The 71,708-nt window shown below is 41.8% G+C and overlaps 5 protein-coding genes across 5 annotated transcripts in view; 1 reads left to right on the forward strand and 4 right to left on the reverse strand.

Annotated features, from left to right (window-relative positions):
* Positions 1-1,845, reverse strand: part of LOC133403609 (von Willebrand factor A domain-containing protein 7-like) — a 22,569-nt gene extending 20,724 nt beyond the window's left edge. Inside the window, exons 1-3 of the mRNA XM_061678616.1 lie at positions 1,698-1,845; positions 1,067-1,300; positions 1-78 (exon numbers count right to left, since the gene is read on the reverse strand). The exon at positions 1-78 is cut by the window's left edge and continues 133 nt beyond it. Of these exons, the coding sequence (XP_061534600.1) occupies positions 1-78; positions 1,067-1,264 (276 nt within the window). The 5' untranslated portion in view covers positions 1,265-1,300; positions 1,698-1,845. The remainder of the gene's footprint in view (positions 79-1,066; positions 1,301-1,697) is intronic.
* Positions 1,846-5,968: 4,123 nt separating this feature from the next.
* On the reverse strand, positions 5,969-29,716 carry LOC133404009 (von Willebrand factor A domain-containing protein 7-like). The gene is made up of 18 exons (XM_061679552.1): positions 29,641-29,716; positions 26,943-27,177; positions 25,994-26,201; positions 25,558-25,643; positions 25,349-25,442; positions 22,932-23,060; positions 21,681-21,867; positions 21,393-21,571; positions 20,999-21,111; positions 20,734-20,850; positions 15,404-15,604; positions 15,182-15,317; positions 14,951-15,103; positions 14,763-14,855; positions 14,521-14,630; positions 12,139-12,303; positions 9,291-9,596; positions 5,969-7,045 (listed from the first exon to the last, which is right to left on the reverse strand). The coding sequence occupies exons 1-18, from the start codon at positions 29,670-29,672 to the stop codon at positions 6,611-6,613; spliced, it is 2,979 nt and encodes a 992-aa protein (XP_061535536.1). The 5' UTR covers positions 29,673-29,716; the 3' UTR covers positions 5,969-6,610.
* Positions 29,717-30,370: 654 nt separating this feature from the next.
* Positions 30,371-41,347, reverse strand: LOC133404111 (von Willebrand factor A domain-containing protein 7-like). The gene is made up of 18 exons (XM_061679734.1): positions 41,250-41,347; positions 40,829-41,052; positions 40,523-40,730; positions 39,886-39,971; positions 39,704-39,797; positions 39,128-39,256; positions 38,288-38,474; positions 38,003-38,172; positions 37,757-37,869; positions 37,462-37,578; positions 36,792-36,968; positions 36,579-36,714; positions 36,327-36,479; positions 36,144-36,236; positions 35,866-35,975; positions 35,404-35,568; positions 31,007-31,330; positions 30,371-30,805 (listed from the first exon to the last, which is right to left on the reverse strand). Exons 2-18 carry the CDS (start codon positions 41,021-41,023, stop codon positions 30,371-30,373), a joined length of 2,892 nt encoding a protein of 963 aa, XP_061535718.1. The 5' UTR covers positions 41,024-41,052; positions 41,250-41,347.
* A 2,794-nt stretch (positions 41,348-44,141) lies between these two features.
* On the reverse strand, positions 44,142-48,995 carry ftr84 (finTRIM family, member 84). Its single transcript, XM_061679735.1, has 7 exons — positions 48,322-48,995; positions 47,795-47,890; positions 47,455-47,688; positions 46,214-46,370; positions 46,080-46,136; positions 45,452-45,505; positions 44,142-45,167 (listed from the first exon to the last, which is right to left on the reverse strand). Exons 1-7 carry the CDS (start codon positions 48,892-48,894, stop codon positions 44,626-44,628), a joined length of 1,713 nt encoding a protein of 570 aa, XP_061535719.1. The 5' UTR covers positions 48,895-48,995; the 3' UTR covers positions 44,142-44,625.
* A 6,637-nt stretch (positions 48,996-55,632) lies between these two features.
* Positions 55,633-62,248, forward strand: LOC133404108 (tubulin polymerization-promoting protein family member 3-like). Its single transcript, XM_061679729.1, is given in 6 exon segments — positions 55,633-55,677; positions 55,679-55,719; positions 55,721-55,858; positions 56,620-56,811; positions 57,805-57,958; positions 61,005-62,248. Coding segments are annotated over 6 exon segments (762 nt in total). The 3' UTR covers positions 61,197-62,248.
* Positions 62,249-71,708: the final 9,460 nt, after the last annotated feature.

Below are 71,708 nucleotides of genomic sequence, written 5' to 3' on the forward strand. Positions count from 1 at the left end.
GGACAGTCTTGAGGATGAAATGTCTGAGGAGGAGGAGCACTCCTGGTGTACTCGTTCAATCGTTAGACCGTCATCAATCTGAAGAAAAACAGAATAAGTGGCAAAGTTACTTTAAAGTTTTGAGCGTCGACAGAAAACCGAATTTGAGCATTGTCAGTGTTTTTGTTCGGATTTAAGGTTTTTCGATGACAATGGTTTGAGACTGGAACAGATTATTTTTGTCCTTGATTTTTTTATGGCTTTGACTGTGCTTTGTGTTTACAAGTCAGCTGAGTGCACACATTCTGACAATCGGGACACATTTGAGCATTTTCTCTCCCTCTCAGATGTATCGGAGGATTTTTCATCCTGTGGTGTGACTTGAACCATCACCCTCCCCTCCCCTCTCAAAGTCCTCATGTCATCTGTTGTAGTTATATGAAGTCTTTTCCCTGTGTTCCTCGTGCCTTGGATTTCGGACTCAAGGATAATTTTTCACCTCTCTAGCATCCTGTTTTCCCTTTTTTTTTAGTAAACATTTTGGGTTTTGCTTACATTACTGCCTCACCTTGCCAGCTTGCTTGTACGTGGGTTCACCTGCTTTTGCTCTGACTCCACCACAAGGAACTTGCAGGCCAGACAGCTAACATCGGCCTACAACATTTGTGTTAGAGCTAATGTGCATTTATTTCCTCTTATTTCATCCTATCTGTATGTTGTGTTTGTCTTCCTCGTGTCTGGGATTGGGTGTGCCTTAAGCTTCGTCTTGTTCCTGGTGTCATACACCACAACTGTCACTAACCTCACCTGATGGGTATGAGCCTACAATTACATAATTGCAACCTGATCATCGCTTACACTGCCAGTTCATCTGTGTACCTTAACTTTTTTTCCCCTTACTCTGAGACGCATACTATGTTGTCATAATTTATTTGTCCTGTAATCAAAATAAAAACATGACAGTCTGCATGTTGTCACTTTTATGATGCTGAATAAGGCAGCAAGATTTTAGAAACAAATATAAAGTTAAATATATATGACATCTCATTGAGACATTTGCAGGCACAAGTATGATTTTCACTCTTACAGTCAAACCGAAGTCCCGTCCCTCTGCAGCAGCAATGGCTTGGCAGACCTCGGCTGTCTTTCGGAGAACTGCCCTTACTGTAATGCTGCGGTGAGGGATGGAATTCTCAGACGCAAAGAGTGGTTTGAAGCTTTGAGTTCGGCCTGTGAGAGCGAGGACCACAGCCAGCAATAGCACGAATGACCACTTAGTGCTCATTATAAAGATGATGATGATGAAGATGATGAGTACAAACTGAAATCACAATGAAAACTTTCTCAAAATGCCTTTCTTTTACACGAGTTCTTTAAACTATAATTTGCAATACGCCAGCTCACTACATTTTCTTAATAAGAAGAGCAAAATGGCTCCAGACATGAAAGAAGGTTTAAAAGTACAAGAAAGATGAATGGAAACGCATTACCTGGGCAACAAAATACAGCAAGTGACAAATAGGTGAGCAAAACAAAGATTAGACAAATACAACTAGACAATTCAGCATATATCCTGTGCTCACTGATGAAACACTAAATTACTTCTGTGGGAGAAATGGTAGAGGTGTACTACTGTACAGTACTTAAATTCAAACAGCACTGTGATCAGAGCCAATGCCACTTTATTTCTATACCCAAATGCAAATTGACACCCTCACCTCAATAAGCTCTACTCGTTGACAAAAGTGGAGTCAGAGTTTGATCAGCTTCAGCCTGCCAATGAATCAATTCCCCAAGTTTCCAGGTAAATAGTGATGTGTGTGTTTTCTTGTTTTCTTCAAGCCTGGCCCTGTCTGTATGATTGGTTGCCCTCGCCACTTGTTTTTACAGGCTTCTTGAATAGAGTTGAGTGGTGACTAATAAAATGACACACCCTTGCATGTCTTATTTAGGTACACATTTTTAGAATAATTCCAAAAATGAAACTAAAATCTTGATGCGGTGAGGTTCACCACTTTGTGAACTAGTGTGTGAACAAATCATTCAACAGCTTCAGAACAGATATTGAAAATTCAGAGAGTGCAGATTTAATGGGGCCTATTCGGGTGGTAGGCTTGGTAACGTGCTCTCTAGTATTGTCCTTGTTTCTGTCTTTCTCGTTCGTCTTTGTAGACATCACGCGACTTACATTACGGAAGACTTGCTAAACATCAGGGAGTCTACGGCGAACCTTCTTTCGCCAACTATCACAACTCCACAGTTTTTTCTCAGGGTTACTTACCAGCGGAGCGGCTGCGCTCTATGGTATATGTAGTAGGCGAAGACGGCGCCACAGAGGGAAGCGTACTGGAATGCCAGTTACATTCCAACAGCGTGGATTTCGAACACCACTTCCGTCGATTCACCTCGCAAATCTTCTCTACCCAACAAAATGGACGAGCTACATCTCCTCACAAAGACCAATAAAGACATTACACGTTCTGCTGCCCTCTGCTTCACTGAGACTTGGCTTTGTGAACGCATCCCCGATGCTGCCCGGCTTCCAACTTCACTGAGTGGACCGCAACACTATTATTATTCTGGGAGAATTTAACAAAGCAAAACTCAACCGTGAACTTCCTAAATACAAACACCACATTGACTGTCCCACCAGGGAAAACAACATTCTACACAACTGCTCTATCACACTGAAGGACTCGTACGGTTCAGCTGTCAGCTTCTGTGAAGATGTGTGTCTACCAACAAAGAGACTTCGCACCTTCAATAACAACTAGACTTCACCAGCCTAAAGAGAATGCCTATCGGAGTGGGGACAGAGCCCCATACAATCAAGCCAGAAACCAGCTGACAAAATAAATAAGATAAATTATGCAGAAAAGCTGGAAAATCAGTTTGCTGCTAGTGACTGTGTCAGTTTCGCTAACCAACTACAAGCGATCATCCCCCCAAGTGGAGACCAATAAAGGACTGGCTGATGATTTGAAGAAGTTCGACTGCAGATTTTAAAAGGACACTTTCACACCACCCAGCCACAGCATCGAGGACCACCATCACACCTCTGACTCCCTCTTTTGCATTGACCATTCACAAATGTGAAACGTGTCTTTAAACAACTACAAAGCTGCAGGTCCCCCTCCTGCTTAAAAGTCTGTGCATACCAGCTCACTCCAGTTTTCACACACATTTTCAATAGATCTTTGGAATTACTACAAGTCCCATCCTGCCTCTAGCGCTCCACCATCATCTCAGCCCCCAAGAAACCTGCAATTTCAGGACTGAATGACTACAGACCTGTCGCTCTGACACCTGTGGTCATGCAGTCCTTTAAAGCCTCGTTTGAGACCACCTCAAGAGCGTCACAGGAACCCTGCTGGACCTCCTGCAGTTTGCTTACCAAGAAACATGACTGTGGATGATGTAGTCAACACGGGACTGCACTTCATCATGGAACACCGCCACAGCACAGGCATCCTGTTCATGGACTTCAGCTCTGTGTTCAACACCATCATCCCCGAATGCCTCTCCTCTAAGCTTCTCCAGCTCAGCATCTCGCCTGCCATCTGCCAGTGGATTTAGAGCTTTATGACGGGCAGGACACATCAGGTAAGGCTGGGGGACACCACCACATGCCCACGCACATCAGCACTGGGCCCCCCAAGGATGTGTTCTCTCTGTGCTGCTCTTCTCTCTTTACAGAAATGACTGCACCTCAACGCAGCCAGCTGTAAGCCTCTGAACTTTGCAGACAACATTGCAGTCATCGGCCTCATCAATGACGGTGACGAGTCTGTATCGACAGGAAGTGGAGCGGCTGGAGCTTTGGTGCGGCCAGCAGAACCTGGAGCTGAACACGCTCAAGATGGTAGAGATGATCGTGGACTGCAGGAAACACCCTTCGCCACAGCTGCCCTCACACTGTCCAACTGCCCTGTGTCAACCATCGAGGCGTTGAAGTTACAGTCTCTCAGGACCAGAAATGGGAGACCAACATAAACTCCATCCTCAAAAAGGCCCAGCAGAGAATGTCCTCCTCGTGGGTTCTGAGGAATTATGACCTGCCACAGAAGCTGTTGAGGAAGTTCTACACATCAGTCATTGAATCAGTCCTTTGTTTATCCATCACAGTCTGGTTTGGTTCGCCACAAAGACTAACACAATCAGACTGTATCAGACAGTCAATATGATCTTGATTGGACAGGGCTCTGTCTCCACTCCGATAGGTGTCATCTTTAGCGTGGCGAAGTCGGCAAAGTTTGGCAGTGAACCATGGCTTGTTGTTATTGAATGTGCGTGGTACACACACGTCTTCACAGAAGCTGATGTTGGATGTAACAGTGTACACATATTCATCCAAGCTGCCAGTTGAAGTTTCAAACACACTCCAATCTGTGCAGTCAAAACAGTCTTGAAGTTGCATCTTAACTTCATTGGTCGACTTCTTTACTGTTTTCACCTCAGGCTTCGCACATTTAAGTTCGTGCCTGTATGTTGCTATTGGTGTTCCTCACCCACAAAATTCAAAGTTTAAACATTGGCTACAAATAAATGGATGAAGAAATTAAATCTCTCTGATCAAAAAATAAAAATTGCACTAAAAAAAGGCAAATACTAAACACTCATGTTGCTTGTATTTGTGATAATTAAGGGTTGCCAGTCCACACAGATTCAAAAGTATAAATTTTTTTATTGCAACCTTTCGGCAGCATATCAGGTTTTCACGGTAATGTCAGTTTTGCTTGTAAAAAAAATGTAGATCGTCTTGGACATGAGAGGACTTGGCTTTTGTCCGAATGTTCATGTCCATTAGTTCCGTCTATACATCCATATTCCATAGTGCTTGTTCTTATTAGGGTTGTGGGTGAGCTGGAGCCTATTCTCAAGCAAAGCAAAGCAAATGTGTTTATATAGCGCATTTCATAAACAAGGTAACTCAATGTGCTTTACACAATTAAACGCATTTAAAAACAAAGAAAATAACCCAGCTTATAAACATTGAAAACAAAGAGAAAAAAAATAAAAGTACAATTAAAACAGCGTACAGTGCAATAAATATAATTTAAAAGTGGAAATGCTCTAAAAAGCATGAGAAAAAGAAGAGTTTTTAATCTGGATTTAAAAACATTCACACTTGGGGCTGACATCACTTCTGTTATTTTGTTAACTTATTCCATTTGTGTGCAGCACCATCGCTAAATGCTGCTTTACCATGTTTGCTTTGGACTCTGTGCTCCACTACTTGACCTGAGCCTGTCGATCTCAGAGCCCTAATGGGTTTATATTCCATTAGCATTTCATTCATGTATTCAGGACCTAAACTGTTTACTGATTTATAGACCAGTAGGAGAACTTTAAAATCTATTCTAAAGCTGACTGGAAGCCAGTGTAAAGACTTTAGAATTGACGTAATATGCTCTGACCAGAACCTGAGCTGCAGCATTCTGAATGAGCTGCAGTTGTTTAATGCTCTTTTTGGGGAGTCCAGTCAGAAGACCATGACAATAGTCAAGTCTACTTGAGATAAAAGCATGGATGTGCTTCTCCTGGTCTGCTTGACACATTCAAGCCTTCACTGGATATGTTCTTCAGATGGTAGAAGGCAGTTTTAGTAATTGATACTGGAGAGACAAGTGAATTATAAAAGAAGGGCGTTTCCACAAAATGATCCACTATCCTTTTTGTGCCATTATGTTAGTAATTGTCTGAGCATGTGTCTGTCTGACTTCCTGTTCTTGCTGGCTCATTTTCCAGAGGCACAGTGCTGTCAGCCTTAAGTTTGCCATTCAAAAAGCATAGTGGGTGTGATTTTCATGTCAATTCTTTTTTATTGGCCTAAGAGGTAGTTATAATTATCGTTATATTGAGCCTTGTGAACTCTGCCTATAACAACAAGAGGAAAAAAACAGAATCCAAGCAATTTTGTTGATCTACATTACTGCTTTTAATTTTCATTAGTTTTATTGTGAAATAAAAAAAACGTTTTTGCTCTTGTAACATTCCTTTTGAAAGAGTAATTGATATTTTAAATAAGCACATCAGTCAGTGAGAGAGATTAAGCTTGTTTTCCTGGGCCCATGCCCATAAAAATTCTAAGAGCTGTTAAGAGTGATTCAGAAACATCCCAAGAGCAACTCTGAACAAAAACTATCTGTGTGGGGAGGCAGCGTTCACCTCAGTGCTAGGTATGATTTATTATTTTCAACAATCTGATTAGTTGTAAAAGAAACAAACAAAAACATGACTAAGTATAATCTTTTTAAAGGCATGATTCTTTTTATACAGTTAATTGTTTGATCTTACTACATTGCCAAATGTAATTACAGTACAAATGTATATATATTCCGATAATGACTTGAATGTACCATATCAATACAACAATAACAATGTAATTGTACAATGATAATTATACTAAAATAATACAATAATTACTTCAGTTAGACATTTTCCCACTGGATTTACTAGCACTCAGCATATAAACCATATAGAACTGAGCCCACATACTGTACATAGACAAAATCAAGAAATATAATAAAATAATTTGTTTTCTTTGTACAGTAACAATGGCAATTGATTTCAGTGTATGAATTCTCAAAGTAGCTGATATATGCACCACACATATAAACAGAGACACCCATTATTTCCAAAGTGGGAGTGTCACCACAGTTATCCAGACACAAAGTGTTGTGCTCAGGGTGTGCCCTCCGGTGGACGTGGTGTATATCGTCACATTAGCTGGAGACACAGGTGCAACTGTAGTGGACTGTCTCACCTGGCCCAAGCATATTCCAACATTTCCCACATTGTCCACAACAGACAACTCCACTTTGTCTGCACAGCAGGAGGCCTGGTAGGAGGCAACGGTGATGTTCTCGCCCCCTGACCCGACCACTGTGGTCGTGTTGAGGGTGCCGTTCCCTTCACGGATGGTGACTCTTTCAATCCCTGTCCCAGTGACACCGTCAGTAACATTGGCCACAAACTCCCACTGAGAGGAGTAGCAGAGTGATGAAGATGAGCAGTTGGTGGATGTACTGACCTCCTGGCACACTGGTCCGTTAACATCAGTCAGCTGGAAACAGAAAGCGGACCAGTTCTATTCAGAATCAGAATCAAAATCATCTTTATTTGCCAAGTATGTCCAAAAACCACACAAGGAATTTGTCTCCGGTAGTTGTAGCCGCTCTAGTACGACAACAGACATTCAATTTACAGAACACTTTGGAGACAGAAAGACATTGACAAAAAAAAAAAAAAAACATTCACTGAGCAGTTAAGGGTTGCTAGTTATCTGGTAATGCCGGTACATTTTTATTTTATTTTTTTTGACAATTGTGCAAAAAGATGCAGAGTCCTCTCGCACTTAGAGCAGTTCGAATGACTAATATTGCTATAGTCCGGTGCAATGACCATTGTGCAAAAGGCGCTGAGACTTCAAGGAGTGTATGCGGTTTAAAGTGACGAGTATTGCGATCATCTGGGACAATGTTGGTTGTGCAAATGTTACAGTTACTCCTCAATCAGTGTGCAAATGGAGCAGATGCTACTCTGGCATGAGTGGCCAGTATATGCAAATAGTGCAGCATGGCGAGACAACTACAGTGAGTGCACGAGTAATACATAATTGGCCCCACAGAAATGTGACAACAACCTCAAGTCAAAAAATTGCCAGCATGTTGTAATGGAATTGTAGGTTAGGTGTTTAAGAAGTTGATCGCAAGAGAGAAGAAGCTGTTAGAATGTCTACTAGTTCTAGTTTGCATTGATCGGTAGCGCCTACCTGAGGGAAGGAGCTGGAAGACCTGGTGACCGGGGTGCGGAGGGTCAGAGAGGATTTTGCACACCCTTGTCTTAGTTCTGGCAGCGTGCAAGTTCTCAATGGTGGGTAGGGGGGTACCGACAATCCTGTCAGCAGTTTTGATTGTCCGTTGCAGTCGGAGTTTGTCCTTTATTGTAGCAGCACCAAACCAGACTGTGATGGAAGAACACAGGACTGATTCGATGACCGCTGTGTAGAACTGTCTCAGCAGCTCTGGTGGCAGGCCGTGCTTTCTCAGAAGCTGCAGGAAGTACATCCTCTGCTGGGCCTTTTTGAGGACGGAGTTGATGTTGGTCGCCCACTTCAGGTCCTGAGAGACTGTAATTCCCAGGAACTTGAAGGTCTCGACGGTTGACACAAGGCAGCTGGACAACGTGAAGAGCAGCTGTGATGAAGGATGCCTCCTGAAGTCCATGATCATCTCTACAGTCTTGAGCGTGTTCAGCTCCAGGTTGTGTCGGCCGCAGCACAGCTCCAGCCGCTCCGCTTCTTGTCGATATGTAGCCTCGTCACCGTCCTTGATGAGGCCGATGACAGTGGTGTCATCTGCAAACTTCAGGAGTTTGACAGTCGAGTTCGCTGAGGTGCAGTCGTTTGTGTAGAGAGAGAAGAGCAGCGGAAAGAGGACACAACCTTGGGGCGCCCCAGTGCTGATGCTGCGTGTGGATGAGGTGGCCTCCCCCAGCCTGACCTGCTGTGTTCTGCCCGTCAGAAAGCTGTAAATCCACTGGCAGATGGCAGGTGAGACGCTGAGCTGGAGAAGCTTGAATGAAAGGAGTTCAGGGATGATGGTGTTGAACGCTGAGCTGAAGTCCACGAACAAGATCCTCGCATAGGTCCCTGCACTGTCGAGGTGTTCTAAGATGAAGTGCAGTCCCATGTTGACTGCATCATCCGCAGACCTGTTCGCTTGGTAGGCAAACTGCAGGGGGTCCAGCAGGGGACCTGTGACACTCTTGAGGTGGTCCAGCATGAGACGTTCAAAGGACTTCATGACTACAGATGTCAAAGTATATATCAATAACAGACAATCAAAACTGCTGAAAGGATTGTCGGTACCCCCTACCCACCATTGAGGACTTGCACGCTGCCAGAACTAAGACAAGGGCGTGCAAAATCCTCTCGGACCCTCCGCACCATCTCTTCAGCTCCTTCCCTCAGGTAGGCGCTACCGATCAATGCAAACTAGAACTAGTTGACATTCCAACAGCTTCTTCCCTCTTCTTGGTATATATTCTAGAGTATTATCTAAATCAGATGTAAAAATCGCTGGGGAAAAAAAGGTTTCTGTATTGGATTAACCCCTGCTCTAAACATGTATTGTAGAGAGAAATAAGTAATTTTTTTAAATCTAATCTAATACTTACAAGGAAAGAAAACACTGAAATCTGCTTCATGACAGCGTGAAACCAATTTTAATATATTTGTAGCCACAGTGATAATTAGTGAGAGCACTGTTTATTAGACTTTAGAATTACCTTAATTGCTTTTCTCTTACCTTAGCAGTAACGGAAAACCTAAGAACAACATAGTTAATATCAGTGGCAGCTGCATCTTCCACCTCAATTGTAATTGTCACGTCTGTTCCCGATGCTGCATTGTCAGGAACAGTTAGGGTCACGGTGCCGTTGCCTTTCCCTCTGCTGTCTGCTTTTATGGTGATAGAACTGGGTGATGTGGAGTCAAAGCTGCGGTCATTGGTGGCCCGCACATTGAATTTCCCGACTCCACTGGCAGTTGAGGTGACAGTGAAACGGATGGAGGTGGTGGAGCCTGGTTCTATGTTGGTGCTGTTGGCTTCAGCCTAGAAGAGTGGACAGCCATTTAGCGTATGTTCACACTTGGTTAAATTGAAACAAACTGCTGGAATTTCTTTAAAGGCATGGTTCCTTCGCCGAATGTGAAAGCTACCATCTAAACCCACTAAAGTAGACCAAGAACGCCTGAAGAAGTGGTTTCAGTCTGTGAAAACAGACTTGTGAACAAATATTGGCGCATGACAGTGGAAAGCGTTGGGCAATAAGAAAAAATACCTGTTACATTCATCCATCCATCCATCCATTTTCTGAGCCGCTTATCCTCACTAGGGTCACGGGCGTGCTGGAGCCTATCCCAGCTGTCATCAGGCAGGAGGCGGGGTACACCCTGAACTGGTTGCCAGCCAATCGCAGGGCACATACAAACAGACAACCATTCGCACTCACAGTCACACCTATGGGCAATTTAGAGTCTCCAATTTATGCATGTTTTTTGGGATGTGGGAGGAAACCGGAGTGCCCGGAGAAAACCCACGCAGGCACAGGGAGAACATGCAAACTCCACACAGTCGGGGCCGGGGATTGAACCCGGGTCCTCAGAACTGTGAGGCTGACGCTCTAACCAGTCGTCCACCGTGCCGCCCTGTTACATTCAGTAACAGTTAAATTCACTATTATGCTCCTAAGTGCCATCTTCTGGTGCCACTTGTGTGTACAACGTTAACGATTCAAAAGTGAATGTTAATTGAATCAAGACCAATAATGTAATGCCATTCGCCACTTAGAGTTGATAATTTTTCTGCTTTAGAAGGTAATTTAATTTATAAGATTGAACACACTGTTTGTTTGACTGTTAATCTGTTACAGTGTTGAAAAGAATACTTTGGAAATGTAGTTTGTTACAATTAAAAGTCACCCTGGTGACCATTTAGAAGTAGGGAAACTATTTCAATTACGTTCTCAAAGAAATATAGATTATTACATTTGATTACATTTTGATCACTTTTCTTAATTTTTAATGAATGTATTCACAGGACCTTAATGATGGAATCTTTCCTCTAAAAAAAAAATATTAAAACCATTTATCATTGTTTGGAAATTCACCACATATTTCTTCTTTACACAAAATTACTGATAACAAACATGACGAAATGTAAATATGTGTTGAAAATATGTTTGTTGCATTATATGTGTACAACATGTGGAAAAGGCTGGCATGCCCTCTCCGGGTCGGGGATGAGATCCTGCCCCAAGTGGAGGAGTTCAAGTATCTTGGGGTGTTGTTCACGAGTGAGGGAAGAATGGAAAGGGAGATTGACAGGCGGATCGGTGCAGCATCTGCAGTGATTGCGGACTTTGTATGGATCTGTTGTGGTAAAGAAGGAGCTAAGCCGAAAGGCGAAGTTCTCGATTTACCGGTCGATCTACGGTCCTACCCTCACCTATGGTCACAAGCTGTGGGTCGTGACCGAAAGAACGAGATCCCGGATACAAGCGGCCGAAATGAGTTTCCTCCGCAGGGTGTCCGGGCTCTCCCTTAGAGATAGGGTGAGAAGCTCGGTCATCCGGGAGGATCTCAGAGTAGAGCCGCTGCTCCTTCGCATCGAGAGGAGCCAGATGAGGTGGCTGTGGCATCTGATTCGGATGCCTCCCGGACGCCTCCCTGGTGAGATGTTCCGGGCACTTTGCACCGGGAGGAGACCCCGGGGACGACCCAGGACACACTGGAGAGACTAAGTCCTTCGGCTGACCTGGGAACGCCTCGGGATCCCCCCGGAAGAGCTGGATGAAGAGACGGGGAGAGGGAAGTCTGGGCGTCGCTGCTAAAGCTACTGCCCCCGCGACCCGACCTCGGAAAAGCGGTAGAAAATGGATGGATGGATGGAACATGTGGAATACATGATACCATGTTGACCTAATGACAAATGTGCACAATTTAGACAAATATCGCTTCATATGACAAACCAGAAGTTAATGTTCTATAAAGAAGTCCATAATTATTAAGAGGAAACTGTTCAAAAGTCAGCTTTCTTTTATGTTTTTAAAAGTTTAATTATACATAATGAGTTTAACCTTTCAAACTTTAACCTTTCAAAATCTCAAACTAATATATTGCACCACAATGTGGCGCTTCAAGGTCATATTTGGAAAAATACGTCATGGTTGAGACTACAGCAGAATGCCACATAACCAGAGAGAGCCGATCAGCTTTAGAAAGAGCTTTAGAAGAAGGAAGTCATATGAAAAATAAATCTGAGCTTTTGTAGCTATTTTTCAAATTAAACTAAAATTGTAATGGAAATGGGAACTGTAATTTAACTACACATTTTATCCCAGGAATGTAATGTATTACAATTACATAAATCTTGTAATTCAATTACATACTCTTGTTACATGTAGTTAGGTACTTCCAAACATTGGTCTGATACCAGATATATTGCAATTAGGAAGGGGTTTGAGGTTTGACAGAGGTCTGATGTGAGGTAAATGCTGTCCTTTGGTAGAGATTTGAAGAAGTTTGGTCTCACAGTCACAGAGATGCTGGAGAGATGCTTCCTTTGATAGAAAACTGAAGGTGTTTGAGCTTACAGTCAGTGAAATACTGGAAGTCTTCATCTGAGTGGAGGCCTGCCTCTGGAACCTGCTTGGAGCTGACCGTGATGATAAGCTTCTGTCTTCGCCTCTCAGTCGAACAACAAAATCACCCGTTGGAATTTCAATGAATGTCACCAAGAAGTTAGAGCCTCCTAATGCCTGTGGAGGATGGGACAAAGCCATAGGATAGCAAGTCTCCTTGTGATTTTAGTGTTATAGAAGACGTTATTACTGTAAGTAGCTACAGTAAGTTTTACTTTGAACACAATATACTTCTGCACATCAGACATGATCGATCTACCAACCTAGCTACCTCATCCATCCATCCGTCCATCCAGCCATCCACCCACCCAGCTCTCTCGCTAATGAACAGTAGCCTTTTTGCCATATTTGTTAAAACAGTCATTACGACTTCACAGAAGCACATAATAAAATGTTATTTATTTTTTTAAGTATTTTGATATATAATTATATATGATTCTTTTTTTTAAAACTTCCTCATTAAGATATATATGTAGATACAGTGTGTTTCAAGGGCAAAAGTTAAGTGAGGTCAGGAAAGTTAGTTCTCAACAATCAGATTTCAAACAGCCTTCAAGAACCATAAAAAAATGGGGTTCTTAAGCTTAGCTAGGGTCACATGTTGTTGTTGTTTTATAACAGAATGCTATCAATTAAAACCCCTAATACAATAGTTCTCGCATGTCTGGATGCTCGGGTGAAGAGAGGGGCAGAGCTGTCAACTGATCACCACCTGGTGGTGTGTTGGCTCTGATGGTGTGAGAAGATGCCAGTCTGACCTGGTAGACCCAAACGTATTGTGAGGGTCTGCTGGAAACATCTAGGAGAGTCCCCTGTCAGAACGTGTTTAAACTTGCACCTCTGACAGAACTTCGACTACATCCCGGAGGAGGCAGGGGACATTGAGTCCAAGTGGACCATGTACCATGCTTCCATTGTTGAGGCAGCTGACCGATGCTGTGGCCATAAGGTGGACAGTGTCTGTTGTGGCGGAAAACCCCGAACCCGTTGATGGACACCAGCGGTCAGGGATGCTGTCTGATGGGTAAAGGCAAGCCAAGATGAATGTAGCTTTGGTGGTCACTGAGGCAAAAACTTGGGCATGGGAGGAGTTTGGTGAGGCCATGTAGAATGACTTCCAGATGGCTTTATGGAAATTCTCATCCAACTTTTTAAGAAGGGGGTCCAGAGGGTGAGTTCAAACTACATGGAGATCACACTCATCACTCATTTGTGGGAGTGCGCCCAACCAGTGTACATGTGCTTTGTGGACTTGGAAAAGGCATTCGTCCCTTTCCCTCATAGAGGGTGCTCAGAGCTTGGTACGGCAGTAAGTCGGATTCGTTTCCAGTGAGAGTTGGACTCCACCATGACACCAATACTGTTCATAACATTTCTGGACAGAATTTCTAGCCGTAGCCAAGGTATTGAAGGTATCCTGTTTGGTGACCTCAGCATTGCGTCTCTGCTTTTGCGAATGATGTAGTTCTTATGGATTCATCAAGCCATCTTTAACTCTCGCTGGAGCAGTTTGTGGCCAAGTGTGAAGCATTTGGGATGAAAATCAGCACCTCCAAATCTGAGCCCATGGTCCTCAGTGAGAAAAGGATGGAGTTCCTTCTCCAAGTCAGAAATGAGATCCTGCCCCCAGTGGATGAGTTCAAGTATCGTGGGGTCTTGTTTACCAGTGGAGAAAGGATGGAATGGGAGATCGGCAGGTGGATCAGTGCAGCGTCTGCAGTGTTGCAGACGCTGCACTGACGCTATCGGGCTGTCATGGTAAAGAAGGATCTGAGTCAAATGGCAAAGCTCTTGATTTACCGTTCGATCTATGGTCCTACCCTCACCTATGGTCACGAGCCATGGGTTGTGACTGAAAGAACAAGATTGCGGATACAAGTGGCCAAAATGACTTTCCTCCACAGGGTGTCCGGGCTCTTCCTTAGAGATAGGGTGAGAAGCTTGGTCATCCGGGAGGGGCTCAGAGTAGAGCTGCTGCTCCTCTCCATTGAGAGAAGCCAGATGAGGTGGCTCGGGCATCTGGTTAGGGTGTCTCCTGGATTTTCTAGGTATGCCCCACCAGGAGGAGGCTGCGGGGACGACCCAGGACAAACTGGAGGGAGAGTGTCTCCCAGCTGTCCTGGGAATGCCTTGGGATAGCCCCGGAAGAGCTGGATGAAGTGGGCGGTGAGAGGGATGTCTGGCTTTTCCTGCTTATGCTGCTGCCCCCACAATCTGACCCTGGATAAGAAAATGGCTGCCTGGATGGACAATAGCTCTTCCGTATTTCTTTTGAGATGAGTAGTGGTATATTCTCTATGTAACTTGATAAGAATACTGTACTATAAAACATACCTGTAATGTTCCATTGACCTTTGTTTGGCTTGAGCTGTCACACAGTGTGACCTCTGTGACATTTACACTCTCACTTCCTGTAACTGTGACCAAGAGGGTGGCTTTACCACCTGAAAGTTTGCAAAAGAGACAAAAATTAAATTTTCCCAATTCCTGAGACATGAAAAAATAAATGTGGACATGGAGGGTTGATAACGTTGAGGGCAATGTGTGTGATGATTAAATTGAATATGATGTTTGACCTGAAAGAGGACGTCCTTCCTTTAGAAAGAAGTCTGCATGGAGTCCTTCATAGGCTTCCACAAGGTTGTAGATGAAGTTCACTGGACTTTGACCTGATGTTCACGTTAGTAAAACAATATTTTACAATGGGCAAAAAATGTATAGAAGACAACATACCTGTAACTTTAATCCCCATTCAACTACTGACCTGTGACCTTGACTGAGTAGAGGTCATAAGAGTCTACACTGATTTTCCATAATCCTGTTTCACTGACATTGTTTAGCCTCAGTCGTCGTAGGTTACCTGCCAATTTCAAAGATGCCAGGGGGCCACTGGACTCACTGGAGCTCTGAGATATACCTGCAATGGTAGGAACAGGATGTTCTATATGTGCAAACAGTTGGTGCTTTCATGGCTGATGTGTAGTGTAAATGATACCTGTCGAGCTGATGAGATTAAAGGTGAGTGATGAAGTCCCTGTGATGTAGATAGTTACATTTGTTAGTGAGCCATCAACATTAAATGTAAAATGAGCAGGCTTTCCGGGATTCCTCACTCCTTGAAAAATTGTCACCTGGAGAAGACATTCACATACTGTATGTGTATACAGTACATATTCTGTGCTATATTTATGTGTTTGTCCCTCTCTTCTTATATTACCATAGCGCTGCCTGAGGAATCCTCTATAACACTTGTAGCCACAGCAAGATCTGACTTGCTGACCTCAATGGCCTGGCCTCCAGAGGCCCGGGCAAGATCACGGTAGAGCTGAACATCTGTTTGGCTCACTACTCGAGGCAATACATCTTGAAGGCTTCTTTTGCGCCTACTCGATAAGACGTCTGTCAGCAGGAAAGTCACCTAAAAATGCAAGAGTTCAAACATGTCACATTTACACACACTTTCATTTCTTCCTATGGGATACATGGGATGAATTGTTCAAGTTGTAATCTGAGTTTTATGGCAGTCTCCAAAATACTATGAGCAGTAGGGATGGGAATTTATTCTTGAGAACCTGTACTCAGTAATTTGATTCCGAGGAATCGTTTGCTTGCTTGCCCTGACGATTCCACTTTCCAATTCCTCATAAAAAAAAAAAAAGAAAGAACCGGTGCTTTGACCAGGTCTCAACTGGTGGTGAGGCTCCTTAAAGTGCCTTGTTCTCAGGTGTGATTCCGTCAATGCAGTGGAGTGGAAAGCAAGGCGCTAGAGGAGGAGATTTAAAAAAAGAAAAGAAAAAAATAACCAGCATTTTGACAGGGGCACGGCAGCTTGTGAGGGTGCTTAAAAACAATTCCTGGGACGAGAATGACGGAAGAGCGAGGAGAAGAAAAACATTTCAAGTGTTGAGATCTGGCCGGCATGAGCGGGTGCATGCTGCTAGCGATTCCACTTTGATGCCTGCTTTTCTTGGATTTGCCTCCACCAACTCTAGCTAGATGTTCAGTTTCCAAAAAGAAGGTTTCTATAATCGTGCGTAAGGTAAAATCAGGTCAGGGATTTTCTTTTCTTTTCTTTTTTTGTTTTAAAAGAAAAATATATTTTTAAATGTCTGAATTACTGTAGTTTTTGATTAAGTTGAATACAAAAGGAGCACTGATACCAGTCATGCAGTAAATGGTAAATGGACTGCACTTACAGTGGGTACGGGACGTATTCAGACCCCCTTAAATGTTTCACTCTTTGTTATATTGCGGCCATTTGCTAAAATCATTTGTTCATTTTTCCCCTCAATAATGTACACACAGCACCCCATATTGAACGGAATTGGTAAATCTTTTGCTGATTTATTAAAAAAAAAAAACTGAAATATCACACAGCCATTAGTATTCAGACCCTTTGCTGTGACACTCTTATATTTAACCCGGGTGCTGTCCATTTCTTCTGATCACCCTTGAGATGGTTCCACACCTTCATTGTAGTCCAGCTGTGTTTGATTATACTGATTGGACTTGATTAGGAAAGCCACATGCCTATCTATATAAGACCTTGCAGCTCACAGTGCATGTCAGAGCAAATGAGAATCATGAGGTCCAAGGAACTGCCTGAAGAGCTCAGAGACAGAACTGTGGCAAGGCACAGATCTGGCCAAGGTTACAAAAAAAATTCTGCTGCACTTAAGGTTCCAAAGAGCACAGTGGCCTCCGTAATCTTTAAATGAAAGACGTTTGGGACGACCAGAACCCTTCCTAGAGCTAGCGGTTCGGCCAAACTGAGCAAGCGGGGGAGAAGAGCCATCGTGAGAGAGGTAAAGAAGAACCCAAAGATCACTGTGGCTGAGCTCCTGCGATGCAGTCGGGAGATGGGAGAAAGTTCTAGAAAGTCAACCATCACTGCAGCCATCCACCAGTCGGGGCTTTATGGCAGAGTGGCCCGACGGAAGCCTCTCCTCAGTGCAAGACACATGAAAGCCTGCATGGAGTTTGTTAAAAAAAAACACTTGGAGGACCCCAAGACGGTGAGAAATAAGAGTCTCTGGTCTGATGAGACCTAGATAGAACTTTTTGGCCTTAATTCTAAGCAGTATGTATGGAGACAGGCTTAAGCAGGGAAACATGAAATGTTGGGTTGATCTTAAGAGTTAGGGGAAGTTTTTAAGATTGGACCTGTAGTAGGTGCTCCCTCACCACGGGAACCGCCACGGTATGCTCCTGTTCCTTAAATAACGGACGTTGGAAACCGTAACAGACCATAAATGGAGACATACCTGTGGTGGAGCTGGTGAGTGAGTTATGGGCATATTCCACCTATGGAAGGAAGGTGCTCCAGGAGGCGTGATTGCGAGCGGCAACACAGCGAAGAGCAGAGCCCAGGCTCTGGTTCGCCCGCTCCGTCTGGCCGTTGGATTGGGGATGTTAGCCAGAAGACATACTGGGTGCTGCGCCCACTGCCTTGCAGAACTCCTTCTAGACATGGGAGGAGAACTGAGGACCTCGGTCTGAGACAATGTCTATTGGAATGTCATGAAGTCTGAATACGTGGAGGACGAAGAGTTCAGCAGTTTCTAAAGCAGAGGGCCACTTGGGAAGGGGTACATAATGGACACGCTTAGAGAAACGATCTTTGATAGTGAGGATGACGGTATTACCTTCAAAGGGAGGTAGGCCGGTAACAAAGTCCAGAGAGATATGGGACCAAGGGTGGCTCGGAATGGGTAAAGGGTGCAGCAGACCAGCTGGGGATTGATGTGAGGCTTTACCTCGGGCACAGACGGAGCAGGCTAGGATCAACTCATGGGTGTCTTTGACCAGGCTGGGCCACCAGAAGTCTTGTTGAATGATGTTAATGGTTTGGATGATTCCGGGATACAGGTTAGTTTGGAGTTATGGGCCGAATTAAGTACTTCTGTGCGGGCTGAGTCGGGCACGAAGAGACGGTCAGGGGGTCTGGTCTTGGGATCGGGTTGGGTTCTCTGAGCTTTCTTAACCGTTTGTTCGATCTTCCAAGTGGCAGCCCCAACAAAGCAAGAGGAACGAAGGATGGGTTCCGGTTCTACTGGGCTGGAAGGGGGTGGAAAAATACGAGCGAGGGCATCAGGTTTGCCATTGCGGGAACTAGGGCGGAAGGAGAGGCTGAAATTAAAACGGCTGAGAAATAAGGCCCAACGAGCTTGCAGGGGGTTAAGCCGCTTGGAGATAAGCGAGGTTTTTGTTGTCGGTTCATATAATAAACGGAACGGCGGCCCCCTCCAGCCCGTGCCTCCACTACTCCAGGGGACAGATGATGGCTAGTAGCTCATGATTCCCCACATCACAAAAAAAGCACAGGGATGTAATTTTTGGGATACAGGGTCTCGCTGGGAGAGGATGGCTCCAGCCCCCGTGTCAGAATCAGAATCATCTTTATTTGCCAAGTATGTCCAAAAAAACTCACAAGGAATTTGTCTCCGGAAGTTGGAGCCGCTCTAGTACGACAACAGACAGTCAATTGACAGAGAACACTTTTTGAGACATAAAGACATTGAGAAAAACAGTCACTGAGGAATAAAGGGTTGCTAGTTATCTGGTAATGCCGGTACAATTATTATTATTTTTTTTTTTGACAATTGTGCAAAAAGATGCAGAGTCCTCTAGCACCTAGAGCTGTTTGAATGACTAATATTGCAATAGTCTGGTGCAATGACCATTGTGCAAAAGGCGCCAAGACTTCAAGGAGTGTATGCAGTTTAAAGTGACTAGTAGCGTGATAATCTGGGACAATGTTGATTGTGCAAATGTTGCAGATACTCCTCAGTCAGTGTGCAAGTGGGGCAGATGCTACTCTGGCATGAGTGGCCAGTATTGGTCAACAACAGATAAGCAAATAGTGCAGCGTGGGGAGACTACTCCAGTGAGTGCACGAGTATATATAATTGGCCCGACAGAAATGTGACAACAAACTCAAGACAAAAAAATAATAAAAAATTGGCAGCATGTTGCAATTGAATTGTAGGTTAGCTGTTTAAGAAGTTGATTGCAAGAGGGAGGGAGAGAGAGAGAGAGAGAGAGAGAGAGAGAGAGAGAGAGAGAGAGAGAGAGAGGGGGGGAGGCGAGGCACGAACTGCCACCCAAGCTCCAAAACAGGGACTGCAGGAAACAACCATGACAGAAAATGGCTGTCCACCAATGTTCACTATCCAACCAGACAGAACTGGAGAGGATTTGCAGGGAGGAATGGCAGAGGCTCCCCAAATCCATGCTTGTAGTAAATACTGAGCCAAGGGTCTGAATACTTATGGCTGTGTGATATTTCAGTTTTTCTTTTTTAATTCATATGCAAAAATGTCAACAATTCCGTTTTTTTCTGTCAATATGGGGTGCTGTGTGTACATTAATGGGGAAAAAAATTAACAAATGATTTTAGCAAATGGTTACAATACAACAAAGAGTGAAAAATTTAAGGGGATCTGAATACTTTCCGTACCCGCTGTATATCGCACTTTATCTACACTATCACAGTGCCCAAAGAGCTTTACAAAGCCTCACATTCACTCATTCACACACCCATTCATACACTAATGGGCGACTGCTGCCATGCAAGGTGCTGCCAGAAATTACGGTATTACTGACGGCTGATTTGCCATTTGTCCTTTGAAGGAAGGAAGGTTGTTCTGTCCTTTTTGGGTAGTTGGCGATATTCATTACAAGTGCTGTCAACGAATGGGTCATAAGGTGAGTCAATTCTCCAGTTAAAAAAAAAAAAAAGAATGATGATTCAGAATTTTCGCATTAGAATGAAAATGAGTCAGTGTACTTTTTTTTATTCTGAGAAGCGCTGCAATGCTTTTTACTTCCGCCGCCATTTTGACTTACTGCGCATCACTTCTGCACATATATGCCTTGTGCGTCACCGAGAGCGCTATAAAGTTTGTTTAAAAAAAACAAACGCAGCAAGGTGTAGTGTGCTTCCTATTTCCAAATCCGTTAATTAGCTGCCATAGATAAACAGCTTGACAGAAAAACTGTTACTGTACCAAAAAATAGCATGTTCCAGACACCAGAGATTTGTGTGTCGTATTCTTCTTAAACACCACCGCCATATGCGCTCTCTCTCTCTTCTGCCATCGCATTGCCTGGAAATATTGCCACATTCAACATGGCCGCCACATGTAGATACTTTGCCTTTGATGGTAATGTTGCCACATCCAACAGTCAGTTGGCTGGATCTAGTCACATTGTATACCTGTGTGTCCCAAAACGTGTGCCCCAGTCTGTGCATATTTGCGCCACAGTGCCAGTAAAAAATAGCGGCCAATTCTGGGATGAACAGATTTTGTCAACGCCATTTTAAGTGACAAGGGGAAACTATTTTTGGACACATGTATTGTCCAAATGGTCCATTACTTCGGATACCCTTTAAATCGAGGTTCCACTGTATATATATTTTTTGATTTTGGATGTTGGTCATCTTTGCTAAACTCCCTATATGGAATTGTCTCTTACCTAACTTTTGACCCTGGTGGGATGCAAGAATATGAGATTTAGGGAGCAAGAAGCATAAAGAAGACTCACAACAGACTTTGTGCTCTCAATCAGGGCAGTAATGGTGCTTTTCAAGTGTGCATCTTTTGCTGGAGCATCAGTGAAGACAAATATCTCAGATAAAGGTGGAGCTGCGGTAAGAGCAAGCTGTAACCCAACAAAAGGACATGAAAAAGTCAGAATTTCAGTTCAAATTTCACTTGACCTTAATGAAAAGTGTTTTGAGGTTAAATACTAATTACCATATTTAAGTGTGTTCACAATAAAAATTTACATTAGTATGAAAGCAAAGGACCTGCAGTCCAGACAAGCTCAGCTCTGGGTCATCACCTCCTCCACTGGAAGTCAGGTGTTCGATCCTTTCTTTGAATATGTCTGTATCTGTTGTTGTTAGCAGAGGTCCAAAACCTGCCAATAGCAATACAATGCCCCACCAGTCTCTTAGAGTAGGCTGTATTATACTGTGGTGTATTGTCAGTCAACCTGAACCATCAGGAAATCAGACCGACAGTAGTACCCGACTTACACGTTGAATTATTTCTCTAAATTCGCTCATAACTCTTAATTTTGGCTTACAACACAAAGCAAAGAAAAATCTACCAAGTAACAGCTCGTAACTCCAAAAAATTGCAAATAGTCAAGGGACTTCTGTATCAAATTCTATGAAAACACTGTGTAAGGTTGTGTGCACTGCATCCCTGGATCATTGAAAGGAACCAGTATGTAGCCTGAAGGCTCTTGCAGGGTTCCTCTCTTGCTGTCGATGATGTTAAAAGCAACTGTCTTAGCTTGGGCTATGTCGTCTCTCATACTGCCTGTAGTGTCAATGACAAAACATAGCACAGAGGACTGGGAGAGACCCATCAGCCTGCAGGAATGCAATAGAAACAACTGATATGAGAGTTCTCATTATGTCTTCACTCATCCTGATCAGTGTCATCTCTTAGAGCCAAGAATTTCGTTCATAGGTCTCTTACCGTAGGAAATTCTTTTCTCCGACTGCTAGTCTGATATCCTCCAGAAGCTGCATAGTAGCAATCACAGCCAAATTGGCTGATTGATTGTGAAGTGAGCCATGACTGGATCTAATGTCATCCTTATTGATGCCCCCCACTGGGTCCTGTTTACTCGTCTGGTCTAAACAACCTCCATGGCTGCATTTACCTTGGCGTACAAAGTCAAATTAAGAGTGCTTATTACCACAGAATTGAATAATAATGATATTGAGTGTCACAGCTAATGGCAACTTATATACCTTTTATTAACTCATCACTTTAACAACAGAATAGGTGAACTGCCAGTAAGAGTACCGTACTTATTGGATTCGTCCATTGTCTGCTATTTTTGTTGAACTCTCTTCTTTGTCAGTGCTTTTTAGATTGGAAACGCCAAATTTTACTCAAACTTTAAGGGATATTTATCAGTGTCACAGCAAGAGCCATATAGTACACTATGTTGGTTGATCTGACACAAAATAGACAAAAGGGGCTCAGGCCAAAAATCAAAACCTTGATTCCTCTTTCATTACAATTTTGCTAGTCACATTTTTCAGCCCCTCTTCTTCAAATCTTCACTGACTGCCTTGTAAAAGACAGAATCTTCAGAAGAAGTCATGGGCCGTTCTTGTCCATACATGCTTTCTTGTGAATTTGAGGAATATGAACAATCCTGATTTGTATAGTACCTGATTGTTTTGGTGATAGTCCATTAGAGGACAAATTACAGTACATTTTCTATCCCAATACACTGCTAGTAATCCAATAAGTCTAGGTGGCCATATATTTGGCCCCTGGGATTTGACATTTGCTTCTACTATGTTTGGTAGAAAATATAATAGCCTGATTTTTTTTTGGACTGAACAAAGTTGTAAAGTGTTAACATTTAAATGGAAGACGTAATAAACACTTTTAGTTTAACATTGTTTTTTTCAAGGAAAAAGACAAACGCAAAGAAAATTCATATTCGTTCTTATTACACATATATAATATTCTTTGGGTAAAGTTTCTCTTGATCTTTCCAGCAATAAAACGTGTAATGGAGTGTCTCATCACAGGTTTTACAAGACATTTAATAGTGAAAATAAGAGTAAAAATAACAAAATTAAAGATGAATAATAAAAGGCAAATACTTCATTAAAATAAAGTTGCCTACTAACATAAAAGAAAATAATACATTAAATATATGCCCTTCACTGTAAGAGGACTAATTGTCAAGGAGCCATGAGTTACCTTCTGGCTTTTCTGAGGAGATGATATTGAAGTAGCCAGAGGTGAGAAGCCTCTTTTCCAACACATCAGGCAAAAGGTTGTTGTTACAATTTTTTCCTGCACAGTTTCTACATGTGGGAACATTTGGGCCTGCACACAAATTAAGCAAATCAGAATAATCACATCCAAAAAAACATTCCCAAATAAGTTTTTAATCCAGTTTTGGAGGTGCCTAATGTCTATCAGTATTTTCACACAATGCAAGTACAAACCCCCAATGAAGTTGGGATGTTGTGTATCCATTCCATCCCTTTTCCTTACCACTTATCCTCACTAGGGTTGCGGGCATGCTGAAGCCTATCCCAGTTATCATCGGGCGAGATACACCTTGAACTGGTCGCCAGCCAATTGCAGGGCACATATAAACAAACAAACTCCACACAGGTGAGGCCGGATCTGAACCCGGGTCCTCAGAACTGTGAGGCAGATGTGCTAACCAGCCGGTCACCATGCCGCCAAAGAGAATACAATGATTTGGAAATACTTTTTAGCATATATTCAATACAACAACAAAAAGAATTTAATGTTCAAACTGATTAACTGTTTTTTTTTTTTTTTTTTTTAATACAATATTCACTCATTTTGAATCTGATGCCTGCAACAAGTTCCAAACCAGCGGGGACAGGGGCATGTTTACCACTGTGGTACATCACCTTTCCCTTTAACAAAACTCAATAAGCATTTGGGAACTGAGGACACTAACTGCTGAAGTTTTGTAGGTGGAATTCCTTCCCATTCTTGCTTGATGTACAACTTCAGTTGCTCAACATTCTGGGGTCTCCGTTGTCCTATTTTGCGCTTCATAATTCCATTTTCAATGGGTGACAGGTCTGGATTGATGGCAGGCGAATCTAGTACTCACACGCTTTTACAACAAAGCCACACTGTTATAACACATGCCGAATGTGGTTTGGCATTGTCTTGCTGAAATAAGCAGGGACGTCCTTGGAAAATAAAATAAAATAATGCTGCTTGGATGGCAGCATATGTTGCTCCAAATCCTATATGTACTGTACCTTTCAGCATTAATGGTCCTTTCATAAATGTGTAAGTTACCCATTCCATGGGCACTAACAGACCCACATACCATCACATATGTTGGCTTTTGAACTTTGCGCTCATAGCAATCCAGATGGTTCTTTTCCTCTTTGGCTCAGAGGACACGACATCCATGATTTCCAAAAACTATTTGATGTGTAGATTCGTCAGACCACAGCACACTTTTCCACTTTGCATCAGTCCATCTCAGATGAGTTCGGCATTTCTGGGTTTGTTGATATATGGCTTTCACTTTGTGTCAAATTGCATTTGTAGATGTAGCGATGAATTGTGTTAACAGAGAGCCCATGTGGCAATATTCTTTACACAATGATGCCATTTTCTAATGCAGTGCTGCCTGAGGGATCGAAGGTCACGCGCATTCAATGTTGGTTTTCATCCTTGCCGGTTACGTACAGAGATTTCTCCAGATTATTTGAATTCTTTGATGATATTATAGACCGGAGATGGTGAAATACCTAAATCCCTTGTAATTGTACATTGAGAAACATTGGTCTTAAACTGTTGGAGTATTTGCTCAACTGTTCACAAAGTGGTGAACCATCTTTGCTTGTTAACAACTTAGCCTTTCAGGGATGCTCCTTTTATACACAATCATAACAATCACCTTTTTCCAATGAACCTGTTCACCTGTGGAATGTTCCAAACAGGTGTTTTTTTTTTAGCATTCCTTCTTTACCTTGCAGTCTTTTGTTTTCCGTCCCATTCAAAAAGAGTAAATATTTGCAAAAAAACAAAAATAAACAAATAGAATCCATTTCAACTTTAAATATCTTTTCTTTGTGTTTTCAATTGACTATAGGTTGAAAAGGATTTTCAAATCATTGTATTCTGTTTGGCGGCACGGTGGAGACTGGTTAGTGCGTCAGCCTCACAGTTCTGAGGACCGGGGTTCAATCCCCGGCCCCGCCTGTGTGGAGTTTTCATGTTCTCCCCGTGCCTGTGTGGGTTTTCTCTAGGCACTCCGGTTTCCTCCCACATCCCAAAAACATGCATGGTAGGTTGATTGGAGTCTCTAATTTGCCCCTAGGTGTGATTGTGAGTGCAGATGGTTGTTTGTTTGTATGTGCCCTGCGATTGGCTGGCAAGCAGTACAGGGTGTACCCCGCCTCCTGCCCGATAACAGCTGGGATAGGCTCCAGCACGCCCGCGACCCGAGTGAGGATAAGCGGCTCAGAAAATGGATGGATGGATGGATGGATAAATTCTGTTTCTACTTACGTTTTACACAATGTCCCAAGTTCATTGGAATTGAGGTTTGTACAATCCTTCTGTGAAATGCACATGTCCTATTGATTTGAACAAATATGGCATCCTACCTGCCAGATTCTCCAAAGGTTTGTCAGGTTTGATCAGGACATTATAAGGATGCGTGTACCCCAACTCCACCCAGTTGCTGTGGCTGTAGAAGTCCTTGTAGTATACAATGTCATTACACAGGCCACAAAATGCTTGTTGGTTGCATCCCACCTCCAAAAGTACACCTCGATTCAACAATATCAACACGATCAATCCTCTTTGAACTCACCTGCAGAGTGTGACATAGTTGTCCAAGTGTTGAGCGCCCTGCTATGAAGTTCTCCAGTTTCACACTGGCTTTCACAGCAGACACACCTCATCATTACAAAAACACCAGAAGAAAGTTAGTGGTGAAATGAATATATTTCAACAGCAATGTTGTAAATCACATGGACAAGCACAATGCAATAAAAGTTTAGAAGCAGACGCATAAACAGTGATCAAAACCACTGATCTGATCCCCTCCCCCCGATCCTATGTCCAACCAATTGTTGTCAGGCCGAGTTAAATAGGGCTTGAGCATCTTCCTTACAGGCCCACAAAAAAGGACATATACCTGTATACTAGTAGTGCTAGGTTGTTACATATAAACAGCAGAAAGAGAAAGAACAGAAACAGACACATATAACATGAGTGACTTTGAGAGAAAACAGGAGGTGCTGTACCTTGTGTGATCAAGTCTCGTCCTTTCTGAAAGGTCTCGCTATCAAAATGGTGCTTGTCACTGAGTGCATACATTAAATCCACATTTGCATTGCTCAAGTATATATAGGCAATGGAACCATAGAAATAGACACTGGACATGAGTGAGGCTGATTTTCTTGATGAGGAACAGGCCTTGTGTACCCGTTCAGCTGTTAGACTGTCGTCAATCTGAAGAGAAAGGAACTGATGGTTAAAATTGCATTTGGAAGTTTTGGGGACTGACTGTAAACTGAAGTTGAGCTAAAATACGGGACATGTTCACATCAGGCCATGGCATTAGTGGAAGGATCTATCTGTGCGCATTTTTTTTTTTTTTTGGGTCTTTGTAATCTTGTTCATTGTTGGCCACCTTCAGCTTCACCCCTCCACCCAACATGACTTTTGTAGTTTGCTCTTCCACCATGATCAATTCAAATAAAGACACCTTCTGTTCATATTCCCATCTGCATATTCAAGCATTTTTGTTGTGCGCAGCCCTTTTAGCTAAATAAGTAGGTACTTTAATGCACATTTAATGAGAGCCAATATAACAGAACAGTGTTAAAGAACTACACTGCATCATTCTGTGCTGTTTATTTTATTTTTACTTGAATTTAGGTGCATGAGGTAGCAGAACTATTAACAGATCCAAGTATTATGCGGTGCACCAAAACTACACAATGACAAACTACATCAACAATAAACATATAATTAGAATTACAATTCTCAGTGTCATACCTTGCATTGGATCTCATTGGATTGTACAGTAGTGCGTGTGGGAGTGGTGAGCGCGTTATAATTGTGTGTGTATTTTAACCATATTGACCAAGAAGATGCAACTACAGTAAAGGTGGAGCTCACCTCCCAAATAACCATGAACATAAAGAAGCCCAACACGTCACCGAATAATTTAAAGGCCCAAGCTCTTACAGTCAGACTGAAGTCCCGTCGCGCTGCAGCGGCTATGCTCTGGCAGACCTCGGCCGTCTTTCGGAGAACTGCCCTTGTGGTAATCTCACGGTGAGAGATGGAGTTCCCATTAAATACAAAGAGTGGTTTGAAGCTTTGAGTTGGGCCTATGAGGGCGAGGGGCACAGCCAGCAGCAGCAGGAATGACCACTTGGTGCTCATGATGATCATTATGATGAAGGAGGATGAAGAGAAACTGAAATCACAAAGGAATCCGTCTTTTTCTTAAGCCACTACCCTATTATTATTCCTAATATGTCCCCACACTGCATTTGATTAGACCAGTGGTTATTAACCTTGTTGGAGGTACGGAACCCAGCCAGTTTCAAAAGGAGTTCACGGAACCCTTCCTAATTTGAAAAATAAAATATTGTTTATTTCAAACTCAAAACTGGTATATATTTTATTGTCTGTATTGTCAAAATCTGTTCCTTTTCTTTGTTATTTCTACAATCCTCGAAATTTGTTCATAGGTAAGAGTACATTTTTTGGGCTCTTTTTTATTATTGGATGCTCTGTCTGACGCCACAGCAACGCTACTCAACTCGTGTATCGTTGAAATGTTGTTAAATAAAGAACAAAGCGTTTCAACTCGAGGCGCAGCGCCGCAATGGTAAACGCCCACCTTGACGCAGCTTTGCGTTTTGAACGGCATATGAACACGGCATTGAAAATGCAGTGTAAAAAGGCTTTTACGGACACACACGGTGTGTGTCGAGTCCTCCGTTGAACCCCAGCGACTGCCTCACCCCTGGGGTTCGGTCAAACCCAGGTTACGAACCACTGGATTAGACTGATTAGGCAGTGAAGCAAATGAAACCGAGCAATAGGAAGGGATTGTAACTGGAATTATTTTTGTGATAGACTGCACACTTATTTTTAAATATGAAATGTGATCCCAAGTAGAAATTGTCATGTAGTCAACTACTGAAACAACTTTAAGTACCCAGAATGTAACATAAAAGTCTCACCTTATGTTTTAGTCGTTCATTAGTTCAGTCAGAAATTGGAGCGCTTCAGTCGCTGTATGAGTACATTCCACATAGGTAGATTGCGTTGTGTGTTTTCTTTATCTCACTGTGTGTGTCTGTATGTGTGCAGCCGTGTGCGTGCGTGTGTGTGTGTGTTTGTGCATTGGATTGGGTGCCCTCATCCATGCCCAGCGTAGAAGCAGTGGCAGACAACAACAAACTTTAACTGTTAGACAGGTTAAAAACAAGGGCATACTGAATGAACACTGACAAGGGCACCTTGTGTTGTGGCCCGTTGGCCAGACGTCACCTCCTTTAGCAGTCTTCTTTTACTCTTCTGCTTTATGACAGTCTAACAGCTCAGTCTAACAGAGGAATGCTCTTCAACAAGAGGCAAAGATCAACCTTACACCTTTCCAGTTTCTTGATTCATATTTCCATTGGTCTCATCTACATCAGCCAATATGAATTTAGTGCATATTGTAAGCGGCACGGTGGACGACTGGTTAGTGCGTCAGCCTCACAGTTCTGTGGACCCGGGTTCAATCCCCGGCCCCGCCTGTGTGGAGTTTGCATGTTCTCCCCGTGCCTGCGTGGGTTTTCTCCGGGCACTCCGGTTTCCTCCCACATCCCAAAAACATGCATTCATTGGAGACTCTAAATTGCCCGTAGGTGTGACTGTGAGTGCGAATGGTTGTTTGTCTATATGTACCCTGCGATTGGCTGGCAACCAGTTCAGGGTGTACCCCGCCTCCTGCCCGATGATAGCTGGGATAGGCTCCAGCACGCCTGCGACCCTAGTGAAGCGGCTCAGAAAATGGATGGATGGATGGATGGATGTATATTGCACAAAAAAAAAAAAAAAAAAAAAAAAAAAGCTCATAGAACTGTAGCCCAGGTGCAACCGAGTGGGATTGAGCCCTATGAGCTCTGTGCTCAACAAGTACCTTGGCAAATGTGATGTGATCCCGACAATAACTCTTGCTCTATATTGTTTTGTCTGCTTTTTATTTTGTTTGCAGGCCTCCACTAAAGCTGAATTGTGACTATTGTTTTTTTTAAAAATTATTATTATTTTTTTCATCTGGTTGTTAGTTAGCATGCTATGAGCTTGACCATGGCAATGTGATCATCGGATAGTCGTTGGATGGTTTAATTTATACCGCAGTGGCTCAAATGATTAAAGAAATGCAGTCCCATAGCCACACCTTTATCCATCCATCCATCCATTTTCTGTACCGCTTATCCTCACTAGGGTCGGGATTGAAATAATATGTATATTTTTGTCTTTTTGTTCTTCCTTGTCTCATTCACCAACCCTCCTCACAGTTTTGTGGAAATTGGCTTTGTAGTTTTTGAGTAATAATCCTAAATGTACTGTATCTGTCCAACAATGCAACACTTTATGCTGTAAAAGAGATTCATTGTAAAGACAAAACTAGTGATGGCTTTGCACAATACTGTATGTTAAACTATGGATATTTGTACATTCAGTAAAGACAGTTTCCTTCACGGCATTTGAGGATGCGATCAGATGTACAAGTCAATGTCTCAATGCTATGAACACATAATCCAAACGGCATCAGCAGTCAAAACCCGATTCCATGGTTTATTTATTTTCCCCATATTCTATTTTACATGACTGCAAACAGCTACCACACTAATAAACATATTGTTAAATTACTTACATTATTATCTTCACATTTTGGATGTTGTCCATGTGTATCAAATGTGCTAAGTTAGAGTGCACTCCTGTGATCCCATAACAATGACTTTCATGTATCTCGGTCTCTTTAAACCGCATACACTCCTTGAAGTCTCAGCGCCCTTTGCACAATGGTCATTGCACCGGACTATTGCAGTATTAGTCATTCGAACTGCTCTAAGTGTTAGAGGACTCTGCATCTTTTTGCACAATTGTAAAAAAATAAAAATAAAAAAATAAAATGTACCGGCATTACCAGATAACTAGCAACCCTTTATTGCTCAGTGACTGTTTTTGTCAATGTCTTCATGTCTCCAAAGTGTTCTCTGTCAATTGACTGTCTGTTGTCGTACTAGAGCGGCTCCAATTATCGGAGACAAATTCCTCGTGTGTTTTTTGGACATACTTGGCTAATAAAGATGATTCTGATTCTGATTCTGATTCATGCAGAAATTCAATAACACTCCGAAAAATACATTGGGTTATACAATTTATTATGCTATTGTATACGATAAACATATTTTTCAGCTGGGTTTACAATGAGTATATAAACCTTACAAAAGTGAACTATTACTACAATTCACATCTAAACACCAAGACTTAGAAAATAATAGAATTTCATTTCTTGAGAGCTATATTAACTGACTTACAGATACAAATGTTCAGAGTAGTCGCCTCATGTGATAAAATCAATATAATTCCATACATCTCTTTCACTTCCAAAGCGGGAGTGCCACAACAGTTATCCAGACGCAAAGTGTTGAGCTCAGGGTGTACCCTCCAGCGGACGTGGTGTATGTCGTCACATTAGCTGCAGTCACAGGTGCAACTGTAGTGGACTGTCTCACCTGGCCCACGCAAATTCCTACATTTCCCACGTTGTCCACAACAGACAACTCCACTTTGTCTGCACAGCAGGAGGCCTGGTAGGAGGCAACGGTGATGTTCTCGCCCCCTGACCCGACCACTGTGGTCGTGTTGAGGGTGCCGTTCCCTTCACGGATGGTGACTCTTTCAATCCCTGTCCCATTCACACCGTCGGTAACATTGGCCACAAACTGCCACTGGGAGGAGTAACAGAGCGATGAAGATGAGCAGTTGGAGGATGTACTGACCTCCTGGCACACTGGTCCGTTAACATCAGTCACCTGGAGGTAAAACGTTGAGTAGTTAGAGTATTGTGTAAATCGGTTATAATACTGGGAGAAAAAATGTACAGGAGTGCCTTGGGCCTTAAAGTTTTTATTATAATTCTGCAACTTGTTTGACTGGTCAAGATTTGGTCGAACTCTGTGGACCATATTAATGTGTATCATGGTCTTAACCCACCTTTAGTGCTTTTCTCTTACCTCAGCAGCAACTGAAAACCTAAGGACAACATAGTTGATATCAGTCGCAGCTGCATCATCCGCCTCAATCGTAAGCGTGACGTCCATTCCCGATGCCGCAGTGGCAGGAGCGGTTAGGGTCACGGTGCCGTTGGCTCTTCCTCCGCCGTCTGTTTCTATGGTGACAGAACTGGGCGATGTGGAGTCAAAGCTGCGGTCATTGGTAGCACGCACCGCAAATGTCCCAGTTGCAGTCTCGTTAATGACTCCACTGGTTGTTGTGGTGACAGTGAATGGGATGACTACAGTGGAGCCTGGTTCAATGTTGGTGCTGTTGGCTTGAGCCTAGAAAAGAGGAACAGCTATTTTTAATGTGTGTGTGTGCTCAGTTAAATTAAATCTGCCTCAATTTATCTGATAGTTTGGCCTTTGGTCGAGTGTCTCCAGCTCTCAATGCTGTCATTCACACCCTGGTGTGTAGCAAAGAAGTTGATAAGGACCACTTGAAGAGGCGGTTTCAGTTCCTATATTCTGGTACAGTTTGGATCAATTCAGCTCCATGAATACTGAATAGACTAAAGGTGTCGCTGGTGTTCAAATGATTGGAGAACTGTGGATCTTAAAACCATTAAAATGATACATTTGGCAATGTTATCATAATGCCGTATTTTTGCGACATACAGTATATCTGTCTATGGGTGCAATGTTAAAGAATCCAGGGACCACTAGTGTTGTTTCGTTCAGAAGAACAAATATTTTTAGTAAACGAACTGAACTGAATCAGTTTATGAAATGATTCATTCTTTTAGCTTGGCCGTCGCCTGGCGCCGTGAGTCGAGCGAGTCGGCTGGGAGCGGAAACGGAACTGCTGAAGCGTTCGGTCACTCACTTCAGAATCTTCGGCGAATGACCAATGAGCAGCCAGCGTGCAGGCGGGGGCGGGACTTCATTACACGTACTGCCATGTGATTTGCAATTCGCCAGCGTTGTCGCTCACTTCGGCGAATAACCAATGAGCAGCCAGCGTCAAGCAGCGCCGTGCAGGCGGAGGAGGGACTTAAGCGAACCGAGTGATTCGTTCAGTGAACTGGTGTACTGAAGAACTGACGAGTGATTCGTTCGTTGAACTTCTTCGTTTGTGATCTGCTAAGGAGCGATGTACTTGTGTGATGAGGCGCAAGGAACGGCGTACTATGCAGTGAACGTACTCTTGAGTGATTTTAACCGCAAGTTCTGACATCGTCGCGGGGATAGCTTTCACTAGCAGCAGTTTCTTCAAGCATACGGCTAATGCTGAGTCAGTCAAGCACATGAAAACAAGCACATATTTAAAATAAATGTAAATTAATAATAAATGTATATACGTACACATACATAAAATTCGCTCTGTCTCTAATGAGATTATTAAATCGTTTAATTTCAGGATAATAATAAAAAGAATAATAATACATTAAGGCGGCACGGTGGCCCGACTGGTTAGAGCGTCAGCCTCACAGTTCTGAGGATCCGGGTTCATTCCCCGGCCCCGACTGTGGAGTTTGCATGTTCTCCCCGTGCCTGCGTGGGTTTTCTCCGGGCACTCCGGTTTCCTCCCACATCCCAAAAACATGCATTAATTGGAGACTCTAAATTGCCCGTAGGAATGACTGTGAGTGCGAATGGTCGTCTGTTTGTATGTGCCCTGCGATTGGCTGGCAACCAGTTCAGGGTGTACCCCGCCTCCTGCCCGATGACAGCTGGGATATGCTCCAGAACGCCCGAGACCCTAGTGAGGATAAGCGGCTCAGAAAATGGATGGATGGATGGATGGATGGGGCAAAAAAAGTAATCAGCCACCAATTGTGCAAGCTCTCCCACTTAAAAAGATAAGACAGGCCTGTAATTTTTATCGCAGGTATACCTCATTAATGAGAGACAAAATGCGGGAAAAAAATCCATAAAATCACATTGTCTGATTTTTAAAGAATTTATTCGCAAATTATGGTGGAAAATAAGTATTTGGGCACCTACAAACAAGGGAGATTTCTGGCTTTCACAGACCTGTAACTTCTTCTTTAAGAGGCACCTCTGTCCTCCACTTGAGACCTCTATTAATGGTACCTGTTTGAACTTGTTATCAGTATAAAAGACACTTGTCCACAACCTCAGTCACACTCCAAAATCCACTATGGCCAAGACCAAAGAGCTGCCAAAGGACACCAGAAACAAAATTGTACCAGGCTGCGAAAACTGAATCTGCAATAGGTAAGTAGCTTGGTGTGAAGAAAGCAACTGTGGGATAATTATTAGAAAATGGAAGACATACAAGACCACTGATAATCTCCCTCGATCTGGGGCTCCACGCAAGATCTCGCCCAGTGGGATCAAAATGATCACAAGAACGGTGAGCAAAAATCCCAGAACCACACGGTGGGACCTAGTGAATGACCTGCAGAGAGCTGGAACCAAAGTAACAAAGGCTATCATCAGCAACACACTACGCCGCCAGGGACTCAAATCCTGCAGTGCCAGACGTGTCCCCCTGCTTAAGTCAGTACATGCTCAGGCCCGTCTGAGGTTTGCTGGAGAGCATTTGGAGGATCCAGAAGAGGATTGGGAGAATGTCATATGGTCAGATGAAACCAAAATATAACTTTTTGGTACTTGTCGTGTTTCGAGGAGAAAGAATGCTGAGTCGCATCCAAAGAACACCATACCTACTGTGAAGCATGGGGGTGGAAACATCATGCTTCGGGGCTGTTTTTCGGCAAAGGGACCAGTACGACTGATCCGTGTAAAGGAAAGAATGAATGGGGCCATGCATTGTGAGATTTTGAGTGAAAACCTCCTTCAATCAGCAAGGGCATTGAAGATGAAATGTGGCTGGGTCTTTCAGCATGACAATGATCGCAAAAACACCGCCCGGGCAACGAAGGAGTGGCTTCGTAAGAAGCATTTCAAGGTCGTAGAGTGGCCGAGCCAGTCTCCAGCTCTCAAGCCCGTAGAAATCTTTGAAGGGAGTTGAAAGTCTGTGTTGCCCAGTGACAGCCCCAAAACATCACTGCTCTACAGAAGATCTGCTTGGAGGAATGGGCCAAAATACCAGCAACAGTGTGTGAAAACCTTGTGAAGACTTACAGAAAACGTTTGACCTCTGTCATTGCAAACAAAGGATATATAACAAAGTATTGAGATGAACTTTTGTTATTGACCAAATACTTATTTTCCACCATAATTTGCTGATAAATTCTTTAAAAATCAGACAATGTGATTTTAGGGATTTATTTTTATTTTTTTCTCATTTTGTCTCATAAGTGAGGTATACGCGGCACGGTGGGCGACTGGTTAGAGCATCAGCCTCACAGTTCTGAGGACCCAGTTCAATCCCCGGCCCCGCCTGTGTGGAGTTTGCATGTTCTCCCCGTGCCTGCGTGGGTTTTCTCCGGGCACTCCGGTTTCCTCCCACATCCCAAAAACATGCATTAATTGGAGACTCTCAATTGCCTGTAGGTGTGACTGTGAGTGCAAATGGTTGTTTGTTTCTATGTGCCCTGCGATTGGCTGGCAACCAGTTCAGCGTGTACCCCGCCTCCTGCCCGATGACAGCTGGGATAGTCTACAGCACGCCCGCGACCCTAGTGAGGAGAAGCGGCTCAGAAAATGGATGGATGGAAGTGAGGTATACCTCGCTCATGTTTTTAAGTGAGAGTACTTGGACAATTGGTGGCTGACAAAATACTTTTTTGCCCCACTGTATATTCCACTTCTCAAGACACTCAAAGACGCTTTCCACTAACCAGATGATAATACCGATGTTCGGTAGCTGAGCTCGCTGCACGGATGTTCACGAGTCACATCCGAAGCCGAGTGTTCAAGAGCTTGCTTAGAGAGAGAGATATTGTAGGTAGGTGATAGTTTACCTTAAGTTTAATTTATTTTTACATGTGTATGTTTACAATACGTGACAACAACAACGCATAGTGCTTCCGTGAAAGTGTTGAGTGAACGTGAACGTCAAGGATGGATCATTAACTGAATGGGGAAGCACTTGAACATTTTGTGAAAAAGAACTGAACGATTCGGTGAATGAATCTTTTTAAAGAACTGATTCGAATGATTCAGGACACTCAAAAGAACTGCCGCGTCCATCACTAGGGACCACAAATGTGTTGCTAAACACCCCATGTTCGATTTTAAAAGTATGAACATAGTCTTAGTTTTGACACTAGGTTAGGTTCATTCAAGTTTGGTTACTCGCATGACTATACAAACCGCACAGAGGGAGAAAACAAACAAGTTTAATTAAAACAGATCAAAGCACCCTTTGTCTAACAGTATGCAAAAGAAACAGAAGATTTTATTGGAATAATGATGCGCCTTGAGGGCAAAGATGAAGGTCTGTCTTTCTTTGATAGAAAAATGAAAGTGTTTGAGCTTACGGTCAGTGAAATACTGGAAGTCTTCATCTGAGTGGAGGCCTGCCTCTGGAACCTGCTTGGAGTTGATCTTGATGATGAGCTGCTGTCTTCTCCTCTCAACCGAACCACAAAATCACCCGCTGGAATCTCATTAAATGTCACCAGGAAGTTAGAACCTCCTAATGACTGTGGAGAAAAGGACAAGCCACTGTTGTTTAGCTGAAAATTTAATTGAAGTCTGACTCAAAGTAATGGAGATGGGGACTTACACTTTTAGGAACACTGTGCCGTTATAGCAAATTTAACAATCCCCCCAAAATTTTCAAGTCTAAAAAACTTTTCAGAGAAACCAATTTCAGCTTCTAGTCAATTAGTCACAGGAATATCAGGTATTTAGTGTTAATATGTTAGTTGTGGTATATTTTCTTTGTACAGTAGTTAATGAATTAGGTTCTCTGTGATTAGGAAAGTTATCCAACATGCCTGCAAGGTCCCGTTGACTTCTGCTGGTCCTGAGTTGTCATACAAAGTGATCTCTGGAATATTTACACTGTCACTCCCTGCCACTGTGACCAAGAGGGTGGCATTACCACCTGAACGTTTATACATGAGACAAACGTCATTTTTACAATTTGTGAGACATAAACAAAACATAGAAATATAGGTATGAATAGCAATAAATATAAGATCTGACTTTGGACACATAAATGATAAGTTTGAGGGCAAAGAGTATGATGTTGAAATTGAAGAGGATATTCAACCTGCAAGAGGACGTCCCTCTTTCAGAAAGAAGTCTGCATGGAGTCCTTCATGGTATTCCACAAGATTGTAGATGAAGTAAATTGAACTTTGACCTAATATCAACATTGGTCACAATTCACAATGGGCAAAACATTTATTAAACACAATTTACCTACCTTTTTAAGTTCCATTTTACTACTGACCTGTGACCTTTACTGAGTACGTGTCATTGGAGTCTACACTGATTTCCCACATTCCCGTTTCATTGTCATTGTTGAGGGTCAGTCGTCGTAGGTTACCTGCCAAGCTCAGAGATGCCAGAGGGCCACTGGACTCACTAGAGCTCTGAGATACACCTGTAAGGGTAGGAAAGGGATTTTCAATATGTATAGACAGTTTGTTCTTTTAATGGCTGGTGCTTAGAAGGAAGAAAAACATGGACTAAACATTAATACCTGTGGCACTGGTGAGATTAAATGAGAGCGAGGACGTTCCTGTGATGTAGACCGTAATGTTTCGTAGTGAGCTATCAAAAACAAACGTAAAATTATCAGGCTTTCCGGGATTCATCACGACTTGAAAGACTGTCACCTGAAAAAGACAGAGGACAGGGTTTTTAAACATCCTCTACTGTTTTTATGTAGTTTGCTCCTCTGATTTTCACTCACTACAGCACTGGATGAGGAATCCTCTATAACACTTGTTGCCAGAGCAAGATCTGACTTGCTGACCTCAATGGCTTGACCTCCAGAAGCCCGTGCAAGGTCAAGGTACAGCTGAGCATCTGCTTGATTCAGTGCTCTTTTGCGTCGACTGGTCAAGACATCTGTCAGCATGAAAGTCACCTGATAATACAAGAGCTCAGTTAAAAAAACACAAAGAATGTCAAATTTACACATAGTTTCATCATCTCTGTCCACCAGATAGTCTCAGGCTGGTGGTTTGAGTTATATTCTGAGCATTGTGTAATGTTCTAAACTTTTAGAGTCAGAGATAGATTATGCCATTACATTGGTCTGTCACATTATAAATCTTTCTGTCTTTTAACCTATATGCACACACAATGAAACTTACCGGTATTCCTATCATTTTCCAAATGATTTACATATACGGTATACACATCTAAATGGAAAGACTAATTAGAGCACAACTTATCTTGATCATTTTAGAAAGGCATGGCAGTGCACACGACATAACACAAGAGAGATCCAGTACCTTGTTTGGAGAAACTATGTTGGTCCTTGTGGTGATGATAATTTTATGGATGCCAAGTTGTCATTGCCTTTCATGTAACTGAAACCGGCTGTGTTTTGATATTTGGGGAGGTAAATGACTCACCTCAGATTTGGTGCTCTCTATAAGGGCAGTTATGGTGCTTTTCAAGGCAGCATCTTTTGCTGGAGCATCAGTGAAGACAAATATCTCAGATAAGGGTGGAGCAGCAGTAAGGGCAAGCTGTCAGCCAAAACAAACTAGTCAAAATTTATCCATTGACTGATGATGTAACACCATTCTGTTTTCTTGAATTCACAATAACAGAGATAATAAAGGCCATTCTAATCCATATCTAGTAAATTAGTGTCAAAATTAGAAATTGTTTTTGTTGAGAAAGGGTTCACTGTGCTGCAAACACCTGCAGGCCAGACAAGCATAGCTCTGGGATGTCACCACCTCCACTGGCAGTCAGCTGGCTGATGCTTTCTTTGAATTTGTCTGCATCGGTCGTCATTAGTAGAGGACCAAAACCTGCAAATTGTAAAATAATGTTATACTATTTGTTTACAGTAGGGTGCGTTCACTACAACCTGACATTATTGGAAAGTTGGAAGCAACGTGTTGAATTCTGTGCTAACACTTTGTATGGGTGTGCGCTGACTACCTGGATCATTAAAAGGAACTAATATGTAGGCTGAAGGCTCCTGCTGGGTTCCCCTTTTACTGTCAATGATTTTAAAGGAAACTCTCATTGCTTCTGCTATGTCATCGCTCATACTGCCTGTTGTGTCAATGACAAAACACAGTACAGAGGACTGGGAGAGGCCCATCAGTCTGTTGGAATTCAAGACACAAACCAGATTTACCACATCTTCATCCTGACCAGTTGGACCTTGGAACCACAAATAGCTCAATCAAAAGGTCTTGCCAAGGTGTACTTGTAGCTTACCGTAGGAAGTTCTGATCTCCTACAGCTGTTCTGATGTCCTCCAGAAGCTCCACAGTTGCATTCTCAGCCAAATCAGCTGCTTCACGATGAAGTGAACCATGGCTGGACCCAATTTTGTCTTTATTGATGCCACCCACTGGGTCACGCTTGCTCGTTTGGTCAAAAGAGCCCCCATGGCTGCATTTACCTTGGAGCACAAAGAAAAACATTGGATTGTGTACCACGCCTGAATGCGACATTCATTTGGATGATTGCTGATTGCAATGACACGACATGAATGATTTCACCGTGGTCTGATATAGTTTTGGAGTTTTCTTTATTGGTGCTGTAAATGCTGAGTTTCCCTAGAGTTATTCAACGATATTAGAGGGATATTTATCCATGCAAAGCAATAAGTAAAACTGAAGTTCATTCATTCATTAATTTTCCGTACCACTTATCCTCACTAGGGTCACGGGCGTGCTGGTGCCTAACCCAGCTATCTTTGACCGAGAGGCAGGGTACACCCTGAACTGGTCGCCAGCCAATCGTAGGGCACATATAAACAAACAACCATTAACACTCACTTACACACCTATGGGCAATTTAGAGTCTTCAATTAACCTACCATGCATGTTATTGGGATGTGGGAGGAAACCGGAGTGCCCGGAGAAAACCCACGCAGGCAAAGGGAGAACATGCAAACTCCACACAGGCCGGGATTTGATCCCCAGTCGTCAGAACTGTGAGGCAGATATGCCAACCAGTCGTCCACCGTGTCGCTGACAGCTATTCAATAAGTCGAAATTGTCTCTCAAATCGTCATATCATTCATACAACAAACATTCAGGCAAAAGTTACCATCTGGCTTTTCTGACGATATGAGGTTGAAGTAGCCAGAAGTAAGAAGCCCTTGCTGCAGTACGTCAGGCAAAAGGTTGTCATCGCAGTTGTCTCCTGTACAGTTTCTACAGGTTGAAATATTTGGTCCTACAAGCAAATTGGGTCAGAAAAATAATATCATAATAGTGTACAATAACCAATGTTTAAAAGACAAGGTTTCAAACCAATTTGGGAGGACAATGTATCTTGTTATATGGTACTGTAGATTGGTCTTGGGCTAAAGATTCCCAATACAATGATACAATGAAGTCTATGTATTTACCTTGTGTACTTAAGAATCTCCACTTGTGAGTCCTCTGTGACACACAAAAGGTATGTGCTGACATTTTGATGCCCCAAGTATGCCATAGGCCTCATTGTATCAGGACTGGTTTAAAAACAAACCATTCTGGGGTAGTCTTATATCACCTCACAAGTGACATAAGGTGACAAGGTGCCTTTTGTGGTGTTTCACTGAAGCATACACCGACATTCAGACAAAGCAGTAGTTGCTATGGAAAGCATACCTTGGAAATGTAACCAACAGCATCCTACCTGCCAGATTCTCAATAGTTTTGTCAGGTTTGATCAGGGCATTGTAAGGAGCTATGTTCCCCAACTCCACCCAGTTACTGTGGCTGTAGAAGTCCTGCAAGTACCCAGCATCAGTTATGCATGCCATATGGGGCTCATGGGTTGCATCACACTTCCAAAACTACACTAGTCTTTCAACTCACTTGCAGAGTGTGGCATATTCGTCCAAGAGTCCAGCGCCCTGCGATGAAGTTCTCCAGTTTCACACTTGCCTTCACAGCAGACACACCTGCACACACAGTACATCAGTGAGACAGTGTGGAAAATAACTCAGTCTAGAAAAGAAAACATACACATTATCAACAGGACCACACAACCCCATTAGACTACCAAACTACAGCAGTCTCTCCTTCTTTTCTGGCGTCATTTTTTAAGTGTAGCTTCCATTACCAATGATGTCATGAATTGAATAGACTTTTAGCATATTAACAGGCACAACAATGTAACAGGAATTCTTGGATTATTTCCCTGATCACGCAACACTTTTTTTCAGTTGTTGCCAGGCTCAATCACAACTTCCCCCCAGGCAATAGAACATTTATATATCCCAGTCATACCCACTTGGCTGTTTCAAAGATGCTATGCTATTGGACGGAGAGAAGAACAGAAACGGACACATACGAAAGCAATTACTCCAAAAAAGAACACTCTATGGGTTAGTATGGATGGCTGTGCAGACTCTGATCTCACAAATATCTGTATTAGATGTAAAAGACATTGAATTGAAAGACAAACAACACACGTGGATGGATCACTGACTCAAGAGAAGATTTTGTATACCTTTTGTGATTAGGTCTCTCCCTTTCTGGAACATTTCACCATCAAAATGGTGCTCGTCACTCAGCGCTGATGCTAAATCCACGTTGGCATTGCTAAAGTACATATTGGCAATGGAAGTATGGAACAAGACACTGGACAGGAGTGAGGTGGAATTGTCTGAAACCGAACATGCCTCTTGTACCCGATCAGCTGTTAGACTGTCATCAATCTGAAGAGAGAAGAAGAGTCGATAGAAATTTAGAAATTCATTTGGGGAGTTTTGGCAAAAGGTTGTGCGTGACTAAACATGTGTGTGTCCCATCTTACAGTCAGACTGAAGTCCCTTCCCTCTGCTCCAGCAATGTCTCGACAGACCTCAGCAGTCTTTCGGAGAACTGCCCTTTGGGTGATCTCGCGGTGAGAAGTTGAGTTTCCATCAGATGCAAACAGTGGTTGGAAGCTTTGCGTTAGGCCTGTGAGGGCGAGGACCACAGACACCAGTAACAAGCACTTGCTGCTCATTACGATGATGATCGACGATGCGGAGAAACCTAAATCACAATGTAATCTTTTCAATGTGTTGTAAAACAGCCACTCTTCATTTATAATAAAATCCACAATCAGTTGTGAAAAGAATGTTATAGTGTAACCAAGCATGAGGAAGAATTTTGAAACACTTGAGTGACATTACTGGGGAACAGACAAGCGAGAGAAAAAAAAAAGAGGACATTTAAACTAACAGTCTCACCTTAATATGTTCTACTTGCTGACAAAGGTTATTGAGAAGTTGTGACTGCTTCAGTCTTCCAATGGGTGCCTTCCAGTTTCCAGGATCCACACAAGTAGTTTGTGTAGTGTGAGAGTCTGACTGTGTGTGCGCGTGTGTTAGATTGGGTGCGCTGGTGTTTTTGAGTGCGCCCTCATCTTGTTGTCCTCTTATAGGTTGCTTGGAGGATTCGAGATAAAGAACGTGCGCACACCCTCACGTCTTGTTGTTACAAATCACTATAGAGTTTAAATTCTATTCTAAATAGATGCTTTTATCTGTTGGTTTTAGTGGATGCCTTGGGGAAAAAAATCCCTATATTTTAGGGCCATGGTTACAATGTGACAACATAGATATGTGATGACCTCCTGTTAAAATGTGTCTGATTTTTTTGCTTTTTTGAGGATGGTATGTTTTCATTGTAGTTGTTTTTTCCTAAACTGGATTGCAGGTCCCACTTTACAATAAGGGTACACTTATGAAGTGTTTATAATATTGCTATTTACTTTTGTTACCACTTTAAACTACAAAAATGACCTGCCTTACTGCTTTTTGACAATTATAAATAGGAGCTTATTGTTTAATTTAACTACTGTACATAGCGAAACTTAACAATAAGGCTCCATTTTGACACTTTAGGTACTCGTATGGTGGCTCTATTATCAGACTTTTAACACAATGGACAACTGTAAAGTGTCAAAGTAGTTTAATCTTCCCCACACATATTGTTGAAATACATACTTTATAATCCCTTAATGTTGGTATGTTTGTGGTTGTGCTAGTTACTACTTAAACTACTTAAAACCACAAAAACTTTGTGGAGCGATTGGACTCAGCCAACATGAAATGCATTGCATTTGTTAATGGTGCTTCACCAGGAATGGCATTTTTAAAAGTGAACACTGAACAATGCAATCGCTGATTATTGGTGAAAGAATGCCACGTCAATCTCAGGGTTGACCTCAGTTTCATCGTCATATATTCCCAATGTGTAGGGCTTTTGCATTAAAATAGAACAATAGCTCATGTTCTTTTGTAAATTGGTTGGAACTTTTGATAGGCTGAGACCTTGACATTTTGGAGAATGTTTGTTAAAAAGGTGTGGCTCGTAGTATTCAAAATGAACGAGTAGTGGCCTGACGTTTAGACCTCGAATAGTATTAAATGGAAGATCAGCAGCACGCTCAGAAAACTGTTGTGAAAGTTAAAAAAAAGTCGTTTGATTGGTCTTGAATTGGTGGATAAGTAGCACTTCATAGGGTCCTACAGGATTCATCTGATGATGTGAAACACTGAATCCTGCTCTGCAACATGCTTAGTGACTAAGTAACAGTCACATATTATGTAGCATGGATGAGTAACTGAGTAACATGCTGAAACAATATGGTCAACAAGGTAAACATGTTTCCCTTCTGGCCTTTGTGGCATGCAAATACTTTCATCTCTTCACCCCCCAAGAGTGTTGAAACAGCAAAGAAACACCAACTACATAAACAACTGGTTGGGAAATTCTGACCAAACAGCGTGAATAGAGCTTGTGACAACGTTCTTTGAATGGCCAGAGCACTATGCTAACATCACATCTATGCAATTTATTTTGCTTTAAAGGCTGTTAAGACAGTTTATGTTAAACCATGTGTTCACACCACATTATTCTTTTAACCCTTTTAAAACCACAGGGATCACCGGTGACACAGCGGCGCGTATGGCTGACACAATTATTGACAAAAATACACACACAAAAAAAAAACTGGCATGCTAATAAATATATCTATTATTATGGTGCTAAAAGGGTTTTTAAAGAGGACATACAGTATGATGGAAAATTAACTTTTGAATTGCTTTCATCCAAATGGTTGGGTCTCTCTAATGCCTGCCCTCACGTCAAGATCCAACTTTTTAATTTAGCTTTTCACAAAATATTTATTTTATCTGCTTTAATTTATCTTAGCATCTAGTTTTACTTTTTGCATTTATATTTTTAGGTCTGTTATTTATGTTTGTTTATTTCAGCTTTTGCATTTTTAGGTCTGTTTTTTTTTTTTTTTAATGTTTTATGTTTTTAGCTTGATACAGTAGACCATAACATACTGCTGAACAGGTTGGAAACATGGGTAGAACTAAATTGAACAGTCCTCGAATGGCTCAGGTTCTACATGGAGGAAAGGAGTTTTTTTTAGTTTCGTAACCATTGGAAGTCTTCAATCTCATCGAATGCCAATGACATATGGGGTCCCTCAAGGGTCAGTTCTTGGACCCCTTCTGTTCGCCTGGTATATGTTACCCTTGGGTCAAGTTCGTCAGAACCTCCATATTGACTATCTTAGCTATACAGTTACACGGTTATATCTAGCAGTGTTTCCAGATGACTTCCATTAAACCAACACAAAACATAAATAGATGTTTTTGGTTGGTTTAGGACAGCTGGGGGTCAGAAAGTGGCTCATTGTTTCCAGCAACGGTAACACTTATCCTGTCCAAGCTCGTGGGGGTTTGGAGACTATCTCAGCTAACTTTGGCCACTCTGGACTGGTTGCCAGTCAGCCACAGCGCAGAGACAGAACATTCACGCTGTGTCTGAGTGGGAACTGATTGCCTCAACAGAAGGCAAATCCACCCCTACACCAACCGTAGTTTTGGCAATTTACAATATGAAGTTCCCTGGCCAAGGTGTGTATCATCATATGATCCAGCAGAGAGCACCAGAGGGATGCTCATTCAAAAAGGTTGAAGCCAATGCATTTATAGAAACATTTCATTGCTGCTCTCGTATTGTAGGTGCTACTGCACACAATATGAAGAACTGACAAACAAATGTGCAACGACAAATGTACAGTCAAGAAATAATTAAACTTTAAAATCTTTAATGATCCTTTAAGCGCAGCTGGTTATATAGACATTTGAGTGTAACTTTGTAAAATCAAGTGGTTGTTTAAAAAGAGGTGGCTGTTCGAGAGTAGATAAACACAGTTAAAGTAACAGCAATGTAGTGTAGTACAAAAACTCTGGAAGCAGTGACTCTGGTGCTGTCACAACCAGAGAGGCATCCAGGCTGGTCCATCAGTATACAGTTGAGTACTGTAGATTTCTCGTGACGTCACACGCCACCATTTCGGAGGTCACAAATTGTTTTGTTCTGGTACTTATTGAGTGTTTTAATAGACTAAAACTATCTATAAAAGGGAACAAAAGCAGATATACTGTAATCTTGCCACGGCAATGACAGAGGTGCAATTTCTTTCATTACTACGAACAGTGTACCCACAGAATCTTTCTAAAACTGTCAGGATTAAATGACTGCATATATAACATTTTAGGAATAATACAGCATTCACTGCACAATCAAAAACAAATTATCTTAGTAAGGTGTATGACTGTGTTTGAGTTGACAAAGAGTAACTGAGGAGCCCACACCAAAGCCTGCATACAAAGGCTCACTGAACTGAGCTTTGAAGCTGTGGAGGAGCGCCATTGTTTCTGAGACAGAATAAAACGCCACAGTGTTGCCAGCATAGTCCAGGTACACGCCAATTCGTGACGCCCGGGGAGCATCCGCAAGGTCGCGGTCTGCTTTGTTGTGCCAGGCGGAATATCCCGAGTCGGAGCAGAGCAGACTCCAAGACTTGTTGTTGTAGCCCAGCAGACTGTGTGAGTTCTTCCCCTTGCGACTGATGCTTTTATAGGCAACTCCAAGGGAAAACTCGCCACGCCACTCGGCTTCCCAGTAAAATCTGAAACCAGTAAGCGGCTCCTTGCACAGGACTTGGGAAAAGCTGTCGAAGCGCTCTGGATGATCAGGATAAAACTGGACTGCTTTCTTCCTGGTGACCCTCTGGTTCCCATCTGAGAGGACCAGCTCCTTATAGGCTGTATTTGCATCGAAGGACATCTTACAGGAGTCTGAGAACAAACCCATTTGTTCACTAAACTGAACAATCAAGACTCACAGTTCATCCATGTTAACACACTATTGACATCGATCTATCCATATCGGTTGCATAGTGATCTTAAGTATGGACAGGGATTCCATTAGAGGGAGAAACATGATGACGATTATCAGGGCCCACGACTGACAGGGGCCTTAACAATAGCATTCACGACATTAGGCCCCAAAGAGATACTGTAACCCCGACAGTACTCCGAGGTAGAAAGTAAGGTTGAACAATGTACAATTAACTACTTACATCTTAAGAAGTCTGATCTTGTTTTTGGCTCCTCGAAATTCACTCTGTTTGGAACTGTTTTGGTATGGAAATATGAGACATTTTCTGTGTTTAGTTGAGATCAAATGAGCCCATTTTTCTAGCTATAAAACAAAAAGCTCAGAAATTTGCATTTCTTTTTTTGTCACACTACTTCATCCCAATTCATTTTAGACAATTGGAAAGTCCCTTGTTTTCCTTTTGAATTATGCCTCATTTTTAAGTAACATGAATTTTGTGGCTAAGCAACACAATGAACATGTTTCAAATGGGCCAAATCTTCACTGCATTTACTAGCATCCACTTCGCCCGGCCCCTCGTTGCCGCACCAATGGAGTACCACATTTTTGTGCAGGGGGCAGTGTGATGGTGGTCCAGTCAACCAAGGAACACAACCAAGAGTCAAAAGTAACATCAGAAAAGCGGATTAACACAGCACAGTGAAGACACATTTTACGGTACAGTATTAGATTTATTGACAAAAGGCGTTATTTCAGCAGAGAAATCCTATACCATATACACATTTCAAGACTTATTTATTTTATTCTTATATACTCTATGTGTTTGCTTCATTTTATTTTTTTAAGTATCTGTTTTGGTTCACACTTACGTTTGAGTCTCTTGTCTCCATTTCTTGGCAAAAGGATGTACACAGTTGTTTCACTGACTGTTAAAAGGAGGCACATTACAATTGTCAGTCTCTATATCAGTAGTTACAATGTTCTTTGTTTATTTTGGACAAACCTGTCTTGGAGATTTTACTGAGTTCATTTTTACAGATATCATCCAGATGTTCCTTCATTTCTGAGGCTGTTTTGCTCATCTCACTGAAGGAGAACTGAGGGTTTATGAGCACCTTGGGCACCATGGCTTCCGGAGCAACACACAGGGTTGGAAAATTCTATTTAACAACACAACACAAAAGTTACATAATCATCAAGTCAAAAGAAATTTTACTTACATTTAAAGTAACACATATAGAATAGAGCTGCTCTGTAGATCATAGAACACAACTCCACTGACATTTGTGACATGTAGAAAACGGACCGAACAACCGACAAACCAACCAACCAACCAACCAACTACTTGTAATTGAACAAGGAAATGAATTGAGAGCATCAAGTTGTGCAAAAAGTACTGAAACTTTCAACACTGGGATGCGTAATAAAAAAATTGCCCAAATAAGTTCACTTGTGAACGTCATAGTGAATTTTTGCTTCATCCTGACATTTCAGCTGAAATATTTTCCGAACTAACGAAACCAAAATTGTTACCTACCGCTCAACAACAGGACATACTGTAGCTGTAAAGCTAACTTATCTCTAACCAAGCACTGACTAACTAACGCATGTGCACACACACACACTCACTCAAATGGATAGTTAGCTACTATGCAATAAGCCATAGCTAATATGCAAACCAACTCCTAACCTAGCACTAAATAACTACAGACTGGCAAACCAACCAAACAAACAAGCCCCCCCCCCACACACACCCCAACCAACCACTAACCAACCAACTACAGTAGCTACTCCACAAACTAACGAGCAGTTATTCATTAATTCCTCAAGTTAAAAGATGCGTATGTTATGAATATTTTAACAGATTTGTGGACACACTGTGTTCAACATTACAAAAGAGGAACGGCTACAGAGCTGTCTTGGGTAAAAAATAAATTTTTAAAATAAAAGAAAAAAGAATGCGTTCATATGCGACTCTTGTGGACTGAGGTTGGATGGCTTTCGCATCTCGTGCAAACCGCACTAGAATACATTTAGAACTGTTCCAAGACCACATATTTTAGAATTTCTCAGTTTGTTCACTTCAGAATTTGTTTGCTGTGTTCACACCTATCCAAATGGACAACACTAAGATGGAAAATGAACTGGAGTGTGATCAAACGGAACTAAAGAGTGCTGTTGGAAAAGCAACTAACATTGTAAAGCAATGCAGAAACTATTAAGAAATGGATGAAAATTAGTGACCTGCAGAAAGTGAATGTTGTCTTCTGTTTCAAGAATTTGCCTCAGCTCTGCATCTCTTCGCTGAAGCTCAAGTGTCTCCTGTTCCAGACGCTCCACGTAGCCGTCAGCTTGGGACATGGCCGCATGCATATTGGCTGTTATCATCTGATGGATTTCAGCCTTCCAGCGCTCCACCGCCTGTAGCATCTCGTGGAATGTCTTATTACTCTCGGCTTGTGCCCGCTGGGCACAGCTCTGATGGGAAAGGTCACTTTGTCAGGATACTTAAGGTATGTAAAAATACCTTTTTGGTTTGACTTGCTATGTGTCAAAGTGTCTCCATTTCTTTGTCTGGTCTTACTTTGAGAACTTCAACATTATGCTTGAGCTCCTGTAGCTCTTTCATCCTCTCCTGAATTATGTGCTGGACTTCAGACTGTGTCACCACCAGCACTTTCTGACAGAAACAAAGGATGATAAGAAGATGATATATATATATATATATATATATATATATACATATATATATATATATATATATATATATATATATGTATATATATATATATATATATATATATATAAATAAATGTTAGTGAGTTTTGCCATGTCATACTGGCAGAAGATGACTTTTGGCCAATGATTGAGGTGAGAAAGAGTGAAAGCTGTAACCACCCAATCCTTGCTCTTGTGTGTAATAACTGACATGCAGACTGACCATGGAAGAGTGAGTGATGTAACTGAGCATAATGATAGAGATGTTGACCAGCAAATAACCAGGCCATCCCAATCTCCAGCAGGTTGTGTGGAAGTACCTTTTAGAGCTTTTATTGAATAATCAGCCCCAAATGTCTTGTAGAGTGCCATTTGAAGTCACGCTTACTGTACCTGTTTCTCAATGCGTTCCTCCTCTGCAGAGGTGATGTTGTGGCTGCGGTGCTCTCGAACAGTACATAACACACATATACACATCTGGTCGGAGCGGCAGAACAGCTCCAGGCCCTTTTCATGCTGTGGGCAGATCTTCCTGTCCAAGTGGCCGGTTTCATCCACCAGCTTGTGTCGCTTGAAGGTGGACGACTCATAATGCGGCTTCACGTGCGTTTCACAGTAGTAAGCAAGGCACATAAGGCATGACTTCACCGCCTTGTTGCGACGACCCACGCAGAAATCACAGAAGGACTCTCGGTTCATGTCGGGGAAAGGAGTAAGCTCTGGAAGCTGGCGGCGGGGCTCGTGGTAGACGTCCGGTAGATTACGTCTCAGCACGGGCCTCGGCGTGAAGGTTGCTCTGCACTGGGGGCAGCTGTACACCCCCATCTGGTCAAACTGATCCCAGTAGATCTTGATGCACTCCAAGCAGTAAGTGTCACCACATGGGATGGTAACTGGGTCTCTCTGTGGATCCACACAAAGAGGGCAGATGGTGTCTGGAGGTAAAGGGAAACTCGACTCAGCCATGATTCATGTAGAAAAAAATGGAAGCGCGCCCTTTTTAACATATGTAGTCCCACAAAGTTCGGTGAATCAATCCAGAAGTATCTCAACCGAATAGAACAGACGTGACCCAACACAGTGAGACCATGCTATTTTTTGCTGACATTTAAAAAGGGGATGTTTTGTGTACACTACAAACAGACTGCCTACGTCTTCTCACCCTCAACTCAACCTCATTATGTGAGTTATACTAGGAGTGGGCAACCTTACCAAATTTTAGTCTACCCATTAACACACACAGGTCAGCAAGCTATGACCATGACAGAGATTCTTAAAATAATGTACTGACATTTTTTTTTTTTAAATTATAGATTAGTGGGGCAACTTGGAAATGTTGTGGGCACCAAGCATACTTTTATAAATTCTGAATATATTAAACAAGAAAAAAAAAACAAGACAGTGACGACTGAATAACCATAATCATTGACAAATATACAATTGCATTAACGATCCATATACTCCTTGTTGCAATACGCCTATTTTGCACATCTTTTTTGGATTGTGCAGTCCATCTATCCTACAATGTTTTTCCTGCTGTCCAGGAAGGTAAAAGAAAATGAACAACAAACTGCACAACAATGAAAAAGCTGCAATAAACTGTCTCTCAATCCTACATTGTATGGAACTCAGTTGAATTATTATTATTATGATTATTATTATCATTATTATTATTGCTAATAGCGGCTCATGTCCTTACTACTGGTAAATAGAGTTTTACTATATCAAAATAATTGACTGCGAAAAGGGCCTTTAAATCAGCAAACTAGTGGAGCCTTAAGATGTTTGCACTGTACAAGAAATGAACAGGCTTGAATTGTGCCTCAGTTTCAGGTGCATTGGCACACTCTCCATTGAGAGACACACAATTAATTTATTGTGGATTTATGCACAATACCACAGAAAACTGATTGTTTATATGCTTCCAGCTGTTTCCAGGTTTCCATGTGACTGAGCAGTGTGTCATGGTGGTGCATGTTTTCAAAACAACTCTGTTTACCCTGGGAACTGAAACTGAACTATGCTGGATGTGGGCACCCACGCAAATACATGCTAAAGCGGACAAACAGTGCAAAGTGACAGTCCAGGATAATGTAATATATTCAGCAGCTGAAATAAGTATTTAACACGTCACCATTTTTCTCACTAAATATATTTCCAAAGGTGCTATTGACATGAAATTTTTACCAGATATTGGGAACAACCCAAGTAATCCATACATACAAAGAAAGTAGAACAAATAAGATCAGAAATCAAGTTATGTGTAATCATGTGAAATGACACAGGGAAAGACTATTGAACACGCCAACTGGTATTTATTTAATAATTTCTACAAAAGCCTTTGTTTGGAATGACAGGTTCACGACACCTCCTGTATGGAGAAACTAGTCGCATGCATTGTTCTGATGTGATTTTGGCCCATTTCTCCACACAAATCTTGAAGGTTCTGTGGGCTTCTTTTATGGACCTTGAATTTCAGTTCTTTCCATAGATTTTCGATTGGATTCAAGTCAGGTGATTGGCTGGGCAATTCTAGCAGCTTTATTTCTTTTTTTTAAAACCAATTGAGAGTTTCCTTGGCAGTATGTTTTGGATCATTATCCTGATGAAATGTCCACCCTCGTTTCATTTTCATCATCCTCGTAGATGGGAGCAGATTTTTGTCAAGAATGTCTCGGTACATTTGCCCATTTATTGTTCTTTCAATAATGAAGTTTACCAGTACCATTTGCTGAAAAGCAGCCCCACGCCATCATCTTCCCACCTCCAAACTTCACTGTCGGTATGGTGTTTTTAGAGTGATGTGCAGTGCCATTTCTCCTCCAAACATGGTGTGCATTATGGATTCCAAAGAGTTAAATTTTGCTCTCATCAGACCAGACTATATTCTCCCAGTATTTAACTGACTTGTCCAAATGTTGTTCAGCAAATCTTAAACAACCTTTGACATGTTCCCCACCCAGCAATGGGGTCTTGCGTGGTGAGCGTGCATACAGGCCATGGCGATGGAGTGCATTAGTCACTGTTTTCCTTGTGACAACAATACCTGCTAATTCCAGGTGTTTTTTAAGCTCTCCACAGGTTGTCCTTGGCTTTTGGACAACTCTCCTGATTCTTTTTTGCACTCCTGTGTCAAAAATCTTGCGAGGAGCACCTGATCGATGCAAATTTATGGTGGTATGATTGGCTTTCCACTTATGTATTATGGCCACAACCGTGCTCACTGGAACAATCAGAAGCTTAGATATGCACCTGTAACCAATGTCATCATTATGTTTTGCAACAATTAGTTTGCGATGGTCAGCTCTCTGCTCTTACCCATCATGAGATGTCTTGACTCACACCTTGGCAATAATGAGACCTTTTTGTAGGCCATCAATTAGGACTGAACCAGTTAATATTCATTTGCACTGACAAGGAGCTGGATTGGTGTTTGATGATTGATATATTTTAGGTGTTGTCTTGGCTGTCCATGACTTTTTGCACCTCCCTTTCTTCATGTGTGCAATACTTTTTGCCTGTGTCGTTTCACATTATTGCACACAACTTAATTTCTGATCTTATATGTTCTACTTTCTTTGTATGTATGGATTACTTGCGTTGTTCCCAACATCTGAGGAACATTTCATGCCGATAGCACCTTTGGAAAATATATTTAGTGAGCAAAATGGCGACGTGTTAAATACTTATTTCAGGGGCTGTACCTATCACATATAAAAACATTTTAACAGTATAACAGTTACTCTATTAAAAAAGTTTCCAGTGTACTCCATACTCTCTCTCTGGTTGAATTTTGTAAATTCCAAGTACCAGTATGTTAGTGAGTGCCCTATAAAAGTGTTAACCTTGGAAATCCAGAGTAACTATGTTTAGTGTCTTCGACTGAATGTGACCAGATCAGGTTTAATGACATGCCCTTGTGTACAATCCTGTTACAGTTTGTTCCCTTGGATCCAGAAGAACAACATTGTGGGACATATGATGGTGAAGAATTCTGTTTATGTCAGGGCTGCTGTTTCAGCACCCTGAGTCCAGCCCCTGTGTGTGTGTGCGTGTGTGTGTGTGTGTGTCATGAGTGCTTTGCAAGGTTGATGTGTTGGAGTCTAGCAGCTGCACCTTGTCATGCTCTTAAGATGCCGTGGGACTCCAACTCGCCGCCAGACTATCAACGCTCTACGTCGAGATTGTAGCCTAGCCACCTTGCCTATCTTTTTGCTTCCCGAAGACCTTGTGAGTTTATCTCAACCTCATTCTTGTTCTTTGTCCCCAGTCTGCCATCTGCCCTTGCTCCCTGCAAACCAGTGCTCACCTCTTGCGGCCCACCGACAACCCGGACTCCTACCCTGCCAGACCGGTGCTCGTTGGAACCCTGCCAATACTGGATCTAGTTCTCAGAGTTCCTTTGTTCGTTTACAAGCTGCAATAAACCTTTGTTCACAAACTTACCTCCCTGTCCTCTCTGTATCTGGGTCCAACTTGCAACCTGAATCCTGACAGTTTAAATATGATGGTGAAGAATTCTGTATTTAAACTTTGTGAGGCCTTGCTACAGCATGCTTTGCAAAGAACCAAGAAAACTGAAGTTGTGGATGAATCTGTTTGTGGGGGTGGTGCTAAAGTAACATATGTAGGTGGAACTTCTTGGATGAGTCATGAGGAGCATGTGTTATAACAGATGTGATGGGATGGAAGTCTGTCACATGGGGTGGATCCCTCTGATGTGTTTGTGGAATCAAGCAAGGGCTGGGCAGGGAGCCAGGCTGTGCAAGCCTATTTCTTAACGAGGAAAGAGCAGAGATAACCCAGGTGGAGATGTAGAGAAGTAAAAATAAGCCATTCTCTCTGTGTGACAAAGAGCAAGTCAAACATCACAGTTACATCTTTGGGATCATCAAGCAAATATATCACAATGACAACCCAAGTAAATACAAAATGCATCTTCTAAATAATGATTTTATTTCTTAAAGAGGAAACAAAATCAATAAATATAGCACAAAAATCACACAATAGTTAATACAAAAAACATCATGCCAAAAGTCAACAATAGTTATGACAGTGGAATGGTGTAAGGGCTGATTTGATCGCACAGGACATGGACAACTTTCTGCGAATCATGGAACAATGAATTCTGCTGACTACCAGAAAATCCTGCAGGTGGCACTTGTAGTGTAATGGTACATGCTGCTCCCTTGCATGCATACGGTGCAGGTTTGAATCCCGGCCAGTGCCCCAACAATCAGCCACTGCCAGTCCCATGGCAGGATAAAACAATGGGTGGGTTGCCTCAGGAAGGGCATCTGGCGTAAAAACTGTGCCAAACAAATCATGCGAGTGATTCCTGATGGGATATGCCAAAAATTACAACAACAACAATAACAACCAGAGCGTCAGGCAATCCGTTTGTGCTCTCAAGCTCAAGGGCTCTTATATACAGCAGGACAAGGATACAGAACGAGAAAGTCTACCTCTGAATGGTTTCAAAAAACAAAATGCAAGTTTTGGAGTGTCAAAGTCTGCACGTAAATCCAACTGAAATGCAGTTGTATACCCTTAAATGGGCAGTTTATGTTTGAAAAACCTCCAATATGACAGAGTTAAAACAATCCTGCGAAGAAGAGTGGGCCAAAATTCCCTCACAGTGATATGAAAGACTCACAGTGCAAAAAAAGTATTTCTTAGAAAGTAAAAAAAAAAGACTTACTTATGGGAAATTATTGTTATTTTAAGCCTAACAAAAATGTATTAGAAAAAGGATCTCAAATTAATGAAAAATATCTAACTTTTTCTTTATAAGAAATGATAGCTAACTTTAAGATATCATTACTAGTAATAAGCAAGAAAAGAAGTGTTTGCATAAAATACAGAACAGAAGAGCTTTGGTGAATTGCACAGCTTCTCAATTTAAGAAATTAGGGAATTACACCATTTAAAGTTTGAATTCAGCTGTTTTTTGCACCACACAAACAACAAAATGTGAATGGCTCTGTTGAATCAGAACTACAGTTCATGACTTATACATGCAGACCATGAAAATACAGTTGAACCTATTTCAGAAAAAGGTCAAATATTTGCCATGTGGTATATAATGTAATTTTCAACTTGTTTTTGTGGATGAATGTTATTGTTTTTAGCAGGCATCTGCACAGACATTTTTGGAGGCAGGTACTCAAACCCTAAAAGGGAACCCAATGCCAAAATTATTTATGCAATAAGGGAAAAAACAGTAGTGTATGTACAACCCCAATTCCAATGAAGTTGGGACGTTGTGTTAAACATAAATAAAAACAGAATACAATGATTTGCAAATCATGTTCAATGTATATTTAATTGAATACACTACAAAGACAAGATATTTAATGTTCAAACTGACAAACTTGATTGTTTTTAGCAAATAATCATTAACTTAGAATTTTATGGCTGCAACTCGTTCCAAAAAAGCTGTACAAACTGTACGACCAGTGTCAGAGTTTGGGCCGCATTGCCGGCAGTAAGTCGGACTGGTTTCCGGTTGAGGGTTGGACACCGCCAAGGCTGCCCTTTGTCACCAATTCTGTTCATAACTTTTATGGACAGAATTTCAAGGCACAGCTGAGGCGTAGAGGGGGTCCGGTTTGGTGGCCTCAGTATTGCATCTCTTCTTTTTGCAGATGATGTGGTTCTATTAGCTTCATCAGGCTCTCACTGCAGCGGTTCGCAGCTGAGTGTGAAGCAGCTGGGATGAGAATCAGCTCCTCTAAATCTGAGACCATGGTCTTCAGTCGGAAAAGGGTGGCGTGCGCTCTCCAGGTCGAGGAAGAGATCGGTCTGTTGTGGTGAAGAAGGAGCTAACCAGAAAGTCAAAGCTCTCTATTTACCGGTCGATCTACGTTGCTACCCTCACCTATGGTCATGAGCTGTGGGTCATGACCGAAAGAACAAGATCCCGGATACAAGCGGCCGTAATGAGTTTCCTCCGCAGAGTGTCTCTGCCTTAGAGATAGGGTGAGAAGCTCTGTCATCCGGGAGGAGTTCGGAGTAGAGTCGCTGCTGTTTCAAGAAAATATGTCCTACAGTAAGCCTTTTTTTTACTAATTAAAATTCACAAGTAAGATTCAAATTCTTAAATTAAGTCAAAAATTATTTAATCATGAAACTTATTTAAAGCAAACATTGGCAATTACTTTTTCGACATAGGGACATAGAGTTACGCATTTTTAAAAACTCCGTAATACCTGTAAATGAAATCATCATTTAGAAACTGTATTTTATCATAACTTGGGTTCTTTGTAAGATATTAAAATTGGTCCAATTATCTGAAACATTTCCAAGTATGATACATTTAAAATGAGGAAGGAGGCAAATACTTACTGAGTATTTAGTACTATTTTCAGAGTTAGTTATTTATCTACATCAAAGGGCACTGTTCAGCGTAACATTCATGAGACTGTTACGTGATTTATGGGTCAGCTATATTGTCAGTACACTTTGTCCTTTCAAGGGTCGCTCTCATCACATCCAAACAAGCCTACTTATGACACTGTGGCCAAAGTAGAAGCTGTCACATTTGAACGACCGACAAAATAACATGACAGTCGTAGCGCAGAAAACAAAGAATCCTGGAGCATGGTGTTTAATGCAAATAGATAAAATAACAAATGGGAATATGATATATTAACAGCATGTTTTATGAGACCAAAAAGACAGAAGAGTAGCTGAGTGGCAATGATGTCACTGATGGTGCTGGGTGGTACTCCCTCCCTCCTCCCCTTCTATCCTCCTCCTATCCACACATCTGCATCGGTGTCATCGGAGTCTGGGAGAGGCAGAGAGGAGGAAAGGAGGAAGTGGAGGAAAAAAGAGGAAAGAGGACAAGAAGGTTGAGCATTCGTGGGCGAGTCAGAGATTTCCTTGAAATACCCACTGGCAAGCATCCTGCAGCCGACAGCAGCAGGTACTCTTTATCTTCTCTTTGGATTGGATGCCCTAAGGTAGAATACAAGAGGAAATACTGTCAGGAGGACATTGTTTATTTACGAATTGCGATGGATGACTGTCTTTTTGCTCTAGCAACACGAGTAATATATGTGCAGATTAATGCAGAGAAATCTATGTTACTGTTATTTTAGTTACCAACTTGCTAGCATTTTCTTGTCTGTTTGTTTTGTTCCAGTCATTATCAAAACTAAGTAGGTTTGCATATTATAGTCGGCTAATCTTCCATATCATTGACTATGTGATGTTGATAAATGTTGTAAATCTTGGCTTAATAAGAGTTTCATGACTGAAAGGCAATTCAAAACGGCATCTGAGTTTAGATAAAAGCCGCATTACTAAAAACTGATACCAATGCAATAAGAACAAAAGGAAGACTGATGGATTATTCTGTGTCGGTGTCTTGAGTTGAGGGAAAGAAACAAACAAGTAAATGACCTTGTTTGTGTATCCTCTACGAAGTGGGCAGAAGAGAGGCCATTTGTAAATGGAGGTAATTGAATTAAACAGGCCTGAGATCAGCTTGAGTAACAGTAAACAGTGATGGATGTGAAACTGTGACTGCAAGCTTCCAAATGTTTCTGAGCGAAACCAAATGTTCACTTAAGATGATTAACATGCCAATCAAGATTTTATTCAGCAAAAACTGAGCCATAGTCCGTTCCAAACCCCACAACAACAATACACTGTACATGTATATCCAACGTGTGTGTTTGTTAGCATGGCCGAGGGCTCAGTGTCTACATCAGCGGTGGAGACGTCCTTCCAAAGGTTTGCCGTTCATGGCGACACAAAGGCGACGGGGAAGGAGATGAACGGCAAGAACTTTGCGAAGATCTGCAAAGACTGTCTAATCATCGATGGCAAGAATGTAACCACCACAGATGTTGACATCGTCTTCACCAAAGTCAAGTAATGTTTTCAATGCAGCATCCCTAGGAGATAAAGTAGCCCCTTTTTCAATAGGTTTTTTCTCCTGGACCCTGTTCTGTGTAAAAGGACCAAGTCGACCTGCCAATATTGCGGCATTAGAAGGAGTCTCAGAGACATAACAGAGGATAGATGGCATGGAAGCCATGAACTTCTTAGGTTTGACAGTCGATACTGCACTGGTGTGTTGAAAACAATTGTAATGTCACACCACAATTGTGACTGTGTGATGCTGTGTCATTGTGTCAAAGCACAAACAGCAATATCCCATCTTTGCAAAATTATATGTAAAAAGTAAAGGCAGTTTATTGCCACTTTTTGTTTTGGTTCTGATGCAGCTGTTTTGCAGTATCTCTGTAAATCAGGCTAGTAAAACAATGGAACTTGTGTAACTGGTCGCCAGTCAATTTTGGAATTCAACCTCAATTTTCAGAAAATTGGAATTTAAACAAAATCCATGCAGATTGCCATGCAGTATGCTAGCAGACTCAGAGAAGTACTTCAGCTCAGTGAGCATCTAAAGCAGGGCGGGTCAAATATATAAACACCTCACACCATTATAAGTCATGGGTGGGCACACTACCAGAGCAAAGGTAACTTCCAATGCCTGGTGCACAATATTAGTTACACCTATACAATCTAGCAATTTCACATCAAGCTCCATGCGAAAATAAAAACAGTGAGCTGGCCACCCTTGATCTTAAAAATGTTTTGCTTTTTTCTTTCTTTTCTTTGAGTTTTGTTGTCATTCATATGCCTAATGCCAGAGAATGATGCTGGTTATGGCAGATGATGGAAATTATCACAATTTTAACACATATGCAGGTGCCACACTAAGATTATGTTGACTATTTGAGGAGCCGGTTGCGATTTCCCATTCTTGCATTATGAAATGAATATGATTGTTAATCTGTCCTCTGGCACCACTAACCTATTCCTCAGAACAGCCTACAACAACAATATATGTTTCCTCAGGTCCAAGTCAGCTCGTGTAATCACATTTGAGCAGTTCATCATGGCCCTGACTGAGTTGGGCCCTAAGCGCTTCACAGGCAAGAGCAAAGAGGAGGCGCTTCAGCTCCTCTATGCTCTCATTGTTGGCAAGGAGCCTGCCAATGCTGGCATCACTGTGAGTACATTGTCATTAGTTACACTGCACTCATGCCTCCTTACGCAGCTGAAGAGCTTGGTGTTCTAGATGAGGTACAACACAGATAGAATGAGTCAACATATGTTTACCAATGTCAGTAAAACCAAACGCGTTACAATGTAAGTAATGCGACTTACAAATAATTCTAACCTTGTGTTGAGCAGATGTCTTTTCAACAGACATGCACATGTTTTAGAATATTGAATACACTTTCCAATGAGATTTTAAAATCTAATCATACCATTTACTGTAATTTCTCGTGTATAATAAGATCGAGTGTAATGCACACCCCCAAAATTGACTCCCAAAATCAGGAAAACCCTTCTTTCCATGTATAATGCGCACCCATGAATTTCTATCCATTGATATATTTATATGCAATATACGTTAGTGGTGGTACCATCCTAATTTTTTTTTTTTAATTAAGTCATTATTATTATTAATACTAAGGTTTGCTTGTTATTTAGTAGTTTATGTATTACTGTGGCACACACTCGTGTTTAGTTTTAACACTGCACTTTACAGACATACTTTCGCCTCCTACGTGAACATTGGCACATCAGCTGGCTTGAACAACATACTGAAAGCTAGAGTGGTCATGAGCCCAGATAACAAGTTCACTCCTGGTGGAAGATAAAAAATAAATAAATTCATAGTTAATACACAACAAAAGCTGCAGAGGGTGGATAAATACGCACAAGCTCTATTAACAGTCACATTATTACAACTATTCATGGTATTAGGGGACTAACTGACTGAAATCAGCATTTTAACGACTGTACAAAGGCGTTAGGCACGCTGGAAAATCTGATTGTCGGCCGACATGTTTTTACAATGATATCATTGTTGATGACATCATGGCGGGCTGCTGTCAGAGGATTTCCCATGGTGCCTTGCGCCGTTGTGTAGTTTTTTTAAATGCTGTTTTAAATCAGTTAGTCCCCTAATACCATAAATAGTTGTCATAATCATCACTCAGTGTTTGTAAATGTACAAGTACGTACAGCAGGACAAATAAAAGTTATTTTTTAGAAATATTGCTTCGTGTCAGATATTAGACATACTAGACAGTGAATATTATTTGGCCAAAATACATCTTCTGGAAGAAGGCCAGGGCAAAGCATCAAGAGGATTGAAAGTAACTTTTTTCAAAGAACAGTAATGTAGACTATAATGCATTTTGGAAGTGCAGTGATTTACCCCACACTGGTCATCACATTGTGGACAGTCAATGTATATTTAACATAGATCATTTTACACTTGAGACTATGTGAATCCTAGGATGTATGTCATGGAAACAATGAGTCTCAGCCATGGAACAATGAGACCTTGCAAATTATCATCACGGAATAAAGATACTGTACAGTAATCCTCCACTATATGACGGTTCTTACTCCGCGGTCCTGCTATCGTTCAGATTTTTTTAATTTTCTTTTTTTAATTTTCTTTTTTACAGTTGTTACTCTATCTTTTGTACTGTTTGTACAATTTTCTTATCCATTACTCTTGCTCTCTCTCAATATATTACACGTGTTTGGGCCTGCCACAATAGCACATTTTTTAGTATGATGTATTTTCCCAAAAAACGTCGTGATATATAATAGAATCGATGTTTTTTATTTATGTATTTATTTATTTTATGCCACTGATATAATGATATTAGAGCATAATAAAGAATTGTACACATCTTATGAATTCTGCCCTGGTAATCAAACATATAAGCACAACTGTGTAATGTTCTCTCATTTATTAAATAAAAGTAGGGCTGCATTTCATCAGCGCAAGTAAATATAAAGAGAAAGTTATGTCTTCAAATAAAGTGGTCAACTTCAGAAAAACAAAAAAGTTTGAATTTCCATTTTCTTTTCAAGATGGTATATCTTGACACAACAGTGAAGTCTCAAACAATTTAACATATTTCAATTTAAAGACTATTAACTGAACCATTTTAGATGTTATGTTTGTTCAAAAGCTTAGTTTTGTTTTCTAGTGGCGTTTCACATACATATGCAATTTAATAAAAGCTCCAAGTAGGAACAAACAAAAATGACTCAGGCTATTCCATTTTAAGCACCATTTGCACCACCCAAAAAAATGAAGAGTTATCGAGTCTGGAAAAAAGTGATAACTCTCTCCTCTGATTGGCTAGCACCAAAACAGGACTCGTGCTTTATGATGATGGTGATTCGCTGAAGCACTTTAGCAACACACACACATACGTAGGTAAGCAGTGCTGTGCGTCTGTGGATGCAGATTCACCATGCTTTATCCGTCCCTGATCATTTTTGTGTCGCACATCAAACGAGATCCCTAAATGTTTTATTTTCAATCACGTTGATCAGTTCTTCAATGAAAATCTTGTTTACTGTAGTAGCAGAAGTAAATCATGAGTCTGCCAATTTAATTTTTTTATTTTTTATTTAACCTTTATTTAACCAGGTAGATCAGTTGAGAACCAGTTCCCATTTACAATGATGCCCTAGCCAAGAGGTTGTTACATAAAAAAATATAATAACAAAACAACCAAACCAACATCATGTGAAACACACATTAACAAACACAATACAATACAGTAAATACAGTAATGAATGGTAAAAGTGGCTAAAAGCAAGTGAAGTCTCCTTAAACAACTGTTTGGAAGGAGTTTTTAAAGGCATAAAGAGAGATGAATGAAAGGAGTTTTAAATTCTGCTGCAGATGATGCAAGTCATATGCAGAAGAAAACTTAAAAAAGGAGCAGCCAAAGAAAGTACGTTTTTTTGGGATTGTAAAACTCAGGAAACTGCTGGAGCAACGTGATGAATATTTCCTATAGAGTTTTGCAGATATACATGATATACATGAACAGAAACCAATCCATTAGTTTGCCAGAGTTAAGTGAAGGGCCAGTTTACCACAGAGTACAGTTGGCAGTAGTAAGTTAATTAAAGGCAGCCTTGTCCCAGTCACAAAAACGTACGACAACGTATAAACGTAGGTCACTTGATTTCCTTGTTTGAGCATTCATTATTTTATGTTTTATTAGAGACCGGCAAAGGCAGCGGCTGTGGACAGACTGACCGACACGTCCAAGTACACAGGAACACACAAGGAGCGATTTGATGACTCGGGAAAAGGGAAGGGAAAGGTCGGACGTGAGGACATCCCAGACACTAGTGGCTACGTCACAGCTTACAAGGGCAGCGGCTCTTATGATGACAAAGTGAAGGAATCCTAATTCTGAAGACACATAACATTACAGTAATGGGATTTTGGGCTTTCTATATTTTCAGACAAAATGACACTTATTGGCAAGCAAAGAAACTGAATCCATGTTTAACTTTGTGCCTTATTATGCAAGTATCTAAAAGAGTAATGGTCTTAATACAAATATTTAGTACATTGCTTTTTTTTTTGTAATGGATGATCGTTTATCTGGTGTCAAGCAATGATAACGCCAGCTTTCTGAATCCACGTGTGAGTTTGTGGATTGATTGTTACTTATTCTATTTGCACCATAAAAAACGGAATACCTATAACAGGAACTCAATAAAATACATTTTAAAATTCTTTGATCTACACATAAAATTGTCCTTATAAATTTTGTGAATGCTGAGAGATTTTGTTGAGTTTAAATGCCAAAGAAAGGAGTGGTTTAAAGACTATGACACTGGTTAACCCATCACAGCATATAATACTAATCTCCAATAACAATACATATATGCCCCCTTGTCAGGAGACTAGGGAAAAGAATGACCCCGATAGCGTAATGCTTAACTGTCATCATCGAAATAATTGGGTTGAAACAGGTGTTTTGGTTTAGACACATGTATGAACTAGAGGTACATAACGTAAAGAAAAAAAAGTGCAAAATGTGAGTGTATATCCCTCCTCCCTGGACCCTCTTGTCACCTGAAACTGAAGGCATTGAAAAATATCAGAAAACAAAGCTTAGCTTACAGTGCTCATGTGTTTGTGCCTCCCTGCTTCTTCTTATAGCCTTGTGTAGCCTGATAAACATCATCTGTTTTGTATACAGTAGCTAATAGAGGTGAATGACATAAGACAAGAGCCAATTTACTTTTATACTGTCATGTTTAATCGATGACTCAGTTGAATACTGTGTTTGCAAAAGCATTGCATACTATTAATATGGATGTGCAGCATGTAGAATTTGGACTGATGTACTGTATCGGATCTAACAAAGGTAAATGTCGCCATTGTGGAACTAAATAACACCATTGCGGTGCCACTGCTAGAATTATTGTAATTAACACAAATTCCAATAAAGTAATTACATTTACAACATTAAAACTGGTCCTATTGCAATGCTGATTTCATTCCCTTTTCCATAGTGCTTATCCTCATTACGGTTGCAGGTGAGCTGAAGTCTAAACGACCATTCACACCTATGGACAATTTAGAGTCTTTCATTCCCAAAAGAAACATATTTTTGGAATGTGGGAGGAGGCCAGAGTACATGAAGAAAACTACGCAAGCAGGGGTAGAAAATGCAAACACCACACAGTAAGGCCAGAACCCAGATTCAAACCCCCAACCTCAGAACTGTGAGGTGAATGTGCTAACTACAGGGTTACCATACTACACAAACCTATATTTAATTAAATACACTACAAAGACAAAATATTTTAAAACTGATAAACGTTATTATTTTCAACAAATAATCATTAACTTAGAATTTTATGGCTGCAACACATTCCCAAAAAGCTGGGACAGGTGGAAAAAAAGACTGAGAAAGTTGAGGAATGCTCATCAAACACCTGTTTGGAACATCCCACAGGTAAACAGGCTAATTGGGAACAGGTGGGTGCCATGATTGGGTATAAAAGGAGCTTCCCTGAATTGCTCAGTCATTCACAAGCAAAGATGGGACAAGGTTCACCGCTTTCTGAACAAGTGCGTGAGAAAATAGTTTAAGGACAATGTTGCTCAAAGTACAGTTGCAAGGAATTTAGGGATTGCATCATCTACGGTTCATAATATCATCAAAAGGTTCAGAGAATCTGGAGAAATCACTGCATGTAAGCGGCAAGGCCGAAAACCAACATTGAATGCCCGTGACCTTCAATCCCTCAGGCGGCACTGCATCAAAAACCGTCATCAATATGTAAAGGATATCACCACATGGGCTCAGGAACACTTCAGAAAACCAATGTCAGTAAATACAGTTCGGCGCTACATCTGCAAGTGCAACTTGAAACTCTACTATGCAATGCAAAAGCCATTTATCAACAATACCCAGAAACGCCGCCGGCTTCTCTGGGCCCGAGCTCATCTAAGATGGACTGATGCAAAGTGGAAAAGTGTTCTGTGGTCCGACGAGTTCACATTTAGAATTGTTTTAAGAAATTGTGTTCGTCGTGCCCTCCGGGGAAAGTTCAAAAGCCAGCATCTGTGATGGTATGGGGCTGTCTTAGTGCCAATGGCATAGGTAACTTACACATCTGTGAAGGCACCATTAATGCTGAAAGGTACATACAGGTTTTGGCGAACCATATGCTGCCATCCAAGCAACGTCTTTTTCATGGACGCCCTGCTTATTTCAGCAAGACAATGCCAAACCACATTCTGCACGTGTTACAACAGCGTGGCTTCGTAGTAAGAGAGTGCGGGTACTAGACTGGCCTGCCTGCAGTCCAGATCTGTCTCCCATTGAAAATGTGTGGCGCATTATGAAGCGTAAAATACGACAACGGACTGTTGAACAGCTGAAGCTGTACCTCAGAATGGGAAAGAATTCCACCTACAAAGCTTCAACAATTAGTGTCCTCAGTTCCCAAACGTTTATTGAATGTTGTTAAAAGGTGATGTAACACAGTGGTAAACATGAGCCTGTCCCAGCTTTTTTGGAACGTGTTGCAGGCATAAAATTCGATGTTAATGATTATTTGCTAAAAACAATAAAGTTTATCAGGTTGAACATTCAATATCACATCTTTGTAGTGTATTCAATTAAATATAGGTTGAACATGATTTGTAAATCATTGCATTTTGTTTTTATTTATGTTTAACACAACCTCCCAACTTCATTGGAATTGGGGTTGTACGTTAAATCAAACTTCGGAGTTGAAGTACAATAACGATTATAGTTGCATGTCTGCCTCACAGTCAGGAGATCTGGGGGGTATTCCAGCAAGCAGGTTCAAAATGCTCTACATCTAGTTACGTTGGAGAGGGAGAGGAGGAGCGCATGCTGTGACAAAGCGAGAGACTGCGTGATTTCCGGACAATAAAACATGGTGGCCCCCCTTGCATAGACCCGAAAAAAGCAGCTACTACATGACAAACTTCGTCTTTCATATGCATTTTTTTTCACCTTGTTTTTTATTTCTTTGGCAGCCTCGCTAACAGCGGAAGCAATTTGGGAATTTCACAGACTGTTACGTCAATGCTAACTCGTTTGTCAGACGACAAGATCCCTTTTTAGCGTGTTCATCGATTATGAGGCCCCCATCCAGGAAACCGACCATGTCTCATCATCGCTAATACACTTCTAACAAATGAATGACCAGTTCCCCAAGAAAATCAATGAGAGGCGTAAAATCTTGTACCAGTTGGTGAAGAACAATCGTGCAAAAGGGAAATTAGCATGGTTGGTTGTCAACAAGCTGTACATCGACAGTCAACTGTTTTGTGATGCCAACGTCACACCCTCGCTCTTCTACATAAGCACCACTGTAGCTACACCGGTCCAGCAATAAGGCCACGATTCGTACAGATGTCCAGATTCTCATTTATTTCTCCTTCTCCACACTGAAAACTACGGGTAAAAACATAAGTCGGAATGAGTCCTTGAGGCTAATGCTAAGACACTGGACAAAATATTAATTACACATGCAATGTAGCGGCACGGTGGCCCGACTGGTTAGAGCGTCAGCCTCACAGTTCTGAGGACCCGGGTTCAATCCCCGGCCCCGCCTGTGTGGAGTTTGCATGTTCTCCCCGTGCCTGCGTGGGTTTTCTCCGGGCACTCCGGTTTCCTCCCACATCCCAAAAACTTGCATTAATTGGAGACTCTAAATTTCCCCTAGATGTGACTGTAAGTGCGAATGGTTGTTTGTTTCTATGTGGCCTGCGATTGGCTGGCAACCAGTTCAGGGTGTACCCCGCCTCCTGCCCGATGACAGCTGGGATAGGTTCCAGCACACCCGTGACCCTTGTGAGGGGAAGCGGTTCAGAAAATGGATGAATGGATGTACATTGTACGCCCAAAGCTTATTGGTAACAACTAAGCATGAAACACAAATAAGGAAAGGTACAATTACTGTGTGCACCTCCTGAACACAGTGTAAATGTCTCTGTCCATATACCATGCCTTCCTGCTTCCACATCTGTCCTTAATGTCTTCCCGCTTTTTACCCACAATTCCACAGTGCAACAACAAACTAGACCAGGGTCATGTAACCATACACCATCAAAATAAAAAGGTTTTTATACAACAAAACTATTTAGTATGACACATTTCAAGATATCAAGTTATTTATGACAAACTCTTAAGTCTGTTATTTATTGTGTTATATTTACATTTGTATTTACTAACCTTTTTAAATACATCATGAACTCAAATCTGTTTTGTTTTTTGAAACGTGAAACACACATTTACATATGTAATGGAATCGGTCTTTTTGACAGGTACAACCTCTGATTTGGTCTCATTAATTGTCAAAAGCTTGTATTTTGTTTCCTTCTTTTCATTTTGCTCGGACGAAAGAAAAAAAGAAAAAAACGGAACCACGCATGCCGACTAGCATTAGCGTTTCCCTGCTTTTGTTCTCACACACACTGAACACACAAGCGTCACAATACCCTCCATGTGCACTACAAAAAACTACACACCTTATTCTTTATTCAGCACTAATGTTTTTTTTCTGTTTTATGTCTGTTTGCTACCCTTTTATGTACCCTGGCTTTGCTGTTCTTAAATATATCATTCTTATGACCCGCTTTAAATAACGTCTATCAACATAATACCATAAAATTTGCTACAAGCTGTCAAAAAAAACAATAATGAAGAATACATAGTACCCAATTTATTCAAAATTACTATACACGCACCCATTATATGGAAGCAGAAGAAGAATCATCTTTATTTTCATGAACATGCATGCGTGCACACAAAATTAGTTCTCTGCATTTTACCCATCACAGTGAACACACACACACACACGTTAGTTGAACACACTGGAGCAGGGGGCAACTTAAGCGCCCGGGGAGCAGTTTTGAGGTATCGGTGTCTTGCTCAAGGACACCTCAGCCGTTTATCCCGGAGATGTGGATGGATGGTCCGGTCTGGGTCTTGAACCTAGGTCCCCACGGTGGCAGGCGTCTTTACCGTTAGGCCACAGCTGACCCCGTGTCAGTGTAAAACTTTGATCTGTATTGTCGCCCAAATCGCTACTGACAAAATGTTAGACACAACTCTAATTATGACGCAGTGCAGTACTACACCACTGCAATCTATATAATATTGTTCAATTAATACCTCTCTGATTATTTTCGTAAAGGCAGAATTTGTCACACAGCCGTTGTTTTGGATTGTATCAGATTGTGCAAGTGTCTCAGCGGAAGTCACTGCTCAGTAAAGGCCATGTTCTCCCGTTTGCTTAAGTCAGAAAAGACGCGTAGCTCCGCGCTTTTCTGTCTGTGCCCATTCTGCCGCCCACTTAATTCTATCATTTGCGCACCTTCTGGCCAAGTGCGCATTCTGGGTGGAGTAACCCTGAAGTGTGGGTGTTCCCTTTCATATCTGGCCCAGTGTGTATTCTCCCACAGACTTAAGTGTGTTTCCTCATGCGCACTCCAGAGGCTGCAGTAAGTCTAGTGCCCCAGGAAGGTGAAACATCAATCAATCATGTTTTGATTGTCTCCCGTGCTCCAAGCCTCCGACGGCTGCTGGCGGCCCAGCTGCCGTCTCGGCATGCTTGATGGACACCTGGCCTATACACGCTCACCGACTGCCCAACGGCCATAATGTGTCATGCCACATTTAGAGTCTTCAATTAACCTGCCATGGATGTTGTTGGTAAGTGGAAGGAAACCGGAGTACCTGGACAAACCCTGGTTCCCTACCCTCACATCCGCAACGTAGGAGTAGTCTTCAACACCAACCTCACCTTTGAGACCCACGTGAACAACAGCACAAAACAGCTTTCTTCCACTTCAAGAATATTGCCCGTCTCCGCCCATCGCTTTCTTTCACTGAGCCTTCACTTATCCATATTTTCATCACATCAAGCCTTGACTACTGCAAAAACATCCTCTTCGGCTTATCCACCAAACCTCTCAATAAACTTGAGAACTCAGCTGCCCACTTGCTCTCTCACACCCGCTCCTGAGAGGACATCACCCCTGTCCTTCAGAAACTGGCTCTCCATTCCACCCAGATCACTTACATTAAAACTATTCTAATGGAAATTACTGGTGTAGTTGGATTCTTTTCAATACACCATGTAAGTTGTTATGATCTCAGGTTTTGCATAGGCGTCAATGATACAGGTGTGGCTGATGTTGCTTACAGTGGACCAAGGAATACTCAGGGTGTTTATGTCTATGCTTAGACACATGAAAAATTAGAGGGGTCATTTATAATAATAATAATCATCATCATAATCACCATCATTATAAATTGTCAGCATCATTATCATAATACTCATCATTCTTCTCACATTTAAGTATGCAAGAAGAGCTCCCTTCTCTACAAGACTGGAGAGATGATTGTGGACTTCAGGAGGCATCGTGCGCCACAGCTGCCCCTCACGCTGTCCAGCTGCCTTGTGTCAACCGTTGAGACCTAAAAGTTCCTGGGAATTACAGTCTCTCAGGACCTGCAGTGGGAGTTCAACATCAAGTCCATCCTCAAAAAGGCCCAGCAGAGGATGTACTTCCTGTGGCTTCTGAGCAAGGTCCTGTGGCAGGCCGTCCACAGGACCTGCTGAGGCAGTTCTACACAGCGGTCATCGAATCAGTCCTGTGTTCTACCATCACAGTCTGGTTTGGTGCTGCTACACAAAAGGACAAACTCCGACTGCAACGGACAATCAAAACTGCTGGAAAGATTGTCAGTACCCCCCTACCCACCCTTGAGGACTTACATGCTGCCAGAATTAAGACAAGAGCATACAAAATCCTCTCGGACCCTCCACATCCTGGTCACCAGCTCTTCCAGCTCTGTCCCTTCCATACCAAACAATGCACACTAAAACTAGCAGACATTCCAACAGCTTCTTCCCTCTTGCCATTAACTTTTTAAACAGATAACTTACAATTCCATTGCAACCTGCTGCTATTTTTTTTGTCTTGAGTTTATTGTCACATTTCTGTCGGGCCAATTATATGAATATATGAATTGTTGTTGACCAATACTGGCCACTCATGTGTCTGAGTAGTATCTGCAACATTTGCACAATCGACATTGTCCCAAATTATCGCACTACTAGTCACTTTAAACTGCATACATTTCTTGAAGTCTTGGCGCCCTTTGCACAACGGTCATTGCATCGGACTCTTGCTCTATTAGTCATTCAAACTGCTCTCATTGCACAATTGTCAAAAAATAAATAAATTGTACTGGCATTACCAGATTACTAGCAACCTTTTATTGCTCAGTGACTTTTTTTTCCATGTCTCAAAAGTATTCTCTGTCAATTGACTGTCTGTTGTCGTACTAGAGCGGCTCCAACTACCGGAGACAAATTCCTTGTGTGTTGCCATCGGTATGATCAGATGAGTCGACTATCCATCCATCCATTTTCTGAGCCGCTTCTCCTCACTCGGGTCGCGGGCGTGCTGGAGCCTATCCCAGCAATCATCGGGTATACCCTGAACTGGTTGCCAGCCAATCGCAGGGCACATACAAACAAACAACCATTCGCACTCACATTCACACCTACGGGCAATTTAGAGTCTCCAATTCATGCATGTTTTTGAGATGTGGGAGGAAACCGGAGTGTCCGGAGTAAACCCACGCTGGCACGGGGAGAACATGCAAACTCCATACAGGCGGGGCCGGGGATTGATCCCCGGTCCTCAGAACTGTGAGGCTGATGCTCTAACCAGTCGTCCACCGTGCCGCCCTGAGTCGACTAATTAAAAAAATAATTGGAGATGAGCCGATTATCAAAAAAAGTCATTTGTGGCAGCCCTAGTGTTGTTCGCTGAGATGTGTACATTATGGATTTTTTATTAATTCTGCATTATAATGACTAATATAATTGTCATGATTTTGCCATTTGGATTATTCTGAGAAAAAAAATACATATACACATTTACAAACATCAATATTATCCTGTGAAATCATCATCACTGGATTAGTCTGAAAGGAATCTGTCATTAACCAGGAAACACCTCTTCTTCAGGCCAGGCCCAGGTAGGTAATGGAGTAAGGAAAGTACTACTGCCACACTTTTGGACTCCAGTACTGCTCATTACTCACAAGATATTTTTCTTCTTCAATAATAGATTTTAGATTTATTTATTATTATTCTTTTTTTCAGAAAACATTTGGAACTTGAGGCTAAGTAGCCACCGCCTAGCCTTGGCTCAGCTGCTCATCATATGTTCCATCATGCTTCGTGTGAAATGTTATCTCCATCGCAATGACCTGTTATATTTCAATATTAACGTTTGTGCAGTTTCAAAAGGAAACATTTGAATGAAAATTGATTTATGGCCCCTGGAAGCATGGTTAACACTGCTGCTGCACAGCACGAAGGCCCTTGATTGAATTTGGTTTAGACTGCTGTTAACTGACTTTGTGGCCTTTCTACGTATAGTTTGTTTTGCTTGTTCGTCCTTGACTCTGTGGGGTTTCTCTGGGTGATCCTGCTTCCGCCACAATTAAAAATATGTAAGGTGAATTTCTAGTCAGTTCCCTCCCCTAGATACTGACCACAAGATCTGTATTTGGTCCCGAGGCCGACACAGTTGTTTATCACGCAGAAGATAAATTTCACATTGAACATGTGACAAAATAAAGTTCCATTACCTCAAATTAGAGGTGAGAACTAAAGATAAATAAAGGAAACCATCATGTGTCCACGTGTTTTCTCTATGTGCCTGTCTGTTGGAATTGAATCAACTATGTTTAAGTCTCAAGTCTGTGACGTGATTGGTTTGACTGAAACTTTTATCCCCAACAGATGGCAGCATTGTCCAACAATTTAGTTCACAATGAGGTATGCACTGCTTCTACTTGGATTTAAAATAAGAGCCTTTGTGTAAAACATGGGCATAAGCATGATGATGCAAAACATAAATAAAAATACATTTTAAAAAATCAAGCGATGAGAGAGAGGGATAAGGCTGTGGGACGGATGCTGTTGAAGGGGCATACAGGCGAGCAGGTGTACTGTACCTCAAAGACTAATAAGCAACTCAGTAAGTAGAGAGAAATGACTGAGGGTGTTGTGTGGTAAATTCTAGTGAGAGTTAAAAAAAAACGACGGAAATATTGAAGTGGTTGGCATCAAATCTGCAGGTCCAGTAGAAAGCCAAGAGGAACACAGACAAGGAAGGTTGGTGGAGAATGAAAATGTTTGGCTCGGGAGGAGCATTCCTTGAAGGATGACAGAGGAAATAGTGATTAAAGAGGGAATAGGCTGAGGAGAGAAGGGGTGTTGCAGAAGAGATAGACAGTGAGGTAGGATGTGGAGGAGGAAATATAGAGAGCCTGAAGTGTTAACTACAGGTGTTAAAAACGTAGACGATAACACAAAAGCAAAGTGGAAAAACCGATGTGAAGGTGTGAATTGGAAATTGGAAAGTGTGTAGGGTAGTATAGCGGAATCATAGGCACAAAAACAAGGAAAAGATGCAACAGAGGAAATGTTCATCAGAAGAGAAAAGTGGGAGAGGGTGTGTGAAGAATAGGAACAATTTACGAGTAGGAGGGAGTCATTAGCAAAGGCAACTGGAAAACAGGAATAGGTAACCAGGGACATGCAACAATTTGAGAAAACAAGCAAGAGAAAGAAGAGATTAGAGAGTAAAATGTGAGGAAGAAGAGCTGCAGAGAGTCTTAAACTTGATTCTAGAAGATATAAGATGCCGATCACAGAGGCCTTGTTTACACCAAAATGATTTGAAGACAAGTAGGCACATCTTCATAACCTAACATGCCAAAGGAGGAATTACTGCAAGAATTACCATAGAAACACAAGTTTGGTAAACGAGATACACATCGCAGACATTAGTGGTTCTCCGGAGAGGAGTTTGCAGGAAGTTTGCCGCTAGCTGAGGGACGGAGGCAGTGTTTATCTTAAAATGAGGACTAATAAATACAACAAGCAGCCTATCAATGTGGGACATGCCAAAAAAGAAAAAAAAAACTCACATGGCTTGCACTTATTGGAGCATAAATCCCATTCTTACCTTGATACAATATCAGCGAATGTGTGATACCCAGCCTTGGCATTTCTCCAATGATGTTTTAGCTTGAAGAGCCAAGACACGGTCTGCAATGCATTTACCTCGATGCCAGAGGGAAATGAACCAATTTCATGTCATTTTCAAAAAACAAGCCAACCCCCAAAAAACTGCCTTTCACAAAATGTGAATGGTGTAAGTGCACAATACAATTTATAATCCACCTAAAATGAATTACAAACTGTGTTGTCTTGTTTCAAGTTATCATTTATTGGGCAACAACAAAACATTGATATTCAAACAAAATAACAGCACAATAAATGACAAGCGAAGGGGGGGGGGGGATGTATATATTGACCTCGTATTA

Source organism: Phycodurus eques, chromosome 6 (assembly GCF_024500275.1).
Source record: "Phycodurus eques isolate BA_2022a chromosome 6, UOR_Pequ_1.1, whole genome shotgun sequence".
In the NCBI taxonomy this organism is placed as follows: domain Eukaryota; kingdom Metazoa; phylum Chordata; class Actinopteri; order Syngnathiformes; family Syngnathidae; genus Phycodurus; species Phycodurus eques.

Coding starts and splice junctions, on each gene's coding strand:
- LOC133404009 (XM_061679552.1), bottom strand. CDS start 29,672: ATGGACAACATCCAAAATGTGAAGATAATAAT. Junction 15,104..15,181: donor TAATCTCATCAGCTCGACAG/GTATCATTTACA, acceptor CTACCATTGCAG/GTATATCTCAGAGCTCCAGT. Junction 14,631..14,762: donor GGAAGGACGTCCTCTTTCAG/GTCAAACATCAT, acceptor GCAAACTTTCAG/GTGGTAAAGCCACCCTCTTG.
- LOC133404111 (XM_061679734.1), bottom strand. CDS start 41,023: ATGAGCAGCAAGTGCTTGTTACTGGTGTCTGTGGTCCTCGCCCTCACA. Junction 40,731..40,828: donor GAAGGGACTTCAGTCTGACT/GTAAGATGGGAC, acceptor TTCTCTCTTCAG/ATTGATGACAGTCTAACAGC. Junction 35,569..35,865: donor AAGTCAACGGGACCTTGCAG/GCATGTTGGATA, acceptor TTTTCTCCACAG/TCATTAGGAGGTTCTAACTT.
- ftr84 (XM_061679735.1), bottom strand. CDS start 48,894: ATGGCTGAGTCGAGTTTCCCTTTACCTCCAGACACCATCTGCCCTCTT. Junction 47,891..48,321: donor AGGAACGCATTGAGAAACAG/GTACAGTAAGCG, acceptor TGTTTCTGTCAG/AAAGTGCTGGTGGTGACACA. Junction 46,137..46,213: donor CAGTAAAATCTCCAAGACAG/GTTTGTCCAAAA, acceptor TCCTTTTAACAG/TCAGTGAAACAACTGTGTAC.